Below are 71,005 nucleotides of genomic sequence, written 5' to 3'. Positions count from 1 at the left end.
AGAATGGCCCAGTCTAAAAAAGCAGTCAATCCCAATGAAACTCTGAACTTGAGAACTCTCAGTTCCAGTGCCCTCCTTTGCACACACTCTCATAGTTTGTTGTCCTTTCTGCTCTGCAATGCCCAGAAGTGAAGCCAGTGCTCCATGTGAGGCTGCAGCAGTGCAGAGCAGAGAGGGACGATCCTTACTTTCACCCAGCTGGCAATACCTTGCTTGATGCGCTACAGGGGACCGCTGGCCTTCCTGACTGCCCTGCTGACTCACGTTCAATTTGATGTTGACCAGGACCCCCAATCCTATTCAGTCAGATGGCTCTCCAGTGTCCCATATCCAGTCTGTGTTTATGTCCAGGGTTGCCTCTACCCAGGTGCACAATCAGGCACTTGTTCTTGTTATGCTTTATGCACTTGGTGCTTAGTGCCAACAGGTACCCAGTTCTATGACTTGTCCACATCTCTCTGCAAGTCCTCTCCAGCCACAGTGGAGTCAGCAGTACCTGCTCATCTGGTATCATAAGCAAACTTGCTGAAAACATCTTCTAGTCCTGCATGCAAGTCATCCGCAAAAACATGAAAGACAACTGGCCCTAAAACCCATTGACTGTAATCCTTTGGGCCTAACCTACTGGCCAACCGCTCACCCACCACGTTCTGTTTCTGTCCAGCCAGATGCAGGACATTCTGTCCAGAAGGGCGCTGTGAGAAACAGTATCAAAAGCTCTAATGAAATCCTCAAAGATAACATCAGCTGGCTTCCCTTGTTCAGCTAAATGGATATAGGTGTCATAAAAGGACCTGAAATTAAGTAGGACATTCCCCTGGGAATATTGTGTTGGCTGTGACCAATGACAGAATTGTCTTTCAGCTGTTTTTCCATAACTGCCACCATCATTTTCTCCATAATTTTACCAGGCACTGGAGTGAGACTGACAGGTCCATAATTGCCCCTGTCATCTTTCTTGCTCTTCCTTACAATGAGACAACATTTGCCAGCTTCCCGTCAACTGGTATGACCCTAGATTTATTTAGATGCAATTGAAATGCAAGCCCAGATCATACCAAAGTGTCATCATTACAAGAACGTAGATGTGCCACAGCTTTGCAATGCCTTGAACTCTGGAGTGTGCCACAGATGGAAGATAAAGACTGGCCTCTTCTGTTGGCAAGCAGAATAACACTACATGATACACGAGGACTGTGTCTCTGCTCTGCTATGCTCTGCTGGCAGGGGAAAGGTGCAGGGGGTTGCTCTCATGTCAGTGCTCATATCTGAGGTGTGGAGTCAAAGTGGAGAGACCAGGTTCTTTTCAGTAGTGTGTGGAGACAAGACAAGGGGAAAAAACAGAAAGAGGAGCATAGGAAGTTCTGCATGAATGTGTGCAAGAACTTCTTTCCAGTGAGGGTGATGGAGCACTGGAACAGGCTGCCCAAGGGGCTGGGAAGTCTCCTTCTCTGGAGATATTCAAGACCCGCCTGGACGCCTACCTGTGTGCCTACCTGGTGTTCCCCAGGGGTCTGTGCTGGGGCCTGTCCTCTACAATATCTTTATTGATGACCTGGATGAGGATATTGAGTGCATCCTTTGTAAGTTTGCAGACTACACCAAATTGGCTGGGAGTGTGGATCTTCCTGGAGTTAGCAAGGCCCTACTGAGGGATCTGGACAGGCTGGAGAGCTGGGCTGAAACCACTTCAATGAGGTTAACTGAGACCAAATGCCGCATCCTTCTTTTCAGCTGCAACAACTGTGGGTGACGCTACGCAGGCTTGGGGTGAAGTGGCTGGAAGACTGTGTAGAGGAAACGGACCTGTGGGTATTGATTGATGCTCAGCTGAACATGAGCCGACAGTGTGCCCAGGTGGCCAAGAAGGCCAACGGCATCCTGCCTTGCATCAGAAACAGGGTTGCCAGCAGGAGCAGAGAGGTGATTGTTCCCCTGTACTCAGCACTGGTGAGGCCGCACCTCGAGTTCTGTGTCCAGGTTTGGGCCCCTCACTGCAAGAAAGACACTGAGGCCCTGGAACATGTTCAAAGGAGGGCAACAATGCTGGTGAGGAGTCATATGAGGAGAGGCTGATGGGGCTGGGAATGTTCAGTCTGGAGAAGAGGAGGCTTAGGGGAGACGTTATTGCTCTCTATAACTTCTTGATGGGAGGTTGTAGTGAGCTCTGGGACGACCTCTCGTGTCATTAGCTATAGGATTAGAGGGAATGATTTCAAGGTGCGTCAGGGGAGATTCTGGCTGGACAGTAGGAAATATTACTTCTCAGAAAGGGTGGTCAGGCACTGGAATGGACTGCCCAGGGAGGTGGTAGAATTACCGGCCCCAGGGGGGTGTTCAAGAAAGGATTGGATTTTGTGTTGAGGGACATGGTTTAATGGAAGCTGTAGGTAACAGGTGAACAGTTGGACTGGGTGATCTTACAGGTCTTTTACAACCTTAGTGATTCTATGATTCTATGATTCCCTTGCCCTTTTTGCTTCAGCAAACACTCCCTGGGAGGTCTCAACACATATCTGGAATTGAAATCTGGTCATGATGACGTTGTCTTTCAGGAGCTGTTGACCGTGAGGACCCAGGGACATCTCAGGGGAGGCAAGTGGGAAGGATAACAATGACATCCTCTGCTGATGAGCTGGGCCGGGCTCATGGGACACAGGGAGCTCATACAAGTGAGCAGCGCTGCAGAGAGACAGCTGTGCCCAGGAGCATCTCTTGTGCACAGCACAGCCTGCATCTGACAGAAGTAGCAGTGAGAAAGGGGAGAGAAGATGAGTACAGTGTGAGCAGACTGTAAGCTCGCAACAGGAGCATTGCTCTCATGCCTTGACATGGTAAGTCTCACTGCAGACCATTCAGCTGCTGTTCCTATAGGGTTAACTAAAACTGAGACATCCAATAGCAGATCAGGCTGCAGGCACTGCATGCTCCTTTCCTGTGGAAAAAGATTTCTGCTTTAGCTGAGGGTTTCCATGCTGCACTATGAAAGCACAGCCCTGAGGGTTGCGTGTCCCAGCACAGCTGCAAGCTGTGCAAACGTGGCTGCAGGCGGGTGCCCAGGGCTGTCCCTGCTGTGATCCAGGGGCTGTGTCCTGGTATGGGACTCTGCTGCCTGCCAGGCCCAGCACTAAGCCAGCCCAGGGTGCTGTGGGGATATGTGTGGGGGGAAAGAGCCCCCCAGCAGGGCTTGTGCTGCCACAGCTGCTGCCTGGGGCAGGGGGATCACAGCTCCACTGCACAGCAGAATGTTTCTGAGGGAACTTTGCAAGAGGATAGCCAAGGCAGAGATTTTCCATTTCCTATTCTGAGGGAAGATTGGAGGCAGAAGTATAAAAGGGGCTGTCAACTGAACACAGCTCGGAGACTCCTCAATATTTCTCCAATCAGTTAGCTGTTTTGTAAACAGTCCCACAGGTTATGCTTTCAGCCTCATGTATCTAGAAGTATATAGTCAGCTTACGTTATAGTTGTTTTGTGCAGGCATTAATAGTTCACTTGTCCTGCAAACAGGCTGATTTGTCTTAGATGATTTGAATTGCACAGATGCTGGGGCTGGGGTCCCAAAGAGCAGCTGCAGTAAAGAGGAAAATATCCAAGAGGCTGGGATATGATTAGGAAATGAGAAGAAAGTAAGAGCTTCCCAGTCTCCTACTACTTAAGGGATGGTTAAACTCATGAAAATAAATACAAGTTCTGGAGTTAAGTGAACATTTTCCTACGTCAAACGAGAAGAGCCAAGTAAGGGGGTTTCAATTTCCTTCTCTAAGGCAAAAAAGGATTGGACGCAGAAATCTTAAAGTGGCTGTCAGAGTTCTGAGAAGTTTTTGTCAATTAATTGCTTGTTTTGTGAACAGGAGTGTGTCTGAGAATGGTCTGGACTTGTCATTATCTTCTGCACTCTGAACAGGACTCCAAGCCCAGGGACAACAGATGCCCAACAGCAGCTCCAACAGCGAGTTCTTCCTCCTGGCATTGGCAGACATGAGGCAGCTGCAGCTCCTGCACTTCTGGCTCTTCCTGGGCATCTACATGGCTGCCCTCCTGGGCAATGGCCTCATCAGCACAGCCGTAGCCTGCGACCGCCGCCTGCGCTCCCCCATGTACTTCTTCCTCCTCAACCTGGCCCTCCTCGACCTGGGCTGCATCTCCACCACTCTCCCCAAAGCCATGGCGAGTGCCCTCTGGGACACCAGGGCCATCTCCTACACAGGATGTGTTGCACAGCTCTTTTTCTTTCTCTTCTTTATCTCAGCAGAGTATTCCCTTCTAACCATCATGTCCTATGACCGCTATGTTGCCATCTGCAAGCCCTTGCACTACAGGACCTTGATGGACAGCAGAGCTTGTGCCAACATGGCAGCAGCTGCCTGGGGCACTGGTGTTCTCCATTGCCTGCTGCACACTGCCAGTACTTTTTCATTGCCTCTCTGCAAAGGGAATGTTGTGAACCAGTTTTTCTGTGAAATTCCCCAGATTATCAAGCTCTCCTGCTCAGCCTCCTACCTCAGGGAAGTTGTGTTTCTCAGTTTTAGTTTCAGTTTAGTCTTTGCGTGCTTTGTTTTCATTGTTGTGTCCTATGTGCAGATCTTCATGGCCGTGCTGAGGATGCCCTCTGAGCAAGGACGGCACAAAGCCTTCTCCACGTGCCTCCCTCACTTGGCTGTGGTCTCCCTCTTTCTCAGCACTGGCTTTTATGCCCTCCTGAAGCCCTCCTCCGTCTCCTCCCCATCCATGGACCTGATGTTGGCACTTCTGTACTCGGTGGTTCCTCCAGCACTGAACCCCCTCATCTACATCATGAGGAACCGGGAAGTCAAGGATGCAGTGAGGAAAGTGATGACCAAATGTGTTTAATAAATATTGGACTGCCCATCTTTTGGAATTCATTACATGTATTGCATCCTTTTTACTGAATCTAGATCTCTTTTATTGTTTGTTTTGTTCCATTTTATCTGTGTAATTTATTCTTATGATTTAAAAAATAATTTTGTAATGCTTTTCATTACAAAGTCATTACTCAACTCAATTCCTATTCAGCTTGTACCTTTGCTGTATACATCGGACACACTCTATATAGTGAAACAGGCTCTCTGTGAACCATAACATAATAAAGGTCATGCAGTGACTCTGTCTGTCAACCTTCTTGTGAGACATTTCTGGAGCTGTCAGGGTCGGATGTTCTCAGAAACCCACAGTCCAGCAGGAAGCACACGGCTGTTCATCAAACTGTGTGGTGACTTCAGCCTGCAAGAGTTTTCAGCTGGTCCCTTGCCCAGTGTTCCCCATAACACTGACAATATAGTTTCAAAATATTCTTTTCTTATCTGGCCTGACATCCTGCTTACCCAAGCCCCTCTGCAATAGTTAAGCCCCTCTGCAATAGTTAAGCCTTAGACTGTCCCCTTGTTTGAACTCAATCTTCCCTTTTCTTGGACCTAGCAAATCCTTTTGCTAGATTACTTCAATCTGGGAAAGGGAAGATTTCAAATAACTTCCGCTCTCCACTTTCTGTCTTAGCTTGTGCTTTTTGTATTCTTCATAGCTATTCCCATAGGTTTTACACTGCTGTAATACACACCTCATTTCAACATACATTAAAACAAGCATGATGATTACAATAGCGCAAAGCAATAAAGAGTTGCTTTAGCCATGCAAAATGCGGTAGCCAACCAGTAAGTTTTTCCCACAGTTAGGTGAATCCAAATAAAGTCTGATCTATCGATACTTGATGAAGTAGTTTAGTATGTTCCCATATTGCCTGTAGACCAGATTATCTCTTTTGTTGTTTGTAAGAGATGTAGTTAATCCAATCTACATTGCTGTTAATTGTCACCCACCAGAACAGTGATTCAAACCCTGCAGCAATTGAATTTCTCACCTCAAATTTATCAGAGACACCTCTGGGTACTCCAATCGAATCTATATCTGTATACAGCATCATCAAATGAGAACCCTAAGCTCCTTTTGTTCCTTCTGGGGGTGTGTGACATCCCATTTGTGAATGCCAGGGTGAATGGTAGAGCTCGTGGAGGAATTGCACAGGTAGCTCCTCAGTGAGATGGGAGAGTGGACGGTAAGATCTCACCCGCTGCAACATCACCAGAGATCTGCTCTATATGCATTTGCAGATCACTTGCGTGCAGGAGTAGAAGATGTTTGCTGATTATACCAGATGAGCAGGTGATATTGCCTCCACTGAGGCTGGAGAGGACTTGCAGAGAGATGCTGACAAGTCAGAGAACTGGGTACCAGTTGGTACTAAGCACCAAGTGCATAACGCATAACAAGTACCTAACTGTGCACCTGGGTTGGGGCAACCCCTGACATACACACAGACTGGATAAGGGACACTGGAGAGCCATCTGACTGAATAGGATTGACTTGCGGAATCAAACTCTATAATCCAGAGATGGGTTATAAAGCAGGTATGTTTATTCCAGCGTTGCGCAGCGCTGGGTGCAAGGGGGATAGCTCCACCAAACTTGCACACCGTAAGGAGAAAAGTGTGTTACAGATATAGGTTAAGCTAATACATAATCAATAGTCTCCTCCTCAGTTTGATTACATATTCATTACATTCCCTATGGCCCCGTTCCCCGCAACCCCATTCCCTCATTCCCCCTGACCCCATTCCCCGCGACCCTTGCCGATGTTTTGGGGTGAAATTCTTCTTCTGTTTTCTTCTTGGTGTTATCTGCTGTTATTGTTCTCCCATGTCGGCATCATCTTGCCCGGGGGGGATCTAATCCTTCTTGTCAGAGGTCTCCGGACAGTTTCTTCTTATCTTTATTGCCCTCTTCTCTGGCTTTATTTTGACTAAGTGTCTGTAATTCCCCCTTTCCCCGCACTTTTAAATGTACAGTTACCCTTTGTCTTGGTTTCTGTGAAGTTCCCCTTTCCCTTTCTATAGCAAAATGTTACCTTACCACCATTTTGAGGCTTTGCTCACTCTTCAATTCCCCCCTTTTCTTTAATCTAGCAGGCTTTTACCTGCTAGATTCTTAATGGGTCTCAAAATAGGCTCCGCTCTCTACCTTTTGTCTCAGCTCATGTCTCTTCCAAACCTCGTATTCCCTTCCAGTACCTTGGTGCAGACACAAAAGGCATCTTATAACAACACAAGTAAAACACACCAAGAGTAGCAAGGTGACGCAGGCTAAGAAAAACTGTTTCAGTCATCCTAAATTTGGCAACTAGTAAGTTTATCCCATGGTCCAGAGAAAACTATTCCCCAATCGGTGTTATCCCTGCCTACTCCATGTTGCAATGCATCTTTGGATAAACAGGATACCTCCTTTTGGATTGTCCATCAGGCATCTGCAGCAGCATCCTCAATTGTTTCTAAGGTTACAGAAATTTTCATACAGCAATACCCCCCTTTTCTTGGGAGTTCTGTGAAATCAATTTGCCATTGTTGCCCTGGAAGGCCCTCTCCCGTGAGGCCCACTTGTGCCCTGTTCCTGGTACTGGGACTGTACTTTGTAGTGTTAGTTTGCCCAATATATTCTCTTATCTTCCTTTATAACCAATTTCCATAAAATACTAAAGGGCATAACAATGTGTCCATTTGGGCATGCACCCATCTGTCAACTTGCTCTATTCCTTTCTAAATCATTAATTGGACTCCTGTTCTCTTTAGAATATTTTACAGGTTTTGACTTGGCTTCAGAGATTTTAAGTTTACCGTCTGGAATTGAAGCCCTCTTCAACTGCCTGTTCTGCCACCTGATCTATCATCTTATTTTCTGTTTCCTGTACAGTGTTACATTTCTGATGTCTTTTACAACATATAATAACCATTGGTAGATTTAAATCAGGCTGTTTTCCTTGTGTGTGAGCAATCCTTGCTCTTTTCAGATGGTACTATGAGCGTGTGGCACATATTTAGCATCTGTCCATATGATTAAAGCTCTTGTCAAGGCAGTTATTTCAGCCTTCTGAGGGGAAGTCCCCACAGCTGGTGGTTGTGCTTCAATTACCTGGTCAGTAGCAGTTACTGCATGTCCTGCCTTACAGTCTCCTTGTCTCATAAAACTGCAGCTGCTGGTAACCCAGGTGTCTTCTGCATCTTCTAAGGGTTCGTCCTTCAGGTTCGACTGACCGGCTGGAATGTGCAGCTTCAGTTGATTCAAAGCAGTCATGTAATACTGGTTCTCCGGGAGTTCCGCTAAGGAAAGATACTGGGTTGACAATATTAGTCACAATTATTTCTACATCATCTTGCTCTACCAGGATGGCCTGGTATTTCAGGAATCTTTGGGGTGAGAGACAATGAACTAATGTCCCCCTTTTGCCTCCAATACAGTAAACACTGAATGAGATATTACAACTGGTGTCCTTTGGCCCAGTGTAGATTTATAGGCTTCTTGAATATTGAACACCAGTGCAGCCACTGCCCTCAGGCACCATCCCTTACTCACTTCAAGCTGTTTGAGGTTTACCATCAGTCCGTAGCTGTGTATCCATGGTCAGCACCCTCCTGTCATTCCTGGGAACGTATGGAGTTCCTTGGCAGTTTGCAGCTCAGGGGCTTAGCAGATGGCTTCTTTCTAGGCAGTCCTTAAGGTTCAAAGTCCAGCTGTAATTTCTGAGTTATTTGTGCTTTCTGTAAACCAAGAAACTCAGCAAACTCTCAGTCTATTGTACACAGTCCTTTTGTTGCTGTGGCATCCACACGCTCCAGTAAAGTTCCACCCTAGGATGGAGGATCCCAGGTCTCAGGCTCATGAGTTGACCAGTTCTCAAAAATCATTAAGCTGTTCTCACAACCCTGGGTAACACTGTCCAGGTTAACTGAGTCTCTTCTCCCTCTATTAGGGTTTTCCTATTCAAAGGCAAATAACCTTAGGCTTCCTTTAGCCAAACCAGGCAGAAGAGACATCCCTCAAATCCAGAAGGTAAACTCCACCTATTCATTCCTTAACTTGGTTGATAAAGTGCATGGATTTTCCATCACTGAGTGTATCCATTCAACAATTCCATTACTTGTCCTCATGTCTTCTACCAAACTAAAGCACTTGCTATCCGAAAATTTAGCAAATTGGCAAAATTGGAGTTTTGTACTTGGATTCCCATTCAATTAGTAATTCAGACTCAAAAAATTATCTATTATTTCTTTTGTCCTTCTACAGTCACATATCCTCAAAGGGCACCACTTTACCCTGAGTGGGTGAGCTCTTGCTTTTAACTTGTATTTAGGGCTTAATTTTTGGCCCTGATGCCCACACCCCTAAGTGTGTCTTATTTGAGATTGCTGTGGCTCCTGGGGGTATAACATTGTTTTTCCCAGTTTGTGTTAATAGTCAGACTTACAATTCTTAATCAGCCAATATTGTTTGACCCTTAGCTCCAGTTTTATTAAATTTCTTGCCAGGGTAACCTGACAGGTACAAGAATTCCTGTATTCCTACTTGTTTCCTTAGCTTATATTTAATTAATTCCAAAGGTAAGCCTTTTCTTGTTGGGCAGTAGCACCTACTAATGTTACAAAACCAACTATGGGTAGTAAGAAGCTCCCATATCCATCAGAAAATGAACTACTTTATCCTGCTTCCTTAGCTGCAGTTTCATCGGTGTATCTGCTAGGGTTAACTTCCCAAGTTCTCATTGTTCAGTTCTGCAATCAGAGACAATTCCTTCTCACTCAGCTTGGTCGGATTTCTCTACCAGTGTCCCATTGCAGTTTGCACACTGCTTTCATTCCCGCGGGGCAGAGCCCTCCCTGGGCTCTTCAAGCCTCCCTCCCCCCCTTTCCTCGTGGGGGATCTTCTGGGTCCTATGGCCCTACTCTAGCACCACAACAGTAACAGCTGTTATTATTTTCAGTTTCCTGAACATCTCTGATTCTCAATCAGGTGTTTGTTTTGTTTTCTTCTTATTGTACACCTCTCTTCAGACCTGACATCCCTGTTTTCATCTTTGCCTTCCTCAACCTGTGTCCTTCCCAAACTTTCTCACTTTCCAAACTCTAATCATTACATTTCACCTCCTCTCCAGAACCATCCAGTGCTGCCCAGATTTCAGATTTCCCAAATCTCTGCACATGAAGGCTATTCTCACTTCCAGTGCCCTGTCCTCTCCACCTTCCCCTTTGCTGTTTACAGCAGCAGTCTCTGACCCTGGCTCCCTCTCCCACTCTGAGAGTTCTGATTGCAGGGGAACGGTGCGGGGGGGTTGTTCTCATGCCAGCACAGATAAACTCACTTTCTCTTTAACCCTTTTTCCTCTGTACACTATTCCACTATTTGTACCCTCATTTACACTTCCACGTACCCTCAACAATACTTCCGTATGACATTAACAACTACACTTTCTTATACCAGCCAAACAGTTTGTCCCATTCCCTTCAAAACCCACAAATCAAACAACACAGTTCTTCAGTTTCCATAAACACTCTTACTACCTTATAACTTTCCCTTAGCAATCCATATCGTTCAGTTATACACCTCTCGCCACAGAGCCAGCACTGACTGACCCACCTCCCTTACACCTCTTCGCAGGCAGAACACAATATCACATAAATGGCTTGATACTCATTCCACACAGACATCCCTCTATATGTTCATTGTCCCTGTCCTCTAGCTTATACACCAACCACCATTGATTACAATATTTAATCAAGTTTTTCCGACTCAGGGTTCCTCTTGATTTCCCAGCAATATCTCGCCAGTGTGCCAGTATACAACCCAGGGGTGTGCGCTCAGGGACCTCTTTGCTCTGTGATTTCCCCATCGTAACTTAATATAAACAATCGTATTCTTTTATAAGTAATACCACTTCTGACACAACAGTATCGTTATGACTTATGACCACGTACTTTACAACAACCGGTAACTAATAATAAAAAATAAACACGTATTAAAACAAAGATAAACAAGTATTGGAGACAACTTTCGCTTCGTCCGTCCCCGGCCGTTTCCCTCGCGGGAGGACGGAACCGCGGGTCGGGACTCCGCACTCGCCCCGCAGCTGTGCTGCGTCTCACTCACACCACACTCACACGACAGTTCAAACAGAATTACAATATATCATTTGTTAAGCTTAACCAAAGATGTTAAGAACACCGGTGCTAGTTGTTGACTTAGGCCACCTATATAGACAGCGCTGTACGATACCAATTATCCCAGGATTACCCAAATCACCCTGTACCAGAGAAAGCAGACAAGCTCTGCCCAATTAGCAATCACCTGAATGTGTGCAATAGCTCTTTTACCATTCGTACGACTTACTGGCCCCTTTGTAGGCACTCCCTAGGGAGTCCTAACCCAGCCGGCAACCTAACCTAACCCGTGAGCTCACGTCCCTAGGGGGGGAGCACGCCGACTCCACTGTGCCCTGCGTAGGACGTCTCCTCACGACTTACGGGACCCCCGTTTCCCAGTTTCACATACCTTTCCGCCGACAGATGGTTCTTGTCTGCTCCTGCAGTGATCAGATGAGGGAGGGGAGTCCTTCCGAGAAATCTCGGGGCGCGCCAAAGGCGTCCCCCTTCTCAGCTGGTCCTGCAGCCGAACAGAGAGGGTCCCATCTGGGGTGCCAAATTGACTTGCGGAATCAAACTCTATAATCCAGAGATGGGTTATAAAGCAGGTATGTTTATTCCAGCGTTGCGCAGCGCTGGGTGCAAGGGGGATAGCTCCACCAAACTTGCACACCGTAAGGAGAAAAGTGTGTTACAGATATAGGTTAAGCTAATACATAATCAATAGTCTCCTCCTCAGTTTGATTACATATTCATTACATTCCCTATGGCCCCGTTCCCCGCAACCCCATTCCCTCATTCCCCCTGACCCCATTCCCCGCGACCCTTGCCGATGTTTTGGGGTGAAATTCTTCTTCTGTTTTCTTCTTGGTGTTATCTGCTGTTATTGTTCTCCCATGTCGGCATCATCTTGCCCGGGGGGGATCTAATCCTTCTTGTCAGAGGTCTCCGGACAGTTTCTTCTTATCTTTATTGCCCTCTTCTCTGGCTTTATTTTGACTAAGTGTCTGTAATTCCCCCTTTCCCTGCACTTTTAAATGTACAGTTACCCTTTGTCTTGGTTTCTGTGAAGTTCCCCTTTCCCTTTCTATAGCAAAATGTTACCTTACCACCATTTTGAGGCTTTGCTCACTCTTCAGGATTGGGGGCCCTGGTCAACATCAAATTGAATGTGAGTCAGCAGGGTGCCCAGGCAGCCAGGAAGGCCAGCGGTCCCCTGTACTGCATCAAGCAAGGTATTGCCAGCTGGGTGAAAGTAAGGATCGTCCCTCTCTGCTCTGCACTGCTGCAGCCTCACGTGGAGCACTGGCTTCACTTCTGAGCATTGCAGAGCAGAAAGGACAACAAACTATGAGAGTGTGTGCAAAGAGGGCACTGGAACTAAAAGATATCAAGTTCAGAGTTTCATTGGGATTGACTACTTGTTCAGACAGGGTCCTTCTCACATCCTACATTCTGCAATGAGAGTCGGGGCACACATGGGACAAGAACCTCACAGTGTCCTTGCACCCCATGCAGACCGTTGGAACTTCTCTCCTTGTGTCTTTGATTTGACATCATACAGACCTTCATTGACTGCCCAGGAAGGATCCTGAGCAAACATGAAGGACAGGATCTCCCTGCCAAGGGTCTGGGAATCAGGACTTATTTACAACTTAATATGGAGTAGGACTCATGAGAATTTCACATGTTGAGAAGGGTTAACGTGTAGTCATTGATTTCTGTCTTTGTTTCAGTTTTATAGGTATTAATGAACATCGTGCAGACTTACAGCTCAAAAAAAAAAACAACCCAAAAAACAACCCAAAAAACAAAACAAAACAAAACAAAACAAACAAACAAAAAAAAACCAAGTGGGATATCCATTTGTGTTTCACACGTGGCCCGGTGCCCCCTTGACCTTCACATTCCCCACCAGCCTTTCCTTGCCGGTGAGTATGAGATCCAGCAGTGTTGCACAATGGCTGCAATAACAGGGCAGCCATGAAGATGTGTATGAGCATAGCCTGTATCACAGTACAGACTGCATAACCATGGGAAAGTGTTAAGGGTTAAGCGAAGGACACAAAGCCCTTGAAGCAAGCTGCAAACAACTAAAACTGGAGTTTGCATCCGCTGGTCTAAGGAAGCTGGTGAGTGTCCTAACCGCAGTAGCCCACACAGTTGTCTTGCTTGATAACTGCTTCATATGGCTATTCTGCCTAGCTTCATATGGCTATTCCCTCTAGCTTCATATGGCTGTTCCACCTGGCAACTATAAGCTACTCAACAATGAACAAATGACACACGTATTAGGAGCACTGTATAAGCTGTGTGAGAGTCACAATAATGTTGAAACTTGATCACTCATATTGAGTTGGTGATGCTTCCCTGTTGAATGGAAATCACACAGAGAACCCGACCCACGGCACATCAGAGCATCTCTCTTCCATGGTTCCTCCATGGCTTGGTCAAGAAGCTGCCATCTGTGCTCTCCAGGGATCTCAGAAAAAGAAACCTTGTGAAGGTATAGAAGTGATGTGAGAACTTGTAATAAACAGTTTGGATCTTTCAAATCTGTGTCCATGCTTTAGATGCAGCATTCCTGTGCACCCATGTCTACAATGCCCCCCACAGCACTTTCCCCCACGTCTGTGCCCTACGCCTTTTCCAGCACTGGGGGTCCTGGGATGGAAATGGTGGTTCTGTCAGCGACCATGGGGGTCTGTGAGACTATGGGGGGCCTGGAATGAGTAAGAAAGGGCCAAGGGAGGATTCAGTGGGCGGAGCCCAGTGGGGGACATGGGGTGCTGTTTGAGACAACGTAGTTCTGTGATTTTTGGGGCCAGCTATGGGGAAGGTGTACAGGGTCTAAGGAAGTCCTGGAAGGGTTCTGGGGCTCTGTGGGGGCTGTGGGGTGGCTACAGGTTCTTGGATGGGAAACATTGATGGGTATTGAGGCATTCAGGGAATTATGGGTGGCTGTCATGGGAAAGAAAGGGCAATCTTCTGGAAAGCAAGGGGTAGCCACGGGGATGGATTGGACACTTACTGGAATGCAAAGGGAATCCGGGCTGAATCACAGAATCACAGAATTGTAGAGGTTGGAAGGGAGCTCTAGAGATTATCGAGTCCAACCCCCCTGCCAAATCAAGCTCCCTACAATATGTCACAGAGGTAGGAGTCCAGGCGGGTTTTAAATATCTCCAGAGAAGGAGACTCCACCAACTCCCTGGGCAGCCTGTTCCAGTGCTCTGTCACCCTCACTGTAAAGAAGTTCTTCTGCACATTGTTGCGGAACTTCCTATGCTGTACTTTCATCCCATTAACCCTAGTCCTATCCCCACGCACTACTGAAAAGAGACCAGACTCACCACTATGACTCCCACACCTCAGGTATTTATAAACCTGGACCAAGTCCCCTCTCTGCCTTCGTTTTTCAAGTCTAAACAGACCCAGGGAGGCCAGGGGATTGCCTGGGGAAGAACAGGAAACGTAGCTGAGTTCCTCTTTCAAACCCATACCTTTTAATTCCCAGCTTTGCTGTAAAACTGCCAGAGGAGCTGCAGTCCCACCGCCTGTCTCCTGCCTGTGTCAGAAAGAGCTGCACATCAGAGGGGTGCAAGTGCCATTAAAAAGTCAGCTCCATCATTGCACTCACATAACCATCCCCTTCACCATCTGGAACAGACACAGACAGCCATGCCCTTGCACATGAACTGTTCCTATCAAAACAGGGAAGTTCTTGGCTGTCTTAGGATGCGAGAAAAAGAGGAAGAGCTTAAAAGCCTTCAAAACAGGTGACCAAGGCACCAACTATAGAAGCTCAAAACACCTTCTAGGTTAAGAAGCAGAAAGAGGAATAAATGCACCTGGCTGCTGGAGAGGGCTGCGCTGCATCTCTTGCTGCCACCCTTGGCTTGTCATCATGCTGCCCATCCTCAGCGCGCTTTGACAGGCTGCAGCCTTACAGGAAAGAACAGAGAGCAAAGATCTCTGCTTGCATTCCCTGTCAGAACACAGAGATGAGCCGTACAGCCCGTGCTCTCAGCACACACCTCTTCTCTTACCAGATGCTTGCATTCCTGCGCAGTGCTGCTCAAAGCCCTCCTCCAGCTCTCCCTTCACTATGTAATCCACAGCTCTAGGCTGTTTGATGCCTGGACCATCATCAGGACCTGCAGAACAAACCTTGGGCTTCAGAGCTTGGAGGAGACAAGTGCTATGTCTAGGAACATTCACCTTCTGAAGCAGTTCAATAAGCGAGCTTTTGAAAGCCCTGGATCTCTGTGACACATCAGGACATGCTGAACTCAACCCACAGCCCTCTCCACAATGGAAGAGTTCTTCCCAACTGGCTGGAGGGGGAGCAAAGACTGTCTCAGGTCTTCCGGTCCAGCTTCAAGGCCTTCAGGCTTCTTGGGCTGTAGGTTTCCAAACCACTAGGCTCAAGTACGACTCCTAGGTCTTCTTGGCCTCTGCTCTTCCAGACTCCCTCTTTCTTGGCCTCCATGCCTCAGTTTGGCCTCAGGACTACTAAAGCTGCAAGGCCTCTTGGCCAGGCTTTTGGCCTCCCTCCACGCTGTTTTACCTGAAGGCCTCTAAGCCTCCTTGGCAACCTCTAGGCCTTTAGGCCTTCCTCTATGCCTTTAGGACATCTGTGCCTCCAGGAGTACTATCCATCACACCTCTAAGCCTTCCTTTGTGCCTTAAATACTCAGGGACTTATGGTCTCTTTTTTGGCCTTTCTCTGTGCGTCAGGCCCTCAAAACCTCAGTGCTTCTAGTCCAGCCCATTAGTACCTTGGCTCAGCTGGTGTTGCTGCAGGCAGTGCTTCCTATGCCTGCCCAGCCTAAAGCCAGCACACAACGTTAGCGGCTGCCTGCTGCTCAGATACAAGCACAAGTGTTGGTGGAGAATCAGAGCAAAGCACAGCCTGAATAGACCCCGTAGACCCCATAGCCTCATAGACCCCATAACCCAAAAGCCCCCATTGACCCCATAACCTCCATTGACCCCATAACCCCCATAGCCTCCATAGACCCCCATAGACACCATATCCCCATAGACCCCATAACCCCATAGACCCACATCCGAAGCCCAGGACCAGCAGCAGCTCTGTTGCCCTACAGAGGGACATTGACTTTGGAACCCCACTGACCCCATTGGCCCCATAGAACCCCATAACCCCATAGACCCCATGTATAGGTGGTGTCTAAAGGTGGTGTAAAGGTGGCTAATATAAAGATGTTGACCAAGATGGTGATAAATAAAGGCTTAGAGTCTTAGGGAGAGTAATACAAATGTTTCAAGGGTACTAGGAGGGGAAGGTCTGCCCTGCAAGGCAAGATACAGGCCGTATTCTTATCTTGGGTCAATACTTCTGCTTGTACCGGATTATGCCCCGGCTGCTGATGCCATACCCTCTGGCCAGATATCTGTGTCAGTATAACTATATCTGGCACCAGAAAAGGAGTTTTAATTTGCCATAAGGACATGATAGGTGTCCCTTTAGCAATGAAGTATTGACCATGATGTCAGTAGGCCATGTACCTATCACCGAGGGGGTGACTGAACCTCCCACCTCCAATAATCTCCCCCAAGGGGCAAGTAGGCCACACCTCTTGGGTCCTACCTGCACCTTCCAGGGCCAATTTATCTTATGGATTCCTGGTTCTAGATTCTCAGGGGCAGGGAGCAGAAGATTATTTTCATTACCAACCTGCAGTTTTACCTGATTATCAGTACCCGTAATTTGGATCCTAAGACGGGAGGCCCATATAGTCTGCAGCATTTTTAGGGCACAGGTTTTACATCTCGAGGTCTTTCATTCATGCCATGCAGGGTTTCATATAGTCATTTTGTCCACCCCTGAAGGGACTAGGAGTCTGTCTTCAGGGCAGTCTTGAGGATACCATTGTAACGTTCAGTAAGGCCTGCCCCTGTTGGATTATATGGTAGGTGGAATCGCCATTCAATGTTGTTTTCTTCTGCCCAGCGCTGTATCATTGCACCAGGAAAGTGAGTCCCTTGGTCACTCTCAATAACTTGAGGTGTCCCATAGGTAGACATCAATTTAGTAAGTGCCTTGATGGTATACGCCTGATTTGCTTTTGGCACTGGATAGGCTTGCAGCAGTCCACTTACTGTGTCAACGCAGGTCAGGGCATATCTCGCCCCCTCAGATCGAGGGAGGGGCCCAGTGTAATCAACCTGCCATCTTTGAAGAGGACTGTATCCTCTAGCAATGTGGGATGTTGTTTCGGGCAACGGTCTTGGTCTCATCTTTGAGCAAGCATCGCAATCCTGACATGCTTGGACTATATCAGATAGTTGTACAGGCAGGCCCCATGCTTTAGCGGCTGCCCACATTATCTTTTGTCCAGCATGTTCCGTTCCAGAACGGGGTTCTCTCTAGAGCTCACTCCGGGACAGTGTGCACAAACCCAGGGCAGCAGGAACAAAAGCCCCCCCCCCTTTTCTCTCACGGCACAGTACGGCAAAGTGCGGCGTGGCACGGCCCGGCCACGTGCGTTTAGGGAGACGGGGAAGGGAAGGGAGATTGCAATTAGGTCTAACAAAAAAAAAATGAGGGAGGAAAAAGGTGATCTGAGAACGAATGGCAGTTTAATAACCTAATAACACTAAACAACAACAAGAGAGTCTCAACAAAGAGAATACCAAGTCCCAAATCTCACCGATGGAGCTGTGGAAGGCAGGAAGGTCTGACCATGTTGTCTCCTCGCAGGGAGCCGGTCCAGCAACGCCGTCCCCTTCCTCCCTTCCCTTCCGGTGCCCCTCCCCACATGCTCATTAAGGCAGTTCACAGAAAAAAAAAACTTGTCCCCTTTACTCCCATTATGAAGCATGGTGTTCTGATGTGGAATACCAACACCAACCAAATTGCAAAACCATAACACTGATGTAACCAACGGGCAATATTTTCGGATTGTGAGTTCTCAATCCATCAGATTCGGGCCAGTGTGTCAGCTTCATCATTTCCTGTTGACTGTAGGGGTTGATGACCGCAGACATGGGAAACACGTACTGTCCCGCGTTTGTCTGCATTCCGTATATCTAACCACATGTCTTTACCCCAAATCAGTTGGGTGTGGATAGTCCATTCTTGAGTAGCCCACTGCGTAATCCAAAGAGTGAGCCTCCGATACACAGCCCAACTATCTGTACAGATGTTCAGGACACCGTCACCAGGTTCTTTAGTTATAACCATCCACACAGCTCACAATTCTGCCCATTGGCTGCTCTGACCACCCCCCTCATCAAACCAGATTGTCTCAGTAGAGGGATGGTATGCTATCACTCGCCACTTACTCCGGTTGCCTTTGCTTGATCCATCCGTAAACCAGGCATCATCAGGAATAGAATATCTTCCTTCCTGTACGGGACTCTTCTCTGGTGGAGCAACCATCGGTTCTTTTGGTGCATCACTGTGATATGTCACTGGGCCTAGGATTTTCTGTAGTTCTTCTTTAAGTGGAGATGAAGACAGACCACTTCTCTGGCACAGATAGGCGACCCATCGTGCTACCGTTTGTGCTTGGGCCACCCCTGTCTTAGGAAGGTGGGTCAAATTCCTTACCCACCCCTGGATTGGTAATGTAGTTTTTACTATGACTTTTGCTGTCTGCGTTATTGGCTCTACTGCTTTCAATGCCAAATAGGCAGCCAATAACTGTTTCTCAATCATGCTATACCTTTGCTCTGCTCCATGCCAAACTTGAGACCAGAATCCAATGGGGGTTTGAACAGCACTCTGGCATTGCCACAGGCCCCAGCCAAAACCATTCTGAGTAACATGAACATCTAATTCGGCTGGGAGGGTAGGATAAAATATACCCAATGCCTGAGCTTGTTTAACTGCCAGTTTTGTCTGTTGAAAAGCATCCTGTTCTACCTTCCCCCAATCCCATGACTGACCCTTTTTAGTGAGTTTGTACAATGGCCTCAATAGCTGCGCCAAATGAGGTATAAAGGAGCGCCAATACCCCAATATACCTAAGAATTCTTGCAGCTGCTTAGATGTTGTAGGGACGGAAATGCCTGAACCTAATCAACTACTGCACTGGGTAGTACTTTGGTTTTCCCCTACCAAATAACTCCCAGAAATTTCACAGATAACCCTGGACCTTGCACCTTCTGTGGGTTTATAGCCCACCCTCTTTTCTGCAGATAAGTTGTCAACAAATCTGCTGCTTGTCCTACCGCCTCTAATGAGTCAGATGTTAACAGGAGGTCGTCAATATAATTATATAAATTGACATTATCTGGCTTTTCCCAATTAGCCAGGTCAAGCGCCACTAAATTATGATGATAGGTGGGAGAATGCACGTACCCTTGTGGTAGGACCTGGAAAGTCCACTGCCTGCCCTCCCATGTAAAAGCAAACTGGTCTTGTGATTCTTCCTTGGTTGGAATGCAGAGGAATGCATTTGCTAAATCCAGGACACAGTGGTATGTTTTAATTTATCTGCTTAGTGTGTCCATAAGGGAGGCAATATTGGGTACGGCCGCATGAATGGGCGGCATGAGCTTATTCAATTCTCTATAATCTACTGTCATCTACATGTTCCATCCAGTTTTTGCACTGGCCATACTGGGGAGTTGTATGGGCTATGTGCTGGTCTTATAATACCCTCTCTCTCTAACTCCTGCACTGTTTTTGTTATTTCGTCCTGCCCACCCAGGAGTCTATATTGTTTTACATTAGTAATCCGGCATGGCTTCGGCAGAGAAATAGGCTCATGTTTGGCACGGCCTCTCAATATTGTTTGTATTGCTCGGATACTAATGCATCTCTGTTGGAGCCGAAACTCCCCCACCATTGTGTGGAGAGCCAGGCCCCACAAGATGTCAGTCCCCAATATATACTCTGGAACTGGGGCAATGGATACCTTATACTCCCGTGGTGGGAGGCACTCAACCCCCATTTTTACCCAGGTTTGGGTGACTGGAATGGTCTGTCCCCCAAAACTTCCAATTATCACGCTATTGCCTTTGAATTTTGTTGGGTCTCCATAAATTATAGATGTTTCAGCCCCAGTATCCACTAGGGCCATAACCTTTTGTATATTTTTCCAGGACCAATATATTTTTAATTCTACATAGGGCCTCCGGTCCCGTCTGGAGGCCCTAGGGGGACTGACGTCCCTCATCATGCCATGAATTGGGCTAGGTTCAAATCTTTTACCTCTGAAGTCTCAGGTATTGTAGCTCGAGATACTTGAGGCGGTTTCTTTTTTCTACTAGGAACAATGAAATCTTCTAAGTTCCAAGTTACTGTTGGACATCGTTCTATGATTCTTATCCTTGGTCTTTTAGGATGGTTTTGAAATTTTTGTTCATCCTTCAGCTGCTTCCACAACTGAAGGAGGACATGGTTAGGCTGGCCATCAACTTTTGTAAATTGAATGCCTGCCCAAAGAAGATCACCAAACATTTGTTTTCAGGACACTCTTATAGGTCCCGACTGAGGGGTTCGCAGGGCTGGTTTCCTAGTTCAAGTTATTGGAAAGATCTCTGCATCTTCTATTACCCTAATATTGCGCTTAGCTCTTAAATGCTTTGTCTCCCCCAGATCCGCTACTAATTGAGCAGCTTGTTGAACTGCTGCTTCCGAAGCCACCAATGGATTTAATATGGAAACTAATGTTCCATACATATGTGAGGGAGCTTGTTGCACTATTAGGTCCCTCATCTCTACAGAAAATTATACCATATCAGGGCTATCGAATGTATGCTCAGAAATGGCTTTTCGCATGCCCAATTCCCGTATATAATTTTGAAGGTCCTCCATGGAAGACCACATGCCCATGTTTACCAGTACGTCAGATTTATTTGATCATACCATGCGGCATGCAGCCATCAACCAGTCTATGATTGAATGATTTTCATCAGGGAACTGGGTCCCTGCATATATAACATTTGCCTAATGGCAGGATCATCATAGTATCATAGTCTCGTGCGGGTTGGAAGGGACCTTAGAGATCATCGAGTCCAACCCCCCGGATTCGAGCCTCTGTGTAGCAGAGCGGCACTTCTACCACTTGCGCCACAGGGGGATTCGAACCCAGGGCCTCCAGTGTTGCAAAGTGGTGTCCTTAACCACTTGCGCCACCGGAGGCACACAAAGGATGGATAGTTATAGTTGCTAGTTTAGATACTTTGGGTCCGCTAACTAATACACTTTCTGCCCCTGAATCCAATAGACGCAACAGCCAGGCCGGAACACTTTCTCACGGCCTTTGTCTAAATCGCTGAACCAAATCCATGAGTTCAGTGGATGTGTAGGGGCAGGCTGTTACATGTAGGTAAGTCTCGACAGGGGGCCACTGATCTGCTGGCACGCCTGTTGACTGGTCCCGGATCTTTTCACCACAAGACGGACTTCTAATAAGTCCACCTTAGGTGGTTCCTCCAGATCAGCTTTGGTGACTTTGTCCTGATCTGTTGTTTCACGATCTTGTTCTTCATTCATTGTAATATATCTAATTTGAGGATTTGGTGAAAAAAATGATGGATTTTTCCCTGTTAATAAACTGAGCTCACTTTCTAGCTTTTCAATTTGAGCCTTTAATAATTGATTTTCATGCTTAATATCATTTTATCTCATTTCAGCCTGATTTAAAGCAGTTAGTAAGGACCAAGCTACTATAGACGCAGCCATTTGTCTTTCTCTGGTAGTAAGTATATCCATATGTAATCCTTGAAAATATTCAGTTAAACGAAATGGGGACATGTTGTCCACCACCCGTAAGGGACCCCATTGTTCAATAATAGTCGCAAGTTGGAGATATGGGGATCCCATGAATCCTGGGATGTGCCCAGGAAGGATCTTTCCTAAAGGAATGGCCTTCTCCCTCTTGAACCAGCTAAACATATTCCACAAGAAAGACATCTCTTTACCTGTATCCACAGGCTACACTGCCTGGCTCGCCAAATGTAAAGGTGGTGTATAAAGGTGGTGTAAAGGTGGCTAATATAAAGATGTTGACCAAGATGGTGATTGTCACGGGTTACCTAGATTTACCTATGCCCGTGACAGAGGGGAGCCACACCGTAGGGCACCCCTGGCCCGGAAAGGAAAGGAAAAAAGGGGAATGGGATAAAAACAGCAGCAATCTAAGGAGGAAAACTTATTTTACTAAATATGATATAGGAATACAAGATAACACAATATAATAATATAATATAATTGAGGCTAATAAATTGAACAAAACAGAGAGTCCCCAAAAACCGAGAGGACTACTGTGAACTCTAGGCGACACGGCTAGAACGCTTCCTACTCTCCAAGAAGTCTGAGAGAGAGAGAACTCCAGCCTGGGAACGAGATTATATAGCGTCCTGGTCCCGTGACTCATCCCTGACTGTGATGTTCTCTGGGATATGTAGTCTTCTTCTGTGGACTGCACATTCAACAGAAGTATCCATACTTGACATGATGTTATGATGTGGAATACTGATAGCAAAATTACAAAATTACAAAACCATGACATTCCACCCCTTATTCTATTTTACATGTATTATATATGTATATATATATACATATATATAACTATGATAGCTAAATAGTACAATTAAATGTAACATAACTAAATGTATAACTATAATAACTAAAATACACTACACATGCAAATATATACAAAGATACATAAAATTATTGACTGCACTCCCTCAGCATCAAATTCCCTTGTGGTACACACAGAACATCCCCACCCTTCTGCATTACCCACCAAGTGCACCCAGGTCCCTGGGCAAAGACAGTTCCACGGATAGGTTTTCCCTTTCCAGAGGCTGGAAGGACCCAAACAGCTTTTCCCAACATGTTCTTTGCATGTACAACAGGGACCTTATCTCCTTCTACAGTGTGTAGGGGGCTAGATTGACTAGGACCATCACGATTGACAGATCCTCTAGTATTGACCAACCAAGTGGCTTCTGCCAGATGCTTCTCCCAGTGCTTCAATGTTCCACCACCCATTGCTTTCAACATACTTTTCAACAACCCATTATATCGTTCAATTTTACCAGAAGCTGGTGCATGGTAGGGAATATGATAAATCCACTCAATGCCATGATCTTTGGTCCAAGTATTTATAAGAGAATTTTTGAAATGTGTCCCATTATCAGATTCAATTCTTTCTGGGGTGCCATGTCGCCATAGGACTTGTTTCTCAAGACCCAATATAGTGTTTCGAGCAGTAGCGTGGGGTACAGCATATGTTTCAAGCCACCCAGTGGTTGCCTGTTCCATGGTGAGTACATAACACTTACCACTGCAAGATTGTGCCCCGGTGGCACAGATGGTAGGAATGCCGCATTGCAACACCAGGGCCCGGGTGTTCGAATCCCCCTGTGGCGCAAGTGGTAGAAGTGTCGCTCTGCAGCACAGAGGCTCAAATCCCGGGGATTGGACTCGATGATCTCTGAGGTCCCTTCCAACCCGCACGAAACTATTACTATTACTATTACTATTACTATTACTATTACTATTACTATTACTATTACTATTACTATTACTATTACTATTACTATTGTGGCAAGGTGATATAATCAACTTGCCATGCCTCGCCATATTTATACTTTTGACATCGCCCTTTCTCCCAGAGAGGTTTCATCCTCTTGGCTTGTTTAATTATGGCACGTTTCACAATCATGAATAATCTGTGCAATAGCGTCCATAGTTAAGTCCACCCCTCGGTCTCTGGCCCACTTATATGTCACGTCTCTTCCTTGATGACCTGAGGTCTCATGGGCCCATCGAGCTAGAAATAATTTGCCCTTATTCTGCCAGTTCAAGTCAATTTGAGCCACCTCAATTCTGGCAGCTTTATCTACCTGATGGTTGTTTTCTTGTTCTTCAGTAGCCCAACACTTGGGCACATGTGCATCCACATGACGCACCTTCAGAAGCATATTCTTTGTTTGGGCAGCAATGTCCTTCCATAGTTCAGCTGCCCAAACAAGTTTACCCCTCCGTTGCCAGTTATTTTGTTCCCACTCCTGTAACCACCCCCATAAGGCATTTGCCACCATCCATTAGTCAGTATAAAGATACAGCATTGGCCACCTCTCCCGTTCAGCAACATCTAAGGCCAGCTGGACAGCTTTTACCTCTGCAGACTGACTTGATTCTCCCTTACCTTCAGTGACCTCTGCAACCTGTCGTGTGGGGCTCCACACAGCAGCTTTCCATTTGCGATGCTTCCCTACAATGCGACATGATCCGTCAGTGAATAGGGCATATTTCTTTTCATTTTCTGGTAGCTCATTGTATGGTTGGACCTCTTTAGCACGTGACACCTCTTCTGCTGGTGATGTTCCAAACCTTTTACCTTCAAGCCAGTCCATGATCACCTCTAGGATTCCTGGACGATTGAGGTTTCCCATTCGTGCTCGCTGTGTAATCAGTGTAATCCACTTGCTCCAGGTGACATTGGTAGCATGTTGGGTGGAGGGAACCTGTCCTTTGAACATCCAGTTCAGCACTGGCAGTTGAGGTGCCAAAAGGAGCTGTGTTTCAGTCCCAACTACTTTGGAAGCAGCCCGAACCCCCTCTTACGCGGCTAAGATCTCCTTCTCAGTTGGAGTGTAGCACTCTTCAGACCCCTTATATGATCGACTCCAGAATCCCAGGGGTTGGCCTTGGGTCTCTCCTGAGGCTCTTTGCCACAAACTCCAAGTGGGGCCTTTCTCTTCAGCAGCAGTATAGAGGATGTTCTTTACATCCTGTCCAGTCAGTACTGGCCCCACGGCTACGGCACAGGCTATCTCTTGTTGAATCTGTTCAAAAGCCTGCTGCTGCTCAGGGCCCCATGCAAAATCATTCTTCTTCCACGTCATCTGATAAAGGGGGCTTACAATGAGGCTGTAGTTTGGAATGTGCATCCTCCAAAAGCCCACTGCACCCAGGAAAGATTGTGTCTCTCTCTTGCTAGTTGGTGGAGACACGGCAGCGATTTTGTCTATCACATCTGTTGGGATGTGATGATGTCCATCCTGCCACTTCATACCTAAGAACTGAATTTCCTGGGCAGGCCCTTTTACTTTGCTTCGCTTAATAGCAAAGCTGGCTTGTAAAAGAATTTGGATGATCTGCTCTCCTTTTTTGAAAACTTTCTCTACTGTATCGCCCCACACAACAATGTCATCAATGTATGACAGGTGTTCAGGAGCACCACCCTGTTACAGTACAGTTTGGACCAACCCATGGCAAATGGTTGGGCTGTGTTTCCACCCCTGGGGCAAATGGTTCCAAGTATACTGAATGCCCCTCCAGGTGAAGGCAAACTGTGGCTTACATTCTGCGGCCAAAGGAATAGAGAAGAAGGCATTGGCAATGTCAATGGTGGCATACCATTTGGCTGCTTTTGACTCCAGCTCGTACTGGAGTTCCAACATGTCCGGCACAGCAGCGCTCAATGGGGGTGTGACCTCATTCAGGCCACAGTAGTCTACTGTCAGCCTCCATTCTCCACTGGCTTTATGCACTGGCCATATGGGGCTGTTAAAAGGGGAGTGAGTTTTACTGATCACTCCCTGATTCTCCAGCTGGTGAATCAAATCATGAATGGGGAGCAAGGAATCCCTGTTGGTGCGATACTGCCGTCTGTGCACTGTCTTTGTAGCAATCGGTACCTGCTGCTCTTTTACTCATAGCAGCCCCACAACAGACGGGTCCTCTGACAGGCCAGGCAAAATAGACAGCTGCTTAATGTTGTCCATATCTACAGCAGCTATCCCAAAGGTCCATTAATACCCCTTAGGATCCTTGAAATGCCCCCTTCTGAGGTAATCAATACCCAGTATACATGGAGCCCCTGGGCCAGTCACAATAGGATGTTTTTGCCAGTCTTTGCCAGTGAGGCTTATTTCAGCCTCCAGCACAGTCAGTTCTTGAGAGCCCCCAGTCATTCCAGAAATATGGATTGATTCTGTCCCTTCATGACAGGAGGGCATCAGGGTGCACTGTGCACCAATATCCACCAGCGCCTTATATTTCTGTGATTCTGTGATTCTTTATGGGGTCCTTTGTGGTCCATATGGGGTCCTTATGGGGTCTTTATGGGGTCCTATGTGGTCCTTACAAGGTACTTATTGGGTCCTATGTGGTCATTACGGGGTCATATGGAGGATTTATGGGGTCCTATTTGGCTGCTATAGGGTTCTTATGGGGTCCTATGTGGTCCTATGGGGTCCTTATGGGATCCTTTGTGGCTCTTATGTGGTCTTTATGGAGTCCTATGTGGTCTTTATGGGGTCCTTATGTGGTCCTCATGGGGTCCAATGTGGCTCTTATGTGGTTTTTATGGGGTCCTATGTGGTCTTATGGGGTCCTTATAGGGTCCTAACGATCTCGGAGGTCCTTCCCAACCCTAATGACTCTGATTCTATAAGAAGGGAGAGTTAGGCTGGGTCTAAGAAGTTCTTTACGACATCGGAGGGCGATGCCACATCCACGGCCCTTAGCTCCAAAGCACTTTGCTGTGCCACTGGGCAAGCAGTGCTGACCCAGCACTGGGACTGACCTCACACTGGGCCTCCACTCTGTGGCGGGGCTGTTTGCTTACATCTCAAATCCCATCTTAACAAACCAGCGCTGATAACTCAGCCTCTACAATTGCTGAAGTACATTCCCAAGTATATTGACCTATAGCCCAATAGTACTTCAGTTGTTTAGCATTCAAAGTGAGCTATAAATCAAAGCTTACGAAGGCATTACATTGTATAATACTAACACAGAACTTGATGTGGCTTGCTCAGCACCAGTGGCTAAGTTTGCTGATGCCTTAGGCCACAAGCTGTGGACCTCCACCAAGTCAGTCAAAGGAAGACCCTACTCGCTGCTTTTAGCAAGAGGACGAGGAAGCCTCGCCCACCAGCAGAAGCAGAGTTTGCTTGCCATGTTGTTCGCACAAGACTGCAAATATTCAGGTTTGCAGATAAGGTAAAACTGAGTCCCAATGTCATAATGAGCTACACACGCCACTCCCATCTACCAACAGCCTTTAAACTCTAGTGAATGTCATCAGTCATCAGTCATCAGTCAAATGCTTCCTAAGCTGAGTTCTGTCATGCAAATATTTTAATCAGTTTCATTAACCACATGCGTACCAAGGCCTAGAGAATTGGATATCAGTGTGTTTCTATGTCTAGGTCTACTGGCCTCTGCATACACCAGAGTCTGAAATGTTCGGTAAGTGTACAGTCATTGCAGCAACCCTGAAATATTGTTCAGGAAGAAGGATGAGGCCTTAAGTCCAAATGCTGCACATCACATGTTGCCTGGAGAGAAGGCATTATTCAGCCTCAAGTCAAATTCCAGTTTCCCAAGTCGTTTTCCTCACCTCATAATGCCTCAGAGCTACCTGGAGATACGTGTGTGGTGGATCTCCTGTATACCTAAGCTGCTGCTTATCTGTAGTAGAGCAGAAAATCATTAGTGTGAATCTGATTCACGTTCAGTGTCACTCTCTCCATCAATGACCCTACAGGGTCTGGGAAAAAGGAATGGCCATGAGAGTTCTGCAGAACGGGAGCCCCAGGGCAGCTGGGAGGGAGGACCAGGTGTGCTCTCGATTGGCCTTATTTTCACCAAGAACCATTTCTGAGATGAGGAGAGTTAGGAGCTGTTTGAAACCAGCCCAATCTAAACAGCATTAGAACCAGCCACCAACATGCAGCTAGCTCTGCTTGACCCATGGTTTACAAATGGCATTGATTAGACAAGAGTACCTTCACTTTTCTTGAGATCTAACTAAAGCACTGTAGATATCTTCCCGGTTCTCATAGACCCTATTCCCTCTGGGGCAGCCTCTTGCTATCCCCTACATTAGAGCCGTAGTCAAGCCTGGGTGCCTCATTGGAGAGCTGCTAACTTCATGGAGAGAAACCTTGAGACTCTAATAATGCACAGAGGAGCCAATTGAAACAGGCTTAAACTCAGGCGCTGAGGTGCATCGCCGTCATTTGTCAGGCATCAACTTTTTAACCACATCGACTGAGACCTCATTAAAATCATCTCCCAGAGGGGGGGAAACCAATGTTATTAAATAGTTTGAATACAGGTGGCCAAAAGCTGAATGGAATTTGTGTTTGACTTCAGAGTAATTATCTCTGGTTTCTGCAGTGATTGCGTCATGCTTCCTTGTGGCAAAGAGAACATAGCAGATAATTCCCCTAGGGTGGGTGATTATATTCCAGTACCTGAAAGGAATCCAAGGCTGGGGGTGAAAATTGGCAGAAGGTACCTGATTAGGTTCTGAAGTTACTGGGGTGTGTGCCTGAGCTTCAGCAGAACAAAGGTGTCCTATGGGTTTTGTTCCCATGATGATCCAGCCTCCTGTCATGGCTTCAGAGAAAGTGAGTCTTGTTTTATCCGAATGTGCGGAAAGAAATAATAGAGAGCTGATAAACTGCTTAGAACTGCAAACAACTCAAGGATTCTGCAAGGAAACACGATATGCCAATTTGATCTGACAGAGCAGCCAGCTGGTCACAGCTTTCATGGGGCATTTCCCATAAATAGGAGAACTGCTATGGGTCATCATTGAGAAGAACACTTGAATGTTTACATTAGAAATGGCCCAGAGAGCAGCCAGCTGGAAGAGTTTCCTTTGGGCTGCTTCTGCTCTGTGCAGTATTTGTCAGAGCTGATCAGTGCTGCCTCATTCACTACACTTAAATGTAACGTGGCATTATCCCTACTCTGGGGTTCTTTTGGAAAGAACCAACCAATTGTCAATACTGCCATCACTGAGGAATCTTGACTGAGGGGAGGTACAGACTGTCTTTGAGATCAGTGCAAAGCAGGTGGATGACACTTGATAGCAATTAGATGTGAAAGATCCTCCTCAGGAAAAGCCCTTGGCTGGACTGATGACATCTAAAAAGAAATAGTCAGGCTTTTGTAACAGTCAAACACTGAACAAGTGAAATGTGACATGGTCTGAGTTCTCAGGCTGCTCAGCAACAGCCTCCCCTGCAGTGATCTCCCAGTCACAGCATCATTTAGGTTTGAAATGACCTCTCCGATCATCCAACTGTTAACTCAGATCTGTCAAGTCAACTGCTAAACCCATATCTGTGACATGTCTCCCGATCTTTGCTATGGCACATTGCTGGGCCCTGAACTTGTTCTGCTGGGGAACAGATGTAGGGATTTCCATGGTACAGCATGTTCTTGGTTGGGCTTGATGACCTCAGATGTCTTCTCATTCTGGGATTCGAGGAAATTCATGTTCCATCACGATAGTAGGATTCTCATATTTGATGTTGTTTCTCAAATTCTGCATTTCTTGGATTCTAGAGCCATAGGAGCATAGAAATTCCAGCACGTAGGATTCTTGCTTTGTAGGATTCTGGATTTTTCCTTTTCTTAGTTTTGTAGGATGGTAGGACTCTTAGATTCCAAGATTTCAATTGGTTGCAGCGCCCCCTGGTGGCCTCCTTTGGATCTGCGGGTGCAGCCCCAATGTTCCAGGCTCTGCACCACTGTGTCAGAGTGCTAGGGGAAAAAATTTACAGTTGTTGACATTGACCAATACTTGCTGAATGCTTCTGGAGACCAAACAATGGGTGTGAGCAGAGCGAGGCAGAGGGAGGTTGTAGAGAGTGTTATTTACAGCTGGTTAGCTGAGAAGGGTTGTAAACACAGAGCAGCTAAACAAGCAGCCATACCACCTGCAAGGACAGCAAGAACAACAGGATGCCCTGTGATGATGAGAAACTAGCCATGGTTTTGTGAACTCAGCAAGGGAGTAACTTTCAGGATGATAACAACAAGTTGCAAAGATACTTGGGGATGGTATGTAATTGGGAACCAATGATGAGCTCCGCTTTTGCAATATGTATGAGCTAATTATCCGTATTATAAAGGTACACGCAGCCAAGGAATAAACGAGATTAGCTGATCATATGTCAATGACAGGTGTGGTCGTTTGCTTTTCTCCCGCCATTCTGCAACAAAAGGTGTGTTTCAGCAGCGGTAATGGTGGGTCACCTCCTCTGGTGCAGAAGTTTATGAGCAGTCTGACCAGTACAGGTCCAGAAACGTCTCACAAGAAGGACGGCAGACAGAGTGACTGCATTTCCTTTATTCTGTTAAGATTCACAGAGAACCTGGTACATTATGTACAGTGTGTCTGGGCTACACTACAAAGGCACAAGCTGAACAAGAATTGGTTTCAATAATGACTTAGTAGTGAAAACATTACAGTATTTTTTTAAAAAAGAATAAGAATAAATTACACCGAAAAAATGGCACAATACAAACAAACAATAAAAGAGAGCTTGATTGACTAAAAGTCTGCATTACAAGCCATGAATTCTGAAAGATGGGCAGTTCACTGCTTTAGAAAGAAATTTTGTCATTACTTTCCTCACTGCATCCTTGACCTCCTTGTTCCTCATGCTGTAGATGAGGGGGTTCACTGCTGGAGGAACCACTGAGTACAGAAGTGCCACTGTCAGATCCAGGAGAGGGGAGGAAATAGAGAAGGGCTTCAGGTAGGCAAAAAAGGCAGTGCTGACAAACAGGGAGACCACGGCCAGGTGAGGGAGGCATGTGGAGAAGGCTTTGTGCCGTCCATGCTCAGAGGGCATCCTCAGCACGGCCATGAAGATCTGCGCATAGGACACAACAATGAAAACAAAACACCCAAAGGCTAAACTGACACTAAGAATGAGAAGCACAACTTCCCTGTGGTAGGAGGCTGAGCAAGAGAGCTTGAGAATCTGTGGGATTTCACAGAAAATCTGGTTCAAAACATTCCCTTGGCAGAGAGGCAGTGAAAATGTGTTGGTAGTGTGCAGCAGGGAATAGAGAGCCCCAGTGCCCCAGGCAGCTGCTGCCATGGTGGCACAAGCTCTGCTGTCCATCAAGGTCCTGTAGTGCAGGGGCTTGCAGATGGCAACATAGCGGTCATAGGACACGATGGTGAGAAGGGAATACTCTGCTGAGCTGAGGAAGACAAGGAAAAAGATCTGTGCAGCACATCCTGTGTAGGAGATGGCCCTGGTGTCCCTGAGAGCATTGGCCATGGCCTTGGGGAGAGTGGTGGAGATGCAGCCCAGGTCAAGGAGGGCCAGGTTGAGGAGGAAGAAGTACATGGGGGTGTGCAGGCACTGGTCGCATGCAACGGCTGTGCTGATGAGGCCGTTGCCCTGGAGGGCAGCCAGGTAGATGCCCAGGAAGAGCCAGAAGTGCAGGAGCTGCAGCTGCCACGTGTCTGCCAGCGGCAGGAGGAGGAACTCACTGATGGAGCTGCTGTTGGACATCTGCTGTTCCTGGGCTTGGAGTCAGGTTCAGAGAACAGAAGATAATGACAAGTTCAGATGGTTCTCAGAGACACTCCTTCTGCTATGCTACAAAATTTTCCGTTCCCTCTGGAAAACGACCATTTAACACCATAACTTGAATTTCTTTCCATGAACTTCACCATCCCTTAAGGAGAAGAAGATTAGGGAACTCTTTCTCTCTTCTCATTTCCTAATCATACCCCAGCCTTCTGGATATTTTCCTCTTTAATCCAGCTGCTCTTCGAGACCCCAGCCGCAGCATGTATGCACTTCAATTTGTCATAGAGAAATCTGCCTGTTTGCAGGACAAGGGAACTCTTAATGTCTGCAGAAAACAAAGTAATTATAACCTAGCTCATTATATCTTTTACGTAGATGAGGCTGAAAGCACAACTTGTGTGACTGTTTACAAAACAGCTGACTGATTGGGGAAATACTGGGGAGTCTCCAAGCTGTGTTTTTAGATTTCTACCAACAATCTTCCTTTCCCTCAGAAAAAAAATGGAAAATCTCTGCCTTGGCTCTCCTCTTACAAAGTACCCTTACAAACACTCAGTTCTGCAGTGGAGCTGTGATCCCCCTGCCCCAGGCAGCAGCTGTGGCAGCACAAGCCCTGCCGGGAGGCTCCTTCACCCCACACGTCTCCCCATAACACCCTGGGCAGCTCCCCGGGCAGGCTGAGTGCTGAGCCTGGCAGGCAGCAGAGTCCCATACCCGGCACACAGCCCCTGGGGCCCAGCAGGGACCCTGCTCTACAGGACAGCCCTGGGCACCCGCCTGCAGCCCCTGCTGCACAGCCTGCAGCTGTGCTGGGACATGCAACCATTAGGGCTGGGCTCTGATGCTGCATGAACAGAAGCCCTCAGCTGGTGCAGAATTCCTTTTCCAGTGTAAAGAAACATGCAGTGCCTGAAGACAGATCTGCTATGGGATGTGTCAGACTTATTTATCCCTGTATTAAATGTAGCTGTATGGCCTGATGTGAGACTTACCATGTCATGGCATGAGATCAATGCTCCTCCAGTAAGCTCTCAGCTTGCTCACATTTTATACATCCCATAAGCTGCTTCTCCCTTCACTTCTATCCTCATATCACCTGCAGATCATGCTCCAACCCTGCTATGCTGTGCACAAGAGTGGCTCCTGGGCACAGCTGTCTCCCTGCAGCACTACCCACTATTATGAGCTCTGTGTTTCCCAGGAGGCAAGCTCAGCTCATCCGCAGTAGATGTCAAGTTTGTCCTTCCCACTCATCTCCCCTGTGATGTCCCTGGGTTTTCATGGCCAATAGCTTCTGAAAGAGAATGGCATCATGACTGTTCTTGAAATTCCAGACATATGGTGAGTCCTATCTGAGGTTGTTTAAAGAAACTAAAAGAGCACACAGACAAGGACAGGGAGGGTTGGACTTTCCCTGTGAAGGGCAGTGATCCAGCTGAGGCTGGATCCCTCTCATCTGTAGAGGGAAACCCTGGGGCTGAAATGGGATTCAGCTCCCCATGGACCCACAGGAGCTGGGATCCCTCTGGTTCAGTTCAGATGAGCACAAGGAGTTGCCTGCGTGTGAGCTCCTGCTCTGAGTCCTCAGACCTTCAGCAGGGAGGCAGTTGCTCACACACACGTACACTGGGTGATGCCCAAGGTGCCTGGGGTGCTCCTGGATGTCTGCCAGTGTTTGTAAATCGTGTGGGAAATCCCTGAGATAGACACCTCCTTTCTGAGCACCATCTGAGGTCCAGAGGGGGGCAAGAGGTATTCTTTGCCATCCTAATTACAACAGATCCCAGCAATTAGGGCATCTCAAATTGTTTTTTTTACATCTCCATGGAGCAAGCAGAGTTACTCAGGTGACTAAATGGATGAGCTTTGTGTTGTGGGTTTGTGATTTTTGCCAGCATTATTCCACATAACAAAATCACACAGAACAGTGGGAGTTATAGAGTTCACATTTTGCTTCCATGTTACCACCGTTTTGGGCATTTAGGGTTCCCAGAGGGTAGAGGAGGGGCAGCATCTCCGGAGGACTTGGTGCAAAGAGGAAGTGAGGTCAGACTTAGGACTAGATTCCAATGGCTTTTTGCCTTTGGCCATCTCAGCTCACAGCAGAGGAAAACACGAGCCTCCATTGCACTATTTGGTGTACTCTTGTCTCTCTCATTTTATCTGATTTGCATACATTTAATAATGTAACATCAGATTGTTGCCAGTGTGTTTTCTCTTTGTTAAAATGTTCTGTTTGCTCTCTGACCTTCTCCATTTCCTGGAGTGCTAGGCCCAGGTCTTGACGGGTCACGGGGCAAATTCTTTCCTTTCTTTCCATTCATTCCTTTGTCTCTCCTTTTTTTTTTTTTCTGGGTGTCTTTGCCCCCCTGTTCCAGACTGGCATCCAGGGAAAAATCCCTAGACAAATCTCAACGAGGCAAAGTTTACATTGGATGTCAACGGGAAGTTCTTTACGAGTGGTGGAAATGCTGGGACAGGCTGCCCAGAGAGGTTGTGGATACTCCGTCCCCAGAGGTGTTCAACACCATCTTGGATGGGTCCTGGGCAACCTGTTCTAGAGCCAAATCTCGAGGTTGGTGTCCCTGCCTATGGCAAAGGGATTGGAACTTGATGATCCTTGGGGTCCCTTCCAGCCCAAGCCATCCTATCATTCTGTCATCCTATCATTCAGAACAGGGACAGACATTATCGTGACCAAGAACAGCATCCACAACTGTTATCTTTTTCACGGCAAATAACACATTTTGAATCGACTGTTTTACCTTAAGACAAAGTTACAGCAGGCAATGGTCAGAGAACAGCATACTTCAAGCATCAGGATCTCTTCCTCTTACACGTACAGCCCTTATTACAGTGAGGATGCCTAGAGTCTTGGCCACTAGATTCATGCAGCATGGCAAGTGGTACAATGAAATAACTGCTAAAAGAAGCCTTGCTGAACTCCTGTCCAACACAAGCATTAAATGCACCATTTATGCACTTTGTTTCCCTGTGTTCTGATGTCCCTGTCACCCATCTGCTTCCATGTGTCCCATATCCCTACGTCCTCATATCACCATGATGTCTTCATCATCATATCATCATAGTATCGTAGTCTTGTGCGGGTTGGAAGGGACCTTAGAGATCATCGAGTCCAACCCCCCGGGATTCGAGCCTCCTGTGTAGCAGAGTGGCACTTCTACCACTTGCGCCACAGGGGCACACTTCATGTTCCCATATTGCCACTGTCTTCATTTCTCCATATCTTGCTGTCCCCATGATGTACCTGTAGCACCATGATGTCGCCACAGTCTTTTTCTCCATTGGCCTCTCACCTCTCAGTGTCCCCACAAGCCATGTTCCTAGGGCCACAAGAGATTAGCTTTTCACCTTGGTGCCTCACAGGACTCGAGAGGACTCAGCCTCCAGTCACAGAACCATTGTGTGAGGGGTTGGAGGTGGGGAAGGTGTGGGCACGACAGGGTCACGAGCCGGTGGGAGCTTGCTGAAGCGGCTGCTTCCAAAGCCAGTACACCCGTGTGCATAGTGGGAACCCAAAACAGACTTTGAGGGTCTGCATGTCACGGCCCGGCAAGCAGACTGCAGCGCGGCCTGGTGAGGCTCAGACCTGACAGGCCTCTCCCTCTGGCCCTGAGGGTTTGTACAGCAGAGCTTCTGCCCAGAGGGACCACATCCATACAGCACAGCAGGCTTTGGCTGGTGAGGATGCGAGGCCGGGAAAGCTCCCAGGCTGTGGCCCCGGGGCAGGCAGAGGAAGTCCCAGTGCAGGTGACATCACTGGGGCTGCTTGAACATGTGTGTTGTCACGCTGCGTTTCCATGCTGACAGCAGGCCCGACCCAAGGGAATCTTTGCTGCTATGTTTGTTACCTGACGTGATCCACTACAAAGACTTGCCAATCTTGGCGACACGCTGAGGTATCGTGATCATGCGGAGTTGCCGGGATGCACGAAGGCGTCCGAGTGCACGACGAGGCACGGCCACATCGCTCTGATGATGGAGCGGGTGGTGAGTAGCCTTAAGGGCTTGGGGCAGCAGGTGGAGTGCCCGATCCAGAAGAAGGAGTTGGTCCCACTATTCCACTGGATGATGCGGACTGGCTCGGGTGATAGCTTTGCTCACTGTGTGAGCAAGCAGGCCCTGAAGCGGGCTGGGGAGGAACTTATCCAGTGCATGTATCAGGGGAATAAGGAGGCACTGGCTTTGCTGCTGGCCTTGAGGTCCCTTAGGAATCTTCTTGAGAAGGCTAGGGAGACTCAGAACGTTTGGGAGACAACTTATGCTCTCCTGAGGTCAGAAGACTCTGTAATAGAGCCTGGACCTCCAAAGCGGGGGGAAGTGACTGACCAGCTGGGACAACAGGACAGGCCTCCGGAGATCAGGTAGATGGGGCAGTTGTTTCTGAGGTGGAGGAAGGGGGAGAAGTGAAGCACTCGGGGGCACCCCTTGTCGCACTTCCTGCCTTCCCCTTCACAGCCCTCTGCCCCCTCTGTCCTGGGTTGCGTGGGGCAAAGTCCCGATGGGTCATTTTGGAGCATGGGAATACACAGTCTTATTCACTTCCCAATAGCCCCACAGGGGTCAGTGGCGATGTCAGGTGGCGGAGAGAGTGCCCCACCCTTTATCACTCCCCTGCCATATGGAGCGGCAGAGGTTTTGAAGGAGGCAGCACGGGTAGAGAAGTTAAAGACGCAGGTAAGTTCCCTTGCTGCCACAGATAGTAGATTTGCATGCAGCCGCTGTCCATTCTCACGAGCAGTTCCACCAGTCGGCGCTTGCCTTCCCACTAACAGCATGGGTCAGGCTATCGTAGAACATGCCCGTCAAACACTGAAAACCAGCCTTGATGCTTTTAGAGGGGGGAGAGATTACTGGGCTGGTCTTGTGCATGTTAATCATCAGAAGTGCATTTTGTACTGCCAGCAACACTGGTCTTCCCGCCTGCACAGTGGGTATCCTCTGAGATTCCCTGAGAAGAGGTGCAAATTGCTGTTTGGCAATTCTTGTTTTCATCCAGGCTCTGACAGACGATGGACTTGCATATGGCTTTGGGTAGCCTCAGTGGTCTGAAGGACAAGTCTACATCCGCAGCAAAGGGAGCAGGCCAAGGGGCACTGAACCACTCCCTCTGTCAACCATGGGGCGTGGGCATGTCTGCATCGCTACGCGTGAAGGGCCATGGTGGTTGCAGTAACCTCAGCCTTGATGGATCCTGAGCCCTGTGTGGCACTGGGTTTTGATGGGACTGTCCAGCACTACATTAAGGAGAGCTGTGATCTGTCCAAGACCTCCCCACATCCTGGCCTGAATGGAAGGGTACATCAATTGCGACTGGTGGGGCAGAAAGCTGGGTATCCCTGACTTCTGGTACCAGTTGTGGTTCAGCGATATTCTTGGAACCATCCTCGCGTGGACTGTGATTATTCTACTGGTCATCTGCTTCGCCCTTATGCTGCTCCAGATGGCTTCATGGACGGGGCAAAGAAAGCCACCCCCTCCCTTCTCAGAACAAGACCTCCCCCCCCAAGGAAGGGTGCCGGCTGGGAGATGGCTGCAAGTATCAGTTCTAGGGAAGGACCTGTGGAAAAGTGAATGTAGGATCAACTCCGATCCTCCTATTTTTCAGCCCTTAAGGAGGTGGAGCCCCTGAAATACTGCAAGGTGGCTGCTGTTGTCTCTGTGAGCTGGCAGAGAGGGAAGGCCTGCGTCCAAAAAACTGTGACCCTCCTTTCCAGCTGCCTGCAGGAAGAGGAGAATGTTGCCTTTGTCCCGAAGGACACTGGAGTGCTCCTCTGTCAAGGAATGAACTTTGAACTGAAATACTACTACAACATCCTTGAGAAGCTCTGTGGGAAGGAGACGTTCAGAAAAGTTGAATTCAAGGTGAGCCATAGGTTTCTCCCTGGTCTGGGCAGCCCTGTCAGCCTTGCTCAGGCCACACGTGGCCCACCAGGACCTGGCCAGCTGCTCAGTGCAGGTACTGTGGTGCTGTCAGCTCCCCCTGCCGTGTTCTCCTCCAGTTCCCAGTGCCTCAGCCATGAACAGGCCGTCCCACAACCTCCCCATTCCCCCTGCACAAGCCCCATAGCTACTGGACATGTTGCTGTCCCAGGTAGCACTGGTAGCCTCCCTTACTCTCCCTGGCCGACTTGTGGTCCTTCCTATGTGAGTGTGGGCACCTTGAGCCCAGTTCCCATCTCCCAACCCCTTTCCCTTTTGACCTTCCCATTTGTCAGGGGTGGGGGGCCCAAAGGTCTACTGCCTCCCCTTGTCATGGACATAGATTGATCTAGATAACTCCATGAAAACTGTTTACAAGCCCTGGTACACTTCCAAGAGCACCCCAGGCACCTTGGGCATCACCCAGTGTACGTGTGTGTGAGCAACTGCCTCCCTGCTGAAGGACTGAAGACTCAGAGCAGGAGCTCACACACAGGCAACTCCTTGTGCACATCTGAACTGAATCAGAGGAATCCCAGCTCCTGTGGGTCCATGGGGAGCTGAATCCCATTTCAGCCCCAGGGTTTCCCTCTACAGATGAGAGGGATCCAGCCTCAGCTGGATCACTGCCCTTCACAGGGAAAGTCCAATCCTCCCTGTCCTTGTCTGTGTGCCCTTTTAGTTTCTTTAAACAACCTCTGGAAGGACTCACCGTATGTCTGGAATTTCAAGTACAGTCAGGATGCCGTTGTCTTTCAGGAGCTGTTGTCCATGAATACCCAGAGACATCTCATGGGAGACGGGTGGGAAGGATAACAATGACATCCTCTGCTGATGAGCTGAGCTTGCCTCTTGGGAAACACAGAGCTCATAAAAGTTGGGAGCGCTGCAGCGAGACAGCTGTGCCTGGGAGCCACTCTTGTGCACAGCACAGCAGGGCTGGGATATGATCTGCAGGTGATATGAAGATAGAAGTGAAGGGAGAGACAGCTTACAGGATGCTTTAGGAGGGAGCAAGCTAAGAGCTTACTGGAGGAGCATTGATCGCATGCCATGACATGGTAAGTCTCACATCAGGTCATGCAGCTACATTTAATACAGGGATAAATAAGTCTGACACATCCCATAGCAGATCTGTCTTAAGGCACTGCATGTTTCTTTACTGTGGAAAAAGCCTTCTGCTCCAGCTGAGGGCTTCTGTGCTGCAACATCAGAGCACAGCCCTGAGAGCTGCATTTCCCAGCACAGCTGCAGGCTGTGCAGCCGGGGCTGCAGGCGGGTGCCCAGGGCTGTCCTGCAGAGCAGGGTCCCTGCTGTGTCCCAGGGGCTGTGTGCTGGGTATGGGACACTGCTGCCTGCCAGGCTCAGCACTCAGCCTGCCCGTGGAGCTGCCCAGCGTGTTAAGGGGAGAAATGTGGGGGTAAGAAGCCCCCCGGCAGGTCTTGTGCTGCCACAGCTGCTGCCTGGGGCAGGGGGATCATAGCTCCACTGCAGAACTGAGTGTCTGTAAGGGTACTTTGCAAGAGGAGAGCCAAGGCAGGGATTTTTCATTTCATTTTCAGAGGGAAAGGAAGATTGGAGGCAGAAATATAAAAGGGGCTGTCAACTCTGAACACAGCTCTGAGACTCCCCAGTATTATTCCAATCAGTTAGCTGTTTTGTAAACAGTCACACAAGTTGTGCTTTCAGCTTCATCTACCTAAAAGGATATAATCAGCTTAGGTTATAGTTTCTTTGTTTTCTGCAGATATTAATAATTCACTTGTCTGGCGAACAGGCAGATTTCTCTAAGACAAATTGAAGTGCAGAGCGGCTGGTGTCTAGAAGAGTAGCTGGAGTAAAGAGGAAAATATCCAGAAGGCTGGGGTATGATTAGGAAATGAGAAGAGAGAAAGAGTTCCCTAATCTTCTTCTCCTTAAGGGACGGTGAAGTTCATGGAAAGAAATTCATGTTATGGTGTTAAATGATCATTTTTGAGAGGGAATGAAAAATTTTGTAGCATAGCAGAAGGAGTGTCTCTGAGAATTGTCTGAACTTGTCAGTATCTTCTGCACCCTGAACAGGACTCCAAGCCCAGAACAGCAGATGCCCAACAGCAGCTCCCTCAGCGAGTTCCTCCTCCTGCCGCTGGGAATCACACGGCAGCTGCAGCTCCTGCACTTCTGGCTCTTGCTGAGTATCTACCTGGCTGCACTCCTGGGCAATGTCCTCATCAGCACAGCCATTGCTTCTGACCAGCGCCTGCACACACCCATGTACTTCTTCCTCCTCAACCTGGCCATCCTCGACCTGGGCAGCATCTCCACCACTCTCCCCAAAGCCATGGCCAACGCCCTCTGGGACACCAGGGCCATCTCCTACGCAGGATGTGCTGCACAGCTCTTTTTCTTTGTCTTCTTTATCTCAGCAGAGTATTTCCATCTCACCATCATGTCCTATGACAGATACGTTGCCATCTGCAAGCCCCTGCACTACGGGACCTTGATGGACAGCAGAGCTTGTGCCACCATGGCAGCAGCTGCCTGGGGAACTGGGGTTCTCGATTTCCTGCTGCACACTGCCAGCACATTTTCTCTGCCTCTCTGCCAAGGGAATGTTGTGAACCAGTTTTTCTGTGAAATCCCTCAGATCCTCAAGCTCTCCTGCTCAGACTCCTACCTCAGGGAAGTTGTGCTTCTCATTTTTAGTGTCAGTTTATTCTTTGGGTGCTTTGTTTTCATTGTGGTTTCCTATGTGCAGATCTTCATGGCTGTGCTCAGGATGCCCTCTGAGCAGGGAAGTCACAAAGCCTTCTCCACGTGCCTTCCTCACCTGGCCGTGGTCTCCGTCTTTCTCAGCACTGCCTGTTTTGCCTACCTGAAGCCTTCCGCTGTCTCCTCCCTATCCATGGACCTGGTGTTGGCACTTCTGTACTCAGTGGTTCCTCCAGCAGCGAACCCCCTCATCTACAGCTTGAGGAACAAGGAGGTCAAGGATGCAGTGAGGAAAGTGATGAACAAATGTCTTTCAAAAGCAGTGAACTGCCCATTTTTTGGAATTCATGGCTTGTAAGGCAGCTTTTTACTGAACCAAGCTCTTTTCTTGTTATTTTCTGCTATTTTACATGAGTAATTTATTTGTATTATTTTAAAAAATATTGTATTTTTTTTCACTACAATGTCATTATTGAAATCAATTGCTGTTCACCTTGTACCTTTGTAGTTTAGCCCAGACATGCTGTATATAGTAAAACAGGCTCTCTGTGAACCATAACATAATAAATGTCATGCAGTCACTCTGTCTGTCAACCTTCTTGTGAGACATTTCAGGAGCTGTCGGGGTCAGATGTTTTCAGAAACCCACAGTCCAGCTGGAAGCAGAGAGCTGTTCATCAGCAGCAGTGGCCAGCAGCAGCAGCTGGTTTAAACGTTGGTTGTCAGGTCCCCTCTTCCTCATTCCCTGTGAGACCCTGCACACAACAAGTTCTTGGATGTGTGTTATCATGTCAGAAGTTCCCAAGCTTCCTCCAGGGCTTCTTCCAATTTCTACACAGACGTGTATGTGGTCACTGCCTCCAGGATGGTCTGTGGAGAGAGAAATCTCCACAGATCTCTCATTGGCAAGTGGCAGCTCTGCCCTGTCCTCAGCCGCTCATTGGTCAGAGGCAGTTCTGGACCCATGTCGCCATCTCATTGCTCAGCAGCAGTGCTGCCAACTCCAATTGGCTGAGCCTCCGCACGTGCGAGTGGCAGCCATCTTCCTTCTCGGGGCTGCCCGGCTCTCCCCTCATTCTGCTGAAGCCACACGGCAGCTGTAGAGAGGGAACAGGGTAGTATGGGGCTGTGGGTGGCAGTGGGATGGATCTAGGGGTGAAGAGTGGGATATATGTGGTTGTAGTGGGCTGAGGGGGGATACCAAGGGATAAGGAATGGGTGGCTGTGAGAAGAACGCGGGGGCTGTAGGGGGATATGGGTTGTAGATAGCTGTTGTGGGAATGTAGAGGGATGTGGAGGAGTGGAGGGGCTATCGGGAGAGATGTGGGCTATATGGAGCATTTGGGGGGCTATAGAGGGATATTAGGCTGTGTGGGGTTTCTAGGAGGATATGGGGCTGTCAGGTGCTAGGGGGACTGCAGGGGTAGATGTAGGTGTATGTGAGGCTATGGGGAGCTTCCTAGTGGCCATAGGAGGGGTATGGAGTTATAGAAAGTTGTCAGGGACTTTGATGTGGTATAGGGGTATATGGGACAGTGGGGACTCTGGGGAGAATATAGATGACTGCGGAGGGAATACAGGGCTTATGCTGGGCTGAGGGGTCTACAGGGGATCATAGAGCTCTAGGGAGCTTAGGGGCTGCAGTGTTATGTAGGCCTGTGGGGGAGGTTCTACAAGAGTTCCATAGGGTGCTCTGGGTGGGCTATAGGAGGATTATGGAGGATATGTGTCTCTAGGGGGCTGTGGGTGGGCAGTAGGAGGATTCTAGTGGCATGCATGGCTTTTGGGGATGTATGGGGCTATAGGGTGATATGGGGCTATAGAGTGGGTTATAGGGGCATGTGGGGCTAGAAGGCTCTCCCTCGCTTTCCCCTTTCCTTTCCCCTCCCTGTTCCCCTTCCATAACATGGTGGGTGAAATGCTAGTCCTGAAATTTATATCAGAATTGGAATTGTATTGGACTAGAATATGACTGTTTTGTGGTCTTGGATCTGAACTGTGTTTTCTCCTGGGGCTTCAAGTCCAGGTGCTGTTTAATAATGACTTTGGAGAAGGTTTTAGCGTCCAGTCTGCTGCTCAGGAAGAAAGAAGGAGGTTTCTGGAGAACTTGCTGAATAGTGGAGCGGCTGCTGAACCTCCCCTTCAAACAAGCCATCAGGTGAGGATGTGGTGCATCTCAGCCTTTTCATAGTGCAATGTAGCTGCGATTCAGGCTGTGCTTAGCTCTGTTTCTCCACCAGCATTTGTGTTTGTATCTGAGTTATAAGATTGGTTCTAAGGGAAGGTATGAGGATATATTGGGCAAACGGACCCTACAAAATACGATCCCAGTACCAGGAACAGGGCACAAGTGGGTCTAATGGGAAAGGGAACCTTCCAGGGCAACAGTGGCAAATTGAGTTCTCAGAACTGCCAAGAAAAGGGGGGTGTCGCTGTATGTTGGTACCTTTTCATAGTGGCCAGAGGTTTCCCTTGTAGAACTATAAAGGTACTCACGCGTCACGAAAGTATTTTGACAGGAGATGATTCCAATATGCTGAGGAACTACTTGGTCTGTCAAGGAAAGTGCTCCATGGAAAGTTAAACTGATAAAGAAATGATGAGTCAGTCACTAATTTGATTTTCCATGTAATCGGCAGCTTTTCTAAACCATGATACTTCTCTGATTGCTGCGTCTGTACACGATTACCAAAGAAAGGGTCGGAAGAACCGTGATCTGGGATCCTGTCACTAAATTCATCTGCTCAGTACAGATATAAAAGCGGTCAAAGGGAGTCCATTTCCTGAGGGGCAGGTGCCATATGAAACAGTGGCCGCTATGAAGGGAAGTAATAGCACTCTTGTTAATGGGCACGAGTATCAAAATGGAAGTCATAGAATGAGCAAGTGCTGTTTGGGTCAAGGTTTTGGGTGGCTGTGGGGAGATGGGAGAGCTCAAAGTCCCACCTGGCATAGTGAGAACTGTGTGGAGCCAGTATCAAAATACCAAAAGAGAACATGAGGTATGGGAGAGGCATGAGCTAAGAGAAAAGGTGGAGAGCGAGGCTTATTTCAGGACATATCAAGAAAGAATCAAATGATCCAGCATGTGGAAGTCCTGGTAGATGAAAGGAAAGAGGGGAATAGAAGAGTGAGAGTGAGAAAGAAATTGTCATAGAAACTGGGCAGGGGAAGTAAAAAGACTGTTTATGTCAAAGTTGTTAGAAGAATGGGGAGTGCAGACACTGGGTGTGGAATAACAAGGGGGATGAAGGCCATAAAGATAAGGGTGGAACAGCCCAAAAACAGTGGGGTGATGAGATGTCCACAGGGCAGCTGGAACCAGTTTGGGGGTTCCCCTCATTCAGGGTTGAAAGTTTATAGCGACGAAGCCTAAGAGCCTTCGTGAGGAAGACAATGAGCCTTCATCCCAGCCTGTAACGCTTCTGACTTTCCTTTCTCTTCCACTCGCAGGGGGTCTGGATTCCCACCTTCGGCTTCTTTGACATCATCTCCAAGGAGATCAGGACAGAGGACATGAGCATGACCCTGTGCTGGCCTGTGTTTCACCTGGCCAGAAACCTCATCACTATGCACCACCTCAAGTCCCGCAGGGAGTCCCTGCCAGGTAGGAGGGGGGATTCAAGCTCTGCTGGCTTTGTGGACGGGGCAAACAGGGCCACCACCTCCCTTCTCAGATGCAGACCTCCCCCTCTGAGTAGCCCATCCAAACGCGGGGCCGTTCTGGATGATGTCCCTTTGAAGCAGTTCTACAGCAAGTGTATCATCAGCAATGTCCCTGGTATTTTCTCAGCCCACAGGAAAGTGGAGCCCCTGAAGTGCAGCCAGGTGGCTGCAGCTGCTTCTGTGAGCTGGCAAAGAGCACAGACGTGCATCCAAAGCACCGTATCGCTGCTCTCCGGCTGCCTGCAGAATGGGGAGAACATCGCTGTGGTCCAGAGGATGTTGGAGTGCTTCTCATTGATGGTCTGACCTTCGAAAGGAAGTTCAATTACGACTTCCTCGAGAAGCTGTCTTCTGCCTGAACAGCATCCAGCCAAACCCAAAGCTGAGGCGGAACCCAAGGCCAAGCAGGAGACCTGGGCCGAGTCAAGGCACTGAAACCCACCCCATAGTCTTCAGTGAGCTCAAAGTCCAGCCTGCCCTCGGTGTCCAAAGGGAGTAAATGAGCGCTGCAGCCACCGAGCTCCAAGTCACCAGATGACAGACGTCTAGGAGCGAGAAGCTCAGGCCAGCACAAGAATAGCCTCAGATGCCGGTGGGCTCAGCATCTCATGGCGAGGCCAGCCTGCCCACAGGGCCCAGCGCCACAACCTCTGGTGTGGTGCTGCTGGCACAGGAGGGGTCCAGGAATGGGCAGTGGCAACCACCAAGGGGCAGAACTGGGCTCCTGCTGTGTCATGGCGGGCAGCAGGCTGCTGTGCCAGTGTAATTATGGGCAGCTGCCAGCACTGGCCACATTGTCACCGCATTGCCATGGCGAAATCTGATTCATGGCCACCCTGGAGGGGGTGAAGGCGGAGCACGACAGTGGGTCCTGCATCCTGAAGGAGCATCTGGCACAGAGCAGATGCATCTGAAGGGATGAGCTCCAGCATGGCTGGTGCCAAGAAGGAGCAACCCGCCAGAACAAGGCAGAACACATGGAGCAAGGACAGCCCTGCAGCGGGGTGTGCCTCCAGCTGATGGACACTAACACCAAAGGTACGCGGGTCCACAGCTAGCACAGGAGTGGTGCTGCAGCCCATCTTGGTGCTCAGCAGGAGAGGCCCAGCATGGGGACCACCTCGGGGCTGTCTACATGTATACGGGGATGGGGATGGAGACGACACATTCTATCATCCACCTCCCTCCCGTGTGTTGTAGGCGTTAGCAAGGATTTGGGATGTGACGTCGCAGTACCTCCCCTGTTCTGTCCCCTGCCCTGTGATGTATTTTGGGTGCATATTTCAATCATGCTCTCAAGGGGGCGTAGACAGATTAATGTATATAAGGTGCTAACTACCCCCAGTAAATGCCATTTTGCCATCTATCATTCCGAGTTATGGTGGCTTTGGTCCTGGCAGAGAACAACACTAGACTTTAGGGCAGAGTGTGGTTGAACCATGGAAGCACGTGGCAACACCCGGCCCAAGGCAGTCTGACCACTGGGAAGTGGCAGATGCAGTGTGACCTGCTTTTCCTCTGCCCTCTGGAGCCAGTTGCCATCTGGGATGCGGTGGCCACCTACGTATGAGAGCAGCTGCTGGTGCACAAGGTGTGTTGGCTGTCGGGTTTCTCCTCTCCCTGTCCAGGTCAGCCTACAGTTCCTCTGAGTCTTCCCCTGCACGCACAACAGGAGACTCAGCCCACATTTCCCTGCTGTGCATCCCATGGGCTCCCTGCAAATGCAGGAATGCTTGTGCTAGGCAGGGTTGCAGCTCAGGCTGAGCACAGCCTCAGGAAGCCTCTGGGTTCCATCAGACTGCTTCCGCCCTGACTGCTGTGCTGCATTTGGGAGGTCAAGGGGAGGGAGGAGGCTGCACGGCTCCTTCCCAAAGCCTCTCCGCTGCCCTGCCTTGTGCCTCTGAACAGCAGGTGGGGGCTCCTGAGCTCACAGAATCACAGAATCACAGAATTACCCGGGTTGGAAGGGACCTCAAGGATCATGTAATTCCAACCCCCCTGCCTAGCAGGACCACCAAACATACACCTTTACTAGATCAGGTTGCCCAGGGCCCCGTCCAACCTGGCCTTGAACACCTCCAAGGACAGGGCATCCACAACCTCACTGGGCAGCCTGTTCCAGGACCTAACCACTCTTCTAGTAAAGAACTTTCCCCTAACATCCAACCTAAATCTTCCCTCCTTCAACTTAAAACCATTTCCCCGTGTCCTGCTATTATCAGCCCTTTCGAAGAGTTTACTCCCTTCCTGGGAGTAAGTTCCCTTCAGGTACTGAAAGGCTGCAATGAGGTCACCCCGCAACCTTCTCTTCTCCAGGCTGAACAAACCCAACTCCCTCAGCCTGTCCTCATAGGGGAGGTGCTCCAGCCCCCTGATCATCTTTGTGGCCCTCCTCTGGACCCTTTCCAAAATCTCCATATCTTTTTTGTACTGAGGGCTCAGCACCTGGACACAGTACTCCAGATGGGGCCTCACAAGAGCAGAGTAGAGAGGGACGATCACCTCCCTATCCCTGCTGACCACCCCTCTCCTGATGGAGCCCAGGATCCCATTTGCTCTGTCCCTGCACAGGACCATCTTCAGCTCTTCCTGCAGCCAGCCCGTAACCCTGTAGCCCGTGCTTTTTCTTCCACCTGCAGGGTGTCCGGACTCCAACCTTGGGCTCATTTGACATCATCTCTGAAGACATCAGTTCTGACGATGAGACAATGACTCTGTGCAGGCCCGCGTTTCAGCTGGCCAGGAACCGCAGAGCCATGCACCACCTCCAGTCTGACAAGGAATCCCTGCCAGGTAGGAGGGGGATTAAAGCCTTGCTGGCTTCATGGACAGGGCAAAGAAAGCCACCCCCTCCCTTCTCAGAACAAGACCTCCCCCCCCAAGGAAGGGTGCCGGCTGGGAGATGGCTGCAAGTATCAGTTCTAGGGAAGCACCTGTGGAAAAGTGAATGTAGGATCAACTCCGATCCTCCTATTTTTCAGCCCTTAAGGAGGTGGAGCCCCTGAAATACTGCAAGGTGGCTGCTGTTGTCTCTGTGAGCTGGCAGAGAGGGAAGGCCTGCGTCCAAAAAACTGTGACCCTCCTTTCCAGCTGCCTGCAGGATGAGGAGAATGTTGCCTTTGTCCCGAAGGACACTGGAGTGCTCCTCTGTCAAGGAATGAACTTTGAACTGAAATACTACTACAACATCCTTGAGAAGCTCTGTGGGAAGGAGACGTTCAGAAAAGTTGAATTCAAGGTGAGCCATAGGTTTCTCCCTGGTCTGGGCAGCCCTGTCAGCCTTGCTCAGGCCGCACGTGGCCCACCAGGACCTGGCCAGCTGCTCAGTGCAGGTACTGTGGTGCTGTCAGCTCCCCCTGCCTTGCGCTCCTCCAGTCCCCAGTGCCTCAGCCATGAACAGGCCGTCCCACAACCTCCCCGTTCCTCCCGCACAAGCCCCTTAGCTGCTGGACATGTTGGTGTGGGCACCTTGAGCCCAGTTCCCATCTCCCAACCCCTTTCCCTTTTGACCTTCCCATTTGTCAGGGGTGGGGGGCCCAAAGGCCTACTGCCTCCCCTTATCATGGACATAGATTGATCTAGATAACTCCATGAAAACTGTTTACAAGCCCTGGTACACTTCCAAGTGCACCCCAGGCACCTTGGGCATCACCCAGTGTACGTGTGTGTGAGCAACTGCCTCCCTGCTGAAGGACTGAAGACTCAGAGCAGGAGCTCACACACAGGCAACTCCTTGTGCACATCTGAACTGAATCAGAGGAATCCCAGCTCCTGTGGGTCCATGGGGAGCTGAATCCCATTTCAGCCCCAGGGTTTCCCTCTACAGATGAGAGGGATCCAGCCTCAGCTGGATCACTGCCCTTCACAGGGAAAGTCCAATCCTCCCTGTCCTTGTCTGTGTGCCCTTTTAGTTTCTTTAAACAACCTCTGGAAGGACTCACCGTATGTCTGGAATTTCAAGTACAGTCATGATGCCATTGTCTTTCAGCTGTTGTCCATGAAGACCCAGAGACATCTCTTTGGAGACGAGTGGGAAGGATAACAATGACATCCTCTGCTGATGAGCTGAGCTTGCCTCTTGGGAAACACAGAGCTCATAAAAGTGGGGAGCGCTGCAGAGAGACAGCTGTGCCCAGGAGCCACTCTTGTGCACAGCACAGCAGGGCTGGAGCATGATCTGCAGGTGATATGAGGATAAAAGTGAACGGAGAGACAGCTTACAGGATGCTTTAGGAGGGAGCAAGCTAAGAGCTTACTGGAGGAGCACTGATCGCATGCCATGAAATGGTAAGTCTCACATCAAGCCATGCAGCTACATTTAATACAGGGATGAGTAAGTCTGACACATCCCATAGCAGATCTGTCTTAAGGCACTGCATGTTTCTTTACTGTGGAAAAAGCCTTCTGCTCCAGCTGAGGGGTTCTGTGCTGCAGCATCAGAGCCCAGCTCTGAGAGCTGCGTTTCCCAGCACGGCTGCAGGCTGTGCAGCAGGGGCTGCAGGCGGGTGCCCAGGGCTGTCCTGCAGAGCAGGGTGCCTGCTGTGCCACAGGGGCTGTGTGCCGGGTATGGGACTCTGCTGCCTGCCAGGCTCAGCACTCAGCCTGCCCGGGGAGCTGCCCAGGGCGCTGCAGGGAGATGTGTGGGGAGAAGGAGCCTCCCAGCAGGGCTTGTGCTGCCACAGCTGCTGCCTGGGGCAGGGGGATCACAGCTCCACTGCAGAACTGAGTGTCTGTAAGGGTACTTTGCAAGAGGAGAGCCAAGGCATGGAAATTTAATTTCCTTTTCAGTGGGAAGGGAAGATTGGAGGCAGAAATATAAAAGGGGCTGTCAACTCTGAACAAAGCTTGGAGACTCCCCAGTATTTTTACAGTCAATTAGCTGTTTTGTAAACAGTCACACAAGTTGTGCTTTCAGCCTCATCTAGTTAAAAGGATATAATCAGCTTAGGTTATAGTTTCTTTGTTTTCTGCAAACATTAATAGTTCACTTTTCCTGCAAACAGGCAGATTTCTCAAAGACAAATTGAAGTGCAGAGGGTCTGGGGTCTCGAAGAGTAGCTGGAGTAAAGAGGAAAATATACAGAAGGCTGGGATATGATTAGGAAATGAGAAGAGAGAAAGAGTTCCCTAATCTCCTTCTCCTTAAGGGACGGTGAAGTTCATGGAAATAAATTCAAGTTATGGTGTTAAATGATCATTTTTGAGAGGGAATGGAAAATTTTGTAGCATAGCAGAAGGAGTGTCTCTGAGAATCGTCTGAACTTGTCATTATCTTCTGCACCCTGAGCAGGACTCCAAGCCCAGAACAGCAGATGTCCAACAGCAGCTCCCTCAGCGAGTTCCTCCTCCTGCCACTGGGAAACACACGGCAGCTGCAGCTCCTGCACTTCTGGCTCTTGCTGGGCATCTACCTCGCTGCCCTCCTGGGCAACGGCCTCATCAGCACAGCCGTAGCCTGTGACCAGCACCTGCACACCCCCATGTACTTCTTCCTCCTCAACCTGGCCCTCCTCGACCTGGGCTACATCTCCACCACTCTCCCCAAAGCCATGGCCAATGCCCTCTGGGACACCAGGGCCATCTCCTACACAGGATGTGCTGCACAGCTCTTTTCCTTTGTCTTCTTTATCTCAGCAGAGTATTTCCATCTCACCATCATGTCCTATGACCGCTACGTTGCCATCTGCAAGCCCCTGCACTACGGGACCTTGATGGACAGCAGAGCTTGTGCCACCATGGCAGCAGCTGCCTGGGGAACTGGGGTTCTCAATTCCCTACTGCACACTGCCAGCACATTCTCACTGCCTCTCTGCCAAGGGAATGTTGTGAACCAGTTTTTCTGTGAAATCCCCCAGATCCTCAATCTCTCCTGCTCAGGCTCCAACCACAGGGAAGTTGTGCTTCTCATCTTTAGTGTCAGTTTGTACTTTGGGTGCTTTGTTTTCATTGTGGTTTCCTATGTGCAGATCTTCATGGCCGTGCTGAGGATGCCCTCTGAGCAAGGACGGTACAAAGCCTTCTCCACATGCCTCCCTCACCTGGCCGTGGTCACCGTCTTTCTCAGCACTGCCTTTTTTGCCTACCTGAAGCCTTCCTCTGTCTCCTCCCCATCCATGGACCTGGTGTTGGCACTTCTGTACTCAGTGTTGCCTCCAGCAGTGAACCCCCTCATCTACAGCATGAGGAACAGGGAGGTCAAGGATGCAGTGAGGAAAGTGATGACTAAATGTGTTTCAAAAGCAGTGAACTGCCCATCTTTTGGAATTCATGGCTTGTAATGCAGCCCTTTACTGAATCATGCTGTCTTTTATTGTTTGTTCTGTGCCATTTTATCTGTGTAATTTATTCTTATTATATTATTATTATTCTCGATGATCTCTAGAGGTCCCTTCCAACCCCTACAATTCTGTGATTCTGTGATTCTGTGATTCTGTGCTCAACAAGACAGAGTCAGAGGTAACAGTGACGTTTCTTGGAGTATTAATGGCCCACTGAGGGCCTTTACAAACTAAGCTTCCCAAGGGACTTGTTAGAGAAGATAATTGGAAGCTATGACTACAGGCTGGCAAAGGCACTGGCATGGTGGCTCTGATTTTGAAAAACCCCTCCTTAGCCTTACGAAGCAGGCAGGCTAAGTCCTGATTTACAGACTCGTGGCAGGGAGATCCTGTCCTTCATGTTGGCTCAGGACCCTTCCTGGGCAGTGGATGGAGGTCTGTATGATGTCAAATGAAAGACATGGGGACAGAAGATCCCCAAGCTCTGCATGGGGTGCAAGGACACTGTAAGGTTCATGTTCCATGTGTGACCTGTGTTTCATCACAGGATGTGGAATGTAAGAAGGACCCTGTCTGAACAAGCAGTCAATCCCAATGAAACTCTGAACTTGAGATCTCTCAGTCCCTGTGACCTCCTTCCCACACACTGCCATAGTCTGATGTCCTTCATGTTCTGAGGTGCCCAGAAGTGCAGCCAGTGCTCCACGTGAGGCTGCAGCAGTGCAGAGCAGAGAGGGATGATCCTTTCCCTCACCCAGCTGGCAACACCTTGCTTGATGCGCTACAGGGGACCGCTGGCCTTCCTGGCTGCCTGGGCACCCTGCTGACTCACGTTCAATTTGATGTTGACCAGGACCCCCAATCCTATTCAGTCAGATGGCTCACCGGTGTCCCATATCGAGTCTGTGTTTATGTCCAGGGTTGCCTCTACCCAGGTGCACAATCAGGAACTTGTTCTTGTTAAGCTTTATGCACTTGGTGCTTAGTGCCAACAGGTACCCAGTTCTCTGACTTGTCCACATCTCTCTGCAAGTCCTCTCCAGCCACAGTGGAGGCAGCAGCACCTGCTCATCTGGTATCATAAGCAAACTTGCTCAGAACATCTTCTAGTCCTGCATGCAAGTCATCCGCAAAAACATGAAAGAGAACTGGAGTGAGACTGACAGGTCCATAATTGCCCCTGTCATCTTTCTTGCTCTTTCTTACAATGAGACAACATTTGCCAGCTTCCCATCAACTGGTATGACCCTAGATTTACTTAGATGCAATTGAAATGCAAGCCCAGATCATACCAAAGTGTCATCATTACAAGAACGTAGATGTGCCACAGCTTTGCAATGCCTTGAACTCTGGAGTATGCCACAGAAGGAAGATAAAGACTGGCCTCTTCTGTTGGCAAGCAGAATAACACTACATGATACACGAGGACTGTGTCTCTGCTCTGCTCTGCTCTGCTGGCAGGGGAAAGGTGCGGGGGGTTGCTCTCATGTCAGTGCTCATATCTGAGGTGTGGGGCCAAAGTGGGGAGACCAGGCTCTTTTCAGCAGTGTGTGAAGACAAGACAAGGGGAAAAACAGAAAGTGGAGCATAGGAAGTTCTGCGCAAATGTGTGCAAGAACTTCTTTCCAGTGAGGGTGATAGAGCACAGGAACAGGCTGCCCTAGGGCATGGGTAGTCTCCTTCTCTGGAGATATTCAAGACCTGCCTGGACGCCTACCTGTGTGCCTACCTGGTGTTCCCCAGGGGTCTGTGCTGGGGCCTGTCCTCTACAATATCTTTATTGATGACCTGGATGAGGACATTGAGTGCATCCTTTGTAAGTTTGCAGACTACACCAAATTGGCTGGGAGTGTGGATGTGCCTGGAGTTAGCAAGGCGCTACTGAGGGATCTGGACAGGCTGGAGAGCTGGGCTGAAGCCACTTCAATGAGGTTAACTGAGACCAAATGCCGCGTCCTGCTTTTCAGCTACAACAACTCCAGGTGACGCTATGCAGGCTTGGAGTGAAGTGGCTGGAAGACTGTGTAGAGGAAACGGACCTGTGGGTATTGATTGATGCTCGGCTGAACATGAGCCAACAGTGTGCCCAGGTGGCCAAGAAGGTCAACGGCATCCTGCCTTGCATCAGAAACAGGGTTGCCAGCAGGAGCAGAGAGGTGATTGTTCCCCTGTACTCAGCACTGGTGAGGCTGCACCTCAAGTCCAGTGTCAAATTTTGGGCCCCTCACTGCAAGAAAGACACTTAGGCCCTTGAACATGTTCAAAGGAGGGCAACAAAGTTGGTGAGGGGTCATATGAGGAAAGGCTGAAGGGGCTGGGAATGTTCAGCCTGGAGAATAAGAGGCTCAGGGGAGACGTTATTGCTCTCTGTAACTTCCCGAAGGGAGGTTGTAGTGAGCTGGGGGTCGGACTCTCATGTCATTTACGATAGGATTAGAGGGAATGACTTAAAGCTGCAGCACGGGAGATTCTGGCTGGACAGTAGGAAATATTACTTCTCAGAATGGGTGGTCAGGCACTGGAATGGACTGCCCAGGGAGGTGGTGGAGTCACCGACCCTGGGGGTGCTCAAGAAAGGATTGGATTTTGTGTTGAGGGACATGGTTTAGTGGAAGCTGTAGGTAACAGGTGAACGGTTGGACTGGGTGATCTTACAGGTCTTTTAAAACCTTAGTGATTCTATGATTCTATGATTCCCTTGCCCTTTTCCCTTCAGCAAACACTCCCTGGGAGGTCTCAACACATATCTGGAATTGAAATCTGGTGTTTAATTCAACAGGTTTCAAAGTACAGTCATGATGCCGTTGTCTTTCAGGAGCTGTTGGCCACGAGGACCCAGGGACATCTCAGGGGAGGCGAGTGGGAAGGATAACAATGACATCCTCTGCTGCTGAGCTGGGCAAGGCTCATGGGACACAGGGAGCTCATACAAGTGGGCAGCACTGCAGAGAGACAGCTGTGCCCAGGAGCAGCTCTTGTGCACCGCACATCCTGCAGCTAACAGAAGGAGAAGAGAGACAGGGGAGAGAGGATGAGTACAGTGTGAGCAGACTGTGAGCTCGCGACAGGAGCGTTGCTCTCATGCCATGACATGGTAAGTCTCACTGCAGACCATGCAGCTGTTGTTCCTATAGGGTTAACTAAAACTGAGACATCCAATAGCTGATCCAGCTGCAGGCACTGCATGTTTCTTTCTTGTGGAAAAAGATTTCTGCTCCAGCTGAGGGCTTCCATGCTGCAGCACCAGAGCCCAGCCCTGAGGCTTGTGATACCCAGCACAGCTGCAGGCTGTGCAGCTGGGGCTGCAGGCAGGTGCCCAGGGCTGTCCTGCAGAGCAGGGTCCCTACTGTGCCTCAGGGGCTGTGAGCCGGGTATGGGACTCTGCTGCCTGCCAGGCTCAGCACTCAGCCTGCCCGGGGAGCTGCCCAGCATGTTATGGGGAGACATGTGGGGGGAAGAAGCCCCCCAGCAGTGCTTGTGCTGCCACAACTGCTACCTGGGGCAGGGGGATCACAGCTCCACTGCAGAACTGAGTGTTTTTACGAGTACTTTGCAAGAGGAGAGCCAGGGCAAGGATTTTCCACTTCCTGTTCTGAGTGAAGGGAAGAGGATTAGGCGCACAAATCTAATAGGGGCTCTCAACTTTGAACACAGCTCTGAGACTCCCCAGTTTCGGGAGCTCCCCATGCATTGGTTATTTTGTGGACAGTCACTCAGTTAGATTTTTTCTACAGGCATTAGTAGTTCATATGTCCTGCAAACTGGCAGATTTGTCTTAGACGATTTCAAGTGCAGAGATGCTTGGGCTGTGGTCTCTAAGAGCAGCTGCAATAAAGAGGAAAATATCCAGGAGTATGGGATATGATTAGGAAATGAGAAGAAAGTAAGACTTTCCTAATATTCTACTCTTGAAGGTATGGTTCATATTCATGAATATAAATTCAAGTTCTGAAGTTAAATGATCATTTTCCAAAGGAAAGTTACAGTATAGCAGAAGGAGTGTCTCTGAGAATTGTCTGGACTTGTCATTATCTTCTGCACTCTGAGCAGGACTCCAAGCCCAAAACTAGAAGATGTCCAACAGAAGCTCCATCAGTGAATTCCTCCTCCTGGTGTTGGGAGACACACGGCAGCTGCAGCTCCTGCAGTTCTGTTTCTTGCTGGGTATCTACTTGGCTGCCCTCCTGGGCAACGGCCTCATCAGCACAGCCGTAGCCTGCGACCAGTGCCTGCACACCCCCATGTACTTCTTCCTCTTCAACCTGGCCCTCCTTGACCTGGGATGCATCTCCACCACTCTCCCCAAAGCCATGGCCAATGCCCTCTGGGACACCAGGGCCATCTCCTACGCAGGATGTGTTGCACAGCTCTTTTTCTTTGTCTTCTTCCTCTCAGCAGAGTGTTCCCTTCTCACCATCATGTCCTATGACCGCTATGTTGCCATCTGCAAGCCCCTGCACTATGGGACCCTCCTGGACAGCAGAGCTTGTGCCACCATGGCAGCAGCTGCCTGGGGCACTGGAGTTATCAATTCCCTACTGCATACTGCCAGTACGTTTTCACTGCCTCTCTGCCAAGGGAATGTTGTGAACCAGTTTTTCTGTGAAATCCCCCAGATCCTCAAGCTCTCCTGCTCAGCCTCCTACATCAGGGAAGTTGTTTTTCTCATTTTTAGTGTCAGTTTAGGCTTTGGGTGCTTTGTTTTCATAGTTGTGTCTTATGTGCAGATCTTCATGGCCGTGCTGAGGATGCCCTCTGAGCAAGGACGGCACAAAGCCTTCTCCACATGCCTCCCTCACTTGGCTGTCATCACCCTATTTGTCAGCACTGCCATTTTTGCCTACATGAAGCCCCACTCCATCTCCTCCCCATCCATGGACCTGATGTTGGCACTTCTGTACTCGGTGGTGTCTCCAGTAGTGAACCCGCTCATCTACAGCATGAGGAACAGGGAGGTGTAGGATGCAGTGAGGAAAGTGATGACCAAATTTCTTTCCAAAGCAGTGAACTGCCCATCTTTTGGAATTCATGGCTTGTAATGCAGCTCTTTACTGAATCAAGCTGCCCTTTATTGTTTGTTTTGTGCCATTTTACCTGTGTAATTTATTCTTATTCTTCTTTAAAAATACTGTAATCTTTTCACTACTAAGTCATTATTGAAAGCAATTCCTGTTCACCTTGTACCATTGTAGTGTAGCCTAGACACACTGTACATAATGTACAAGGCTCTCTGTGAACCTTACCAGAATAAATGAAATGCCGTCACTCTCTCTGTTCTTCTTGTGAGACGTTTCAGGACCTGTACTGGTCAGACGTTCTCAGAAACCCACAGTCCAGCAGGAAGCACACGGATGTTCATCAAACTGTGCAATGGCTTCAGGCTACAACAGCTGATGGGCCATCCCTGGGCTCCTGGACGGGGTCTGTGTTTTCAGGATCACGTGTCAGTGCCTCTGAGAGTCCAGCAGCAGCAGCTGGTTTGCACGTTGGTTGTCAGGTCCCTTCTCCTCATTTCCTGTGAGGAAATTCATTTCCCTGCACACAACAAGTTCTTGGATGTGTGTTATCATGTCAGAAGTTTCCAAGCTTCTTCCAGGGCTTCTTCCATTTTGTACACAGACATGATCACTGCCTCCAGGATGGTCTGTGGAGAGGGAAAGAAGTCACGGAAGGGATGCTCGCTCTCTCACTGACTGGATGTGGTTTTGGTGTTCTTCCAAGCCATGGCGCCTTCCATTTCAAAGTAGGCTTCTCAGGCTTCAGAAACCTATCTCTCTTATTTTTCTTGATTTATTAGCCTCAGTTTCAGTTAGATTGTATTATATTGTGTTATCTTGCATTCTGATATCATAGTTAGTAATATAAGTTTTTTCTCCTTAGATTGTTGCAGCTTCTCTGTTTGTCCCCTTGAGCCCAGTTCCCATCTCCCTACCCCCTTTCCCTTTTCCTTTCCCATTTTTCTGGTCAGGGGTCCCATGGGCCTACAGCCCCCCCTGTCATGGACACACATTGATCTAGAGAACGCCATGACACAGAGGCAGGTCATTGCTAGGAGAGATTGTTCTTTAAAGCATCATGTCATGTACAGAAGGTAATTCTAAAAGCAAGCTTGCCAGTTCTTTATTACCTAAGTGTTTTCTCAGCAAGGAAAGATTTGAGATGCTGATTTGAGTCTACTGCCATTGAGGCCATCCATCCTTCAGGCTGAGGAGTGAGAGTGCCAGGCCCCTATGGACTGAAGGCAGGCAAAGAAGTGGGGCTTGCTGGAGGAAAAGCCAAGAGCCAGCCCCGAGGACTCTGAGAGCAGCCTGGGGAAGGGTTTCAGGGTGGAGGTTCCTGCACAGAAGTGACTTAGTTCAGGGCAGAGGTGCCAGCCAGGAGAGGTGGGCTGTGCAGATGGTAATGACCATGACAAGCAGCCTTTAGAGGAGGAGCCAGAAAAGGAGATTTTAGGAGGGGGATGTCAAGGACAGAAAGTTGCCTGTCCTGTGACTGATTGTCACAGGTTTCCTAGATTTGTCTATGCCCGTGACAGGTGGAGCCACACCATAGTGCCCCCCTAGGCCCAGAAAGGAAGGGAAAAAGGGGGAATGGGATAAAAACAGCAGCAATCTAAGGAGGAAAACTTATTTTCTAAATATGATATTGGAATACAAGATAACACAATATAATAAAATATAATTGAGACTAATAAATCAAACGAAACAGAGAGAGTCCCCGAAAACCAAGAGGCCTTCTCTGAACTCTAGGCGACACAGCTGGAACGCTTCCCACTCCTAGAGAAGTTCAAGAGAGAGAGAACTCCAGCTGGGCATAATATTATATTGTGTCCTGGTCCCGTGACTTATCCCTGACCGTGATATTCTCTGGGATACGTAGTCTTCTTCTGTGAACTGCACATTCAGCAAAATCGTCCATGCTTTACATGATGTCATGATGTGGAATACTGATAGCAAAATTACAAAATTGCAAAACAATGAGAAACATATTCATTGTTTTTCCTGGAACTCATTTCCATGCTGTCCCTCCTACTGCCGCGTGCGCAGTCCGTAGTGGGGGTCTCACTCCAGTGGTCATTGCAATGAATTCATAAGTCTTCCTCAGGTTGCTTTGACCCAGCTCCTCCAATCAATACGTCAAAGCCATTTTCTTTGGCTACCTTTCCCTTCCAGCTGTATTGTCTTAAGTATAGACCCAGCTGTGTTATCCCAGCTGTACTGTAACTACAGCAACGTCTACATGTCCAACTAGTCCTATTCTTCTGACATTCCCCAAAGCCTAGGATACTTAATCTTCATGAAGGGCCCCTATTTTCTTGATTCTTATTTTCTGCTGTGACCAAAGACCCGTTGTGAATGAAGTTATCCCAGCTGGAGGCCATTCAGGACTGGTATTCCCCAGGTTTCAGTGCTGGGGCCACTTCTCTTTGCTATTTTCATCAGTGTTCCTCTGGGGTTGGTATTGGAGCCTGTAATGTTCAATATCTTTTTGATGACCTGGATGTATTGGAGTCTGTCCTGTTTAATACCTTTCTTGATGACCTGAATGAGGGGATTGAGTGCATGCTCAGTGAGTTTGCAGATGGCAGCACACTGGGAGAAAGTTTTGGTCTGCCTGGGGGAAGGAACATCCTGCACAGGGATCTGGATTGCTGGGCTGAAGCCAATGGGATAAAGATCAGTAAGACCAAATGATGAGTCCTGCACTTTGGCCACAACAACTCCAGGCAGCGCTGCAGGCCTGTGGCAGAATGGGTAGAAGACTGCATGAAAGAAAAGGACTGGGGGTGTTGGCTGATACACAGCTGAATGTGAGTGTAGCCACGAAGACCAATGGCATTCTGGCTTGGATCAGAAATTGTGTAGTCAACTGGGCTATACAGCAACCCCAAGCAACCCTACAGGCTTGGGGAGGTGTGGCTGGAAAGCTTCCAGATGGAAAGGGACCATGGTGTATGTGCTGATGGACAGTCGGCTGAATATGAGCCAGCAGTGTGCCCAGGTGGCCAAGAAGGCCAATGGCATCCTGGCTTGTATCAGAAATGGTGTGGTGAGCAGGACTAGGGAAGTCATCCTGCCCCTGTACTCGACATTGGTGAGGCCTCACATCAAGAGCTGAGTTCAGTTTTGGGCACCTCAGCACAGGAAAGACATGGAGGTGCTGCAGCAGGTCCAGAGAAGGGCAACGAGGCTTGTGAAGGGCTTGGAGAATCAGCCCTATGAGGAGAGGCTGAGGGAGCTGGGGCTGTTTAGTCTGGGGAAGAGGAGGCTGAGGGGAGACCTTATAGCCCTCTTCCAGTACCTGAAAGGTTCTTACAGTGAGAGTGGGGCAGGTCTCTTCTCACTGGTGACTGGTGACAAGTGACAGGACGAGGGGAAATGGCCTCAAGTTGTACCATGGCAAGTTTAGGTTGGATATTAGGAAGAACTTCTTTACAGAAAGGGTAGTTAGGTACTGGAATAGGCTCCCCAGGGAGGTGGTTGAATCGCCATCCCTGGTTGTGTTTAAGAGCTGTTTGGATGTGGTGCTCAAGGATATGATTTAGTGTAGGGTTTTTAGAGTTAGGGTACTATGGTTATAGTGTACTATGGGTATAGGATACTATGGTTATAGGGTACTACAGTTTATAGGGTTCTATGGTTATAGTGTTCTGGTTAGGCTGTGGTTCGACTTGATGATCTTCATGGTCTTTTCCAACCTGGGTAATTCTATGATTCTATGGAGAAGATGATTCCCTTGTTCTTGGCACTGGTGAGGCCACACCTTGAATACCGTGTTCAGTTTTGGGCTCTTCACTATAAGAAAGAGACTGAGGCTCTGGAGCGTGTTCAGAGGACAACAGAGCTGGTGAGGGGTCTGGAGCACAAGTCTTAGGAGGAGCAGATCAGGAAATGGGTTGATTTGTCTGGAAAATGGGTGGCTCGTGGGATGTGGTGGTAGATGTAACTGTGAGCAAGTCATAGAATTTATAGAATTACCCAGGTTGGAAAAGACCTTGAAGATAATAAGAACAGAATGCCCAAGGCATGGTCCTGTAGCCAGCTCATCCCTCCTAACTAACCCCATTGCCTCCTTCCCCTGCCCATTGCCCTTTCACATCTGGAGGGAGCCCAACAGAGGCCTTGGTGCTGCAGGAGTGTCCCCAAGTCCCAGGGACTGGGTTGGTCCCAGGGTTACCCCCAACCTCATGGCTGCCAAGGACTGTGTGCGCCTCTGCCCATGGAGGTGCCCAGGGCTGGGGTTGGGTATAGATACCGGGTAGGGGTCTGGGGGGACCAAAGGAGGGGAATAGGGGTGCCAAGAGTCTTGGGGGTGCTAAACAGAGAGGAACGGAGAACGAGGGAAAATGAAACAAAAGACATTGGGGACCTAAAAAGATAAGAATCAGGTTGCCAATGAAAGGAGATCTGTTGGTGCAAAAAGGATGGGATGTGGGGACCCGAAGAGAGGGCATTTGAAGCCAACAAGAGAAGGGATTTGGGGAACCCACAAAAAAGATGACGAGAATGCAAATGGAAGAAATTTGGATGTGCCAAATAGAGGGGTAGCCCCTGCCAGGCAGGGACAGACCCCACCTGCTCCTGCAGAGCTCCATGCAGGGCCACCCTTGGGCACAACCAATGTGTTTGCCCGGACACTCACCACAGTAACTTCCAAGTCCGGCACTTGCAAAAGTGGCTGTGGGGAGAGGAGTAGGAGAGAGCGTGAGAGAGATGCTCGCATCGGGGATCCCCAATGGCCCATCACCTCCAGCCCCAGCCCACATCCCCCACAGATGCTTCACCTGAGCTTCCACTGTGAAGCACAGGGAAGCGAGGAGCATCACGAGGCTGAGCACAGCTGCCTTCATCTTCCTCTGTGCTATGGGAGCTGGGTGAGGCTGCAGGAGGCAAGGTCTGCATTTATCCTCCAGAGCCCCTCCCACTCCCCAGATGCCCCTGGGCTTGGCAGACTCCCCTGACATGGACTGAGCCCTGCATGCAGCAATCCCCTTCCTTGGCCCCAGGAAACATGAGGAAGCCAGGGATCAGAGGAAGAAGACTGAGTGCTGGGATCCCAATGTCACTGAGCCCAAATCCCCCAGGTCCCAGCACTCAGCACACATGGCATTTCTGTCCCCGAGGACCACCCAGAGATGACGCTGTCCCCATATCAAGGCTTTGTCCAAGGACTCATCACTGAGTCCTGTCCAGTCCTGTGAGGCTACCAGTTTTGAGGCTGATTTTATCGGGAACTAGGACACAGCATTTGGGGACACTGGGAGGTGTGAGGATATCAGGGACATGGGGAGTGTGGAACTTACGAAGATATTTGTAAGGCAAGGGGTCACAGGGAGATGGGGACATGAGGATATGGGAACATCATGGGGACATGAGTGTATCATGGCAGTATGGAGACATAATGGAAATATGGGGGAAAGGGGACATGCAGCCAAATGGGAACTTCTTGGTGACAGGGACACAGGAAGTTGTAGGTGGGGCCATCAAGGCCAGGCTGGATGTAGCTCTGGGCCACCTGCTCTGGTGCTTGGCAACCCTGCACTAATCAGGGGGATTAAACTAGATGATCATTGTAATACGATTCAACTCAGGCCATTCTATAATTCTGTGTGGGCAGTGGGGACAGTTGGGTGATGGGGACACATAGACACAGGGAGGTTGGCAGTGTTCACTCAGTGCCTTTGTCATCATGCTGGAGATCAAGAGTGAATAACAAAACTTGGCTATGGCTGATGGGTTTCCTCCTTATTTATTGCTGAAAACTCCAAAGACCACAATTTTTAGAATTGTGGAATCTCAATATCATGGAATATCTGAACCACGAATTCACAGACTCATAGAACCAGTGAGTCATGGAATCTCAGAAGCACGAAATCACAGCACCATAGAACTATAGAATCATGGCATCATTGAAACGGGACAAGACGACTTCAGTCACATCAGGAGATGTGCCATATATTTTCTGCTGTCTTTACACAGCCAAGAGCAGAAGTCCCCATGTTACATCCAGAAATCTGCATTGCATGTCTGAGATGGCAGTAGTACGACCTCTGTCAATGAGGACAGTTTGCCATTGGGACACGCAGGCATGGAATGCAAGGTTTGGGGTGAAAATTGGCTGAAGGTACCTGAATAGGTTCTGAAGTCACTGGGCTGTGTGTCTGAGCTTCAGCAGAACAAAGGGGGAGAAAATGGAGGGGGGCTTCTGGTAGGCATAAAGCACCGTGATGAGAAACAGGGAGACCACAGCCAGGTGAGGGAGGCATGTGGAGAAGGCTTTGTGCCTTCCCTGCTCAGAGGGCATCCCAAGCACAGCAGTGAAGATCTGCACATAGGAAACCACTATGAAAACAAAGCACCCAAAGACTATATTCATACTCAAAATGAGAAAAACAACTTCCCTGAGGTAGGAGGCTGAGCAGGAGAGATTGAGTATCTGGGGGATTTCACAGAAAAACTAGTTCACAACATTCCCTTTACAGAGAGGCAATGAAAACGTACTGACAGTGTGCAGCAGGGAATAGAGTACTCCAGTGCCCCATGCAGCTGCTGCCATGGTGACACAAGCTCTGCTGTCCATCAGGGTCACATAGTGCAGGGGCTTGCAGATGGCAATGTACCGGTCATAGGACATGATGGTGAGAAGGGAACACTCTGTTGAGGCGAAGAAGACAAAGAAAAAGAACTGTGCAGCACATCCTGTGTAGGAGGTGGCCCTGGTGTGCAGGAGGAGGAACACGCTCAGGGAGCTGCTGTTGGACATCTGCTGTTCCTGGGCTTGGAGTCCTGCTCAGAATGCAGAAGATAATGACAAGTCTAGACCATTCTCAGACACACTCCTCCTGCTATACTATAGAATTTTTCCTTTCCCTTTGGGAAATGATCACTTAACTCCAGAACTTGAAATTACATTCATGAGCTTCACCATCCCTTAAGGAGTAGGAGATTGGGAAGCTCTTACTTTCTTCTCATTTCCTAATCATATCCCAGCCTCCTGGATATTTTCCTCTTTACTCCAGCTTCTCTTCAAGACCCAAGACCCAGTTTATGTGCACTTCAGGTTGTCTTAGGGAAATCAGCCAGTCTGCAGGACAAGTGGACCATTAATGCCTGCAGAAAATGATGATAACAGAAACTAATTGTATCATTTTAGGAAGGAGAGGCTGATAGCACATTCTGTGTCACTGTTCACAAAATAACCGATGAAGTGAAGAAATACTGGGGAGCCTCAGAGATTTCTTCAAAGTTGGCAGTCCTTTTTAGAACTCTGCTTCAAATTTTCTTCCCACCCCTTAAAACAGGAAATGGAAAATCTCTGCCTTTGCTCTTCTCTTGCAAAGCACCCTTACAAACATTCTGTTGTGCAGTGGAGCTGTGATCCCCCTGCCCCAGGCAGCAGCTGTGGCAGCACAAGCCCTGTCGGGGGGCTCCTTCCCCCCACACATCTCCCTGCAGCGCCCTGGGCAGCTCCCCGGGCAGGCTGAGTGCTGAGCCTGGCAGTTGGCAGAGTCCCATACCCGGCACACAGCCCCTGGGGCACAGCAGGGACCCTGCTCTGCAGGACAGCCCTGGGCACCTGCCTGCAGCCCCAGCTGCACAGCGTGCTGTAGCCATACTGGGACACGCAGCCCGCAGGGCTGTGCTTTCATAGTGCAGCATGGAAACCTTCAGGTAAAGCAGAAATCTTTTTCCACAAGAAAGAAACTTGCAGTGCCTGCAGCCAGATCTACTATAGGATGTCCCTGATTTGGTTAATCCTCTATGAAAAGCAGCTGCATAGGCTGCAGTGAGACTTACCTTGTCATGGTCTGTGAGCAACGCTCCTGCTGTGTGTTCACAGCTCGCTCACACTGTACACATCCTGTAAGCTCTCTTTCCACTTTCCCTCCTCTCCTTTAGTCAACTGCAGGCTGTGCTGTGCACAAGAGTGGCTCCTGGGCACAGCTGTCTCTCTGCAGCGCTCCCCACTTTTATGAGCTCCCTGTGTCCCATGAGCCCAGCCCAGCTCAGCAGCAGAGGATGTCATTGTTATCCTTCCCACACATCTCCCATAAGATGTCCCTGAGTCTTCATGGACAACAGCTCCTGAAAGACAACGGCATCATGACTGTACTTGAAATTCCAGACATATGGTGAGTCCTTCCAGAGGTTGTTTGAAGAAACTAAAAGGGCACACAGACAAGGACAGGGAGGGTTGGACTTTCCCTGTGAAGGGCAGTGATCCAGCTGAGGCTGGATCCCTCTCATCTGTAGAGGGAAACCCTGGGGCTGAAATGGGATTCAGCTCCCCATGGACCCACAAGAGCTGGGATTCCTCTGGTTCAATTCAGATGAGCACAAGGAGTTGCCTGTGTGTGAGCTCCTGCTCTGAGTCCTCAGACCTTCAGCAGGGAGGCAGTTGCTCACACACACGGACACTGGGTGATGCCCAAGGTGCCTGGGGTGCTCCTGGATGTCTGCCAGTGCTTGTAAACAGTGTGGGAAATCCCTGAGATAGACACCTCCTTTCTGAGCACCAGCTGAGGTCCAGAGTGGGGCAAGAGGTATTCTTGGCCATCCTAATGATAACAGATCCCAGCAATTAGGGCATCTCAAATTGTTTTTTTTCACATCTCCATGGAGCAAGCAGAGTTACTCAGGTGACTAAATGGATGAGCTTTGTGTTGTGGGTTTGTGAGTTTTGCCAGCAGTATTCCACATAACAACATCATGCAGAACAGTGGGAATTATAGAGTTCACATTTTGCTTCCATGTTACCACCGTTTTGGGCATTTAGGGTTCCCAGAGCGTAGAGGAGGGGCAGCATCTCCGGAGGACTTGGTGCAAAGAGGAAGTGAGGTCTGACTTAGGGCTAGATTCCAATGGCTCTTTGCCTTTGGCCATCTCAGCTCTCAGCAGAGGAAAACATGAGCCTCCATTGCACTATTTGGTGTACTCCTGTCTCCCACATTTTATCTGATTTGCTTACACTTAATAATGTAACATCGGATTGTTGCCATTGTGTTTTCTCTTTGTTAAAATGTTCTGTTTGCTCTCTGTCCTTCTCCCTTTCCTGGAGCGTGGGGTCCAAGGCTGGACGGGTCATGGGGCAAAGTCTTTCCTTTCTTTTCCTTCATTCCTTTGTCTCTCCTTTTTTTTTTTTTCTTTTCCGGGTGTCTTTGCCTCCCTGTTCCAGACTGACATCCAGGGATAACCCCTAGACAAAGCTCAAGGAGGCAAAGTTTACATTGGACGTCAGGAGGAAGTTCTTTACAAGTAGAGTGGTGGAGATGCTGGGACAGGCTGCCCAGAGAGGTTGTGGATACTCCATCCCCAGAGGTGTTCAGCACCATCTTGGATAGGGTCCTGGGCAACCTGGTCTAGAGCCAAATCTCAAGGTTGGTGTCCCTGCCTATGGCAAAGGGATTGGAACTTGATGATCCTTGGCGTCCCTTCCAGCCCAAGCCATCCTATCATTCTGTCATCCTATCATTCAGAACAGGGACAGACATTATCGTGACCAAGAACAGCATCCACAACTGTTATATTTTTCATGGAAAATAACACATTTTGAATCGACTGTTTTAACTTAAGACAAAGTTACAGCAGGCAATGGTCAGAGAACAGCATACTTCAAGCATCAGGATCTCTTCCTCTTACACGTACAGCCCTTATTATAGTGAGGATGCCTAGAGTCTTGGCCACTAGATTCATGCAGAATGGCAAGTGGTACAATGAAATAACTGCTAAAAGAAGCCTTGCTGAACTCCTGTCCAACACAAGCATTAAATGCACCATTTATGCACTTTGTTCTGATGTCCATTTCACCCATCCGCTTCCATGTGTCCCATATCCCTACGTCCTCATATCACCATGATGTCTTCATCATCATATCATCATAGTATCGTAGTCTTGTGCAGGTTGGAAGGGACCTTAGAGATCATCAAGTCCAACCCCCCAGGATTCGAGCCTCCTGTGTAGCAGAGCGGCACTTCTACCACTTGCGCCACAGGGGCACACTTCATGTTCCCATATTGCCACTGTCTTCATTTCTCCATATCTTCGTGTCCCCATGATGTACCTGTAGCACCACGATGTCGCCACAGTGTTTTTCTCCATTGGCCTCTCACCTCTCAGTGTCCCCACAAGCCATGTTCCTAGGGTCACAAGGGATTAGCTTTTGACCTTGGTGCCTCACAGGACTCCAGAGGACTCCGCCTCCAGTCATAGCACCATTGTGTGAGGGGTTGGAGGTGGGGGAGGTGTGGGCAAGACAGGGTCACAAGCCGGTGGGAGCTTGCTGAAGCGGCTGCTTCCAAAGCCAGTACACCCGTGTGCATAGTGGGAACCCAAAACAGACTTTGAGGGTCTGCATGTCACGGCCCAGCAAGCAGACTGCAGCGCGGCCTGGTGAGGCTCAGACCTGACAGGCCTCTCCCTCTGGCCCTGAGGGTTTGTACAGCAGAGCTTCTGCCCAGAGGGACCACATCCATACAGCACAGCAGGCTTCGGCTGGTGAGGATGCGAGGCCGGGAAAGCTCCCAGGCTGTGGCCCCGGGGCAGGCAGAGGAAGTCCCAGTGCAGGTGACATCACTGGGGCTGCTTGAACATGTGTGTTGTCACGCTGCGTTTCCATGCTGACAGCAGGCCCGACCCAAGGGAATCTTTGCTGCTATGTTTGTTACCTGACGTGATCCACTACAAAGACTTGCCAATCTTGGCGACACGCTGAGGTATCGTGGTCATGCGGAGTTGCCGGGATGCACGAAGGCATCCAAGTGCATTACGAGGCTCGGCCACATCGCTCTGATGATGGAGCGGGTGGTGAGTAGCCTTAAGGGCTTGGGGCAGCAAGTGAAGTGCCCGGTCCAGAAGAAGGAGTTGGTCCCACTATTCCACTGGATGATGCGGACTGGCTCGGGCGATAGCCCTGCTCACTGTGTGAGCAAGCAGGCCCTGAGCGGGCTGGGGAGGAACTTATCCAGTGCATGTTTCAGGGGAATAAGGAGGCACTGGCTTTGCTGCCGGCCTTGAGGTCCCTTAGGAATCTTCTTGAGAAGGCTAGGGAGTCTCAGGAAGTTTGGGAGACAGCTTATGCTCTCCTCAGGTCAGAAGACTCTGTAATAGAGCCTGGACCTCCAAAGCAGGGGGAAGTGACTGACCAGCTGGGACAACAGGACAGGCCTCCGGAGGGTGAAATCAAGGATCAGGTAGATGGGGCAGTTGTTTCTGAGGTGGAGGAAGGGGGAGAAGTGAAGCACTCGGGGGCAGCCCTTGTCGCACTTCCTGCCTTCCCCTTCACAGCCCTCTGCCCCCTCTGTCCTGGGTTGCGTGGAGCAAAGTACCGATGGGTCATTTTGGAGCATGGGAACACACAGTCTTATTCACTTCCCAATAGCCCCACAGGGGTCAGTGGCGATGTCAGGTGGCGAAGAGAGTGCCCCACCCTTTATCACTCCCCCACCATATGGAGCGGCAGAGGTTTTGAAGGAGGCAGCACGGGTAGAGAAGTTAAAGACACAGGTAAGTTCCCTTGCCGCCACAGATAGTAGATTTGCATGCAGCCGCTGTCCATTCTCACGAGCAGTTCCACCAGTCGGTGCTTGACATAATGTACCAGGCTCTCTGTGAACCTTACCAGAATAAAGGAAATGCAGTCACTCTCTCTGTTCTCCTTCTTGTGAGACGTTACAGGACCTGTACTGGTCAGACATTCTCTGAAACGCACAATCCAGCAGGAAGCACACCAATGTTCATCAAACTCTGCAATGGCTTCAGGCTGCAACAGCTGATGGGCCATCCCTGGGCTCCTGGATGGGGTCTTTGCTTTCAGGCTCACGTGTCAGTGCCTCTGGGAGTCCAGCAGCAGCAGCTGGTTTGCACATTGGTTGACAGGTCCCTTCTCCTCATTCCCTGTGAGACCCTGCACACAACAAGTTCTTGGATGTGTGTTATCATGTCAGAAGTTTCCAAGCTTCTTCCAGGGCTTCTTCCATTTTGTACACAGAGGTGGCCACTGCCTCCAGGATGGTCTGTGGAGATGGAAAGAAATCACGGAAGGGATGCTCGCTCTCTCACTGACTGGATGTGGTTTTGGTGTTCTTCCAAACCGTGGCACCTTCCATTTCAAAGTAGGCTTCTCAGGCTTCAGAACCTATCTCTCTTATTTTTCTTCATTTATTAGCCTCAGTTTCAGTTAGATTGTATTATATTTTGTTATCTTGCATTCTGATATCATAGTTAGTAATATAAGTTTTTTCTCCTTAGATTGTTGCTGCTTCTCTCTTTGTCCCCTTGAGCCCAGTTCCCATCTCCCCACCCCCTTTCCCTTTTCCTTTCCCATTTTTCTGGTCAGGGGTCCCATGGGCCTACAGCCCCCCCTGTCATGGACACACATTGATCTAGAGAATGCCATGACACAGAGGCAGGTCATTGCTAGGAGAGATTTTTCTTTAAAGCATCATGTCATGTACAGAAGGTAATTCTAAAAGCAAGCTTGCCAGTTCTTTATTACCTAAGTGTTTTCTGAGCAAGGAAAGATTTGTGATGCTGATTTGAGACTACTGCCATTGAGGCCATCCATCCTTCAGGCTGAGGAGTGAGAGTGCCAGGCCCCTATGGACTGAAGGCAGGCAAAGAAGTGGGGCTTGCTGGAAGAAAAGCCAAGAGCCAGCCCCGAGGACTCTGAGAGCAGCCTGGGGAAGGGTTTCAGGGTGGAGGTTCCTGCACAGAAGTGACTTAGTTGAGGGCAGAGGTGCCAGCCAGGAGAGGTGGGCTGTGTAGATGGTAATGACCATGACAAGCAGCCTTTAGAGGAAGAGCCAGAAAAGGAGATTTTGGGAGGGGGATGTCAAGGACAGAAAGTCGCCTGTCCTGTGACTGATTGTCACAGGTTTCCTAGATTTGTCTATGCCCGTGACAGGTGGAGCCACCCCATAGTGCCCCCCTAGGCCCAGAAAGGAAGGGAAAAAGGGGGAATGGGATAAAAACAGCAGCAATCTAAGGAGGAAAACTTATTTTCTAAATATGATATTGGAATACAAGATAACACAATATAATAAAATATAATTGAGACTAATAAATCAAACGAAACAGAGAGAGTCCCCGAAAACCTAGAGGCCGACTCTGAACTCTAGGCGACATGGGTGGAACGCTTCCCACTCCCAGAGAAGTTTGAGAGAGAGAGAACTCCAGCTGGGCACAATATTATACTCATTTCCATGCTGTCCCTCCTACTGATGTGTGCGCAGTCCGTAGTGGGGGTCTCACTCCAGTGGTCATTGCGATGAATTCAGAAGTCTTCCTCAGGTTGCTTTGACCCAGCTCCTCCATTCAATACGTCAAAGCAATTTTCTTTGGCTACCTTTCCCTTCCAGCTGTATTGTCTTTAGTATAGACCCAGCTGTGATATCCCAGCTGTACTGTAACTATAGCAACGTCTACATGTCCAACTAGTCCTATTCTTCTGACATTCCCCAAAGCCTAGGATACTTAATCTTCATGAAGGGCCCCTATTTTCTTGATTCTTATTTTCTGCTGTGACCAAAGACCCGTTGTGAATGAAGTTATCCCAGCTGGAGGCCATTCAGGACTGGTATTCCCCGGGTTTCAGTGCTAGGGCCACTTCTCTTTACTATTTTCATCAGTGTTCCTCTGGGGTTGGTATTGGAGCCTGTAATGTTCAATATCTTTTTGATGACCTGGATGTATTGGAGTCTGTCCTGTTTAGTACCTTTCTTGATGACCTGAATGAGGGGATTGAGTGCATGCTCAGTGAGTTTGCAGATGGCAGCACACTGGGAGAAAGTTTTGGTCTGCCTGGGGGAAGGAACATCCTGCACAGGGATCTGGATTGCTGGGCTGAAGCCAATGGGATAAAGATCAGTAAGACCAAATGATGAGTCCTGCACTTTGGCCACAACAACTCCAGGCAGCGCTGCAGGCCTGTGGCAGAATGGGTAGAAGACTGCATGAAAGAAAAGGACTGGGGGTGTTGGCTGATACACAGCTGAATGTGAGTGTAGCCACGAAGACCAATGGCATTCTGGCTTAGATCAGAAACTGTGTAGTCAACTGGGCTATACAGCAACCCCAAAGAAACCTACAGGCTTGGGGAGGTGTGGCTGGAAAGCTTCCAGATGGAAAGGGACCATGGTGTATGTGCTGATGGACAGTTGGCTGAATATGAGCCAGCAGTGTGCCCAGGTGGCCAAGAAGGCCAATGGCATCCTGGCTTGTATCAGAAATGGTGTGGTGAGCAGGACTAGGGAAGTCATCCTGCCCCTGTACTCGACATTGGTGAGGCCTCACATCAAGAGCTGAGTTCAGTTTTGGGCACCTCAGCACAGGAAAGACATGGAGGTGCTGGAGCAGGTCCAGAGAAGGGCAACGAGGCTTGTGAAGGGCTTGGAGAATCAGCCCTATGAGGAGAGGCTGAGGGAGCTGGGGCTGTTTAGTCTGGGGAAGAGGAGGCTGAGGGGAGACCTTATAGCCCTCTTCCAGTACCTGAAAGGTTCTTACAGTGAGAGTGGGGCAGGTCTCTTCTCACTGGTGACTGGTGACAAGTGACAGGACGAAGGGAAATGGCCTCAAGTTGCACCATGGCAAGTTTAGGTTGGATATTAGGAAGAACTTCTTTACAGAAAGGGTAGTTAGGTACTGGAATAGGCTCCCCAGGGAGGTGGTTGAATCGCCATCCCTGGTTGTGTTTAAGAGCTGTTTGGATGTGGTGCTCAAGGATATGATTTAGTGTAGGGTTTTTAGAGTTAAGGTACTATGGTTATAGTGTACTATGGGTATAGGATACTATGGTTATAGGGTACTACAGTTTATAGGGTTCTATGGTTATAGTGTTCTGGTTAGGCTGCGGTTGGACTTGATGATCTTCAAGGTCTTTTCCAACCTGGGTAATTCTATGATTCTATGGAGAAGATGATTCCCTTGTTCTTGGCACTGGTGAGGCCACACCTTGAGTACCGTGTTCAGTTTTGGGCTCTTCACTATAAGAAAGAGACTGAGGCTCTGGAGCGTGTTCAGAGGACAACAGAGCTGGTGAGGGGTCTGGAGCACAAGTCTTATGAGGAGCAGATCAGGTAATGGGTTGATTTGTCTGGAAAATGGGTGGCTCATGGGATGTGGTGGTAGATGTAACTGTGAGCAAGTCATAGAATTTGTAGAATTACCCAGGTTGGAAAAGACCTTGAAGATCATCAAGTCCAACCACTGCCTAACCAGAACCCTAACTCTAAAAACCCTACACAAAATCATGTCCCTCAGTGAGGAAACACTGCGAAATATAGTGACCCATAGAGACCAGTAGCGACACATGGAGACCCATAGTGACCCCACAGAGATCCATAGTGACCCATAGCGTCCCATAGAGACACATAGAGACCCATAGTGACCGATAGAGACCCATAGAATGAGAGAGAGCAGAGGGAGGGTATTGTGGCTGCTTGGCAGCAAGAGGAGCTCGATCATTTAGGGCTTCGGAGTAGATTGTGAGAAAGGGTGGGGAAGCCCACAGGGGGGCAGGACATGGTGCACATGGCACTGAGCTGGGGAAGCTTCCCAGCACTTTGAGGTGACCACTTCCAGGCAGGGACAAATCCCAGCAGTCCATGCTGAGCATGAGAACAAGGACACACAACAGACACACAGTGTGTAGCTTTGCTGAGGGATTTATTGATCATCAGGGGGAGTCATTGATCATCAGGGTCTTCATTATCAGAGGGCAAAGCTGGTAATCAGAGGGCAGCACTGGTCATCCGAGGGCAGCAGTGGTCATCAGAGGATGTCAGAGGGCATCACTGGCAAGGAGGAGCCTTGTCCCTGCAGGGTTTATCCCCAAGGACTTAGGTCAGGAGAAAGACTGGCAGCAGCCAAGAGACCCAGGGCAGGATGTGGGTCCCATGGGGACAGAAGCCACAGCCCCTGTCCCAGCTGCATGGTGACTCTGGGCCATCCATAGGGCACCCTGAGCCTGCCCCCTCCAGATCCGTTCCTCTGCACAGCCCCATAGAGCGCAAGGGAAGGGCTGGAGGTGACAGTGCCCAGGTCCCCCTTGAACAGGCCACAGACAGTCCCCTCCATACCATCAGTTTCCACCACTGATGCCCAGTCCTCAGTGCTCCAGGTACACACAGGGTCCACCAAGTTCCATTTGGGTT

The 71,005-nt window shown here is 49.0% G+C and overlaps 3 protein-coding genes and 1 pseudogene across 3 annotated transcripts; all 4 read left to right on the top strand.

The window, feature by feature from the left end:
* Nucleotides 1–3,930: 3,930 nt before the first annotated feature.
* On the top strand, nucleotides 3,931–4,854 carry LOC146752563 (olfactory receptor 14J1-like). The gene has a single exon (XM_085531770.1). The coding sequence runs from the start codon at nucleotides 3,931–3,933 to the stop codon at nucleotides 4,852–4,854; it is 924 nt and encodes a 307-aa protein (XP_085387896.1).
* A 34,448-nt stretch (nucleotides 4,855–39,302) lies between these two features.
* On the top strand, nucleotides 39,303–43,885 carry LOC146752562 (olfactory receptor 14C36-like). The gene is made up of 4 exons (XM_085531768.1): nucleotides 39,303–40,267; nucleotides 40,753–41,012; nucleotides 41,935–42,071; nucleotides 43,412–43,885. The coding sequence occupies exons 1-4, from the start codon at nucleotides 39,306–39,308 to the stop codon at nucleotides 43,883–43,885; spliced, it is 1,833 nt and encodes a 610-aa protein (XP_085387894.1). The 5' UTR covers nucleotides 39,303–39,305.
* Nucleotides 43,886–48,891: 5,006 nt separating this feature from the next.
* On the top strand, nucleotides 48,892–49,857 carry LOC146752561 (olfactory receptor 14C36-like). Its single transcript, XM_085531767.1, has one exon. It carries the CDS (start codon nucleotides 48,892–48,894, stop codon nucleotides 49,855–49,857), a length of 966 nt encoding a protein of 321 aa, XP_085387893.1.
* Nucleotides 49,858–53,930: 4,073 nt separating this feature from the next.
* LOC146752560 (olfactory receptor 14C36-like) lies at nucleotides 53,931–54,896 on the top strand (annotated as a pseudogene).
* The last annotated feature ends 16,109 nt before the right edge of the window (nucleotides 54,897–71,005 follow it).

The sequence above is a fragment of the Coturnix japonica genome, unplaced genomic scaffold (genome assembly GCF_054131305.1).
Source record: "Coturnix japonica strain WE unplaced genomic scaffold, WE-NBRP24 Scf044, whole genome shotgun sequence".
In the NCBI taxonomy this organism is placed as follows: Eukaryota; Metazoa; Chordata; class Aves; order Galliformes; family Phasianidae; genus Coturnix; species Coturnix japonica.
Note: the sequence above shows the minus strand (reverse complement) of the source record. Positions and strands in the feature narration are given on the sequence as shown.

Excerpts from the sequence above, each read along its gene's own strand:
- LOC146752563 (XM_085531770.1), top strand. The coding sequence starts at position 3,931 with ATGCCCAACAGCAGCTCCAACAGCGAGTTCTTCCTCCTGGCATTGGCA.
- LOC146752562 (XM_085531768.1), top strand. The coding sequence starts at position 39,306 with ATGCCCAACAGCAGCTCCCTCAGCGAGTTCCTCCTCCTGCCGCTGGGA. Across the intron at positions 41,013-41,934 it reads GCTGAAGCCACACGGCAGCT|TCCAGGTGCTGTTTAATAAT; the intron begins GTAGAGAGGGAA and ends TGGGGCTTCAAG. Across the intron at positions 42,072-43,411 it reads CCCTTCAAACAAGCCATCAG|GAGATCAGGACAGAGGACAT; the intron begins GTGAGGATGTGG and ends ATCATCTCCAAG.
- LOC146752561 (XM_085531767.1), top strand. The coding sequence starts at position 48,892 with ATGTCCAACAGCAGCTCCCTCAGCGAGTTCCTCCTCCTGCCACTGGGA.